The sequence below is a fragment of the Salvelinus sp. IW2-2015 genome, linkage group LG6.1 (assembly GCF_002910315.2).
Source record: "Salvelinus sp. IW2-2015 linkage group LG6.1, ASM291031v2, whole genome shotgun sequence".
Lineage (NCBI taxonomy): Eukaryota > Metazoa > Chordata > Actinopteri > Salmoniformes > Salmonidae > Salvelinus > Salvelinus sp. IW2-2015.
This window is the reverse complement of record NC_036845.1, coordinates 10,440,788-10,491,283: the sequence shown is the minus strand read 5'-3', so window position 1 is coordinate 10,491,283 and position 50,496 is coordinate 10,440,788. Positions and strand designations below refer to the sequence as shown.

General features: G+C 42.4%; 2 protein-coding genes across 7 annotated transcripts; both read right to left on the bottom strand.

Annotated features, from left to right (window-relative positions):
* Positions 1–6,353: 6,353 nt before the first annotated feature.
* Positions 6,354–10,856, bottom strand: LOC111964642 (serine/threonine-protein kinase pim-3-like). Its single transcript, XM_023988486.1, has 7 exons — positions 10,823–10,856; positions 10,214–10,597; positions 10,034–10,128; positions 7,506–7,556; positions 6,980–7,358; positions 6,599–6,775; positions 6,354–6,445 (listed from the first exon to the last, which is right to left on the bottom strand). The coding sequence occupies exons 1-7, from the start codon at positions 10,854–10,856 to the stop codon at positions 6,354–6,356; spliced, it is 1,212 nt and encodes a 403-aa protein (XP_023844254.1).
* An 8,044-nt stretch (positions 10,857–18,900) lies between these two features.
* LOC111965052 (pleckstrin homology domain-containing family F member 2) lies at positions 18,901–43,100 on the bottom strand. 6 transcript variants are annotated; one of them, XM_070443962.1, is made up of 3 exons: positions 42,952–43,100; positions 20,180–22,328; positions 18,901–19,355 (listed from the first exon to the last, which is right to left on the bottom strand). In XM_070443962.1, exon 2 carries the CDS (start codon positions 22,315–22,317, stop codon positions 21,571–21,573), a length of 747 nt encoding a protein of 248 aa, XP_070300063.1. In that variant the 5' UTR covers positions 22,318–22,328; positions 42,952–43,100; the 3' UTR covers positions 18,901–19,355; positions 20,180–21,570. The 6 variants fall into 6 exon arrangements, with proteins under 6 accessions (XP_070300063.1, XP_070300065.1, XP_070300064.1 ...); XM_070443964.1 differs by having other exon boundaries at positions 43,035–43,060; XM_070443963.1 differs by lacking the exon at positions 42,952–43,100 and adding an exon at positions 41,329–41,443.
* Between the last annotated feature and the right edge of the window lie 7,396 nt (positions 43,101–50,496).

The window sequence follows — 50,496 nt, the reverse complement described above, 5'->3', positions numbered from 1 at the left end:
ATGGTTTGTCTTATGACAAATCAGCTGTAAATTTCGGTGTTCCTCAAGGTTCCGTTTTAGGACCACTATTGTTTTCACTATATATTTTACCTCTTGGTGATGTCATTCGGAAACATAATGTTAACTTTCACTGCTATGCGGACGATACACAGCTGTACATTTCAATGAAACATGGTGAGGCGCCAAAATTGCACTCCCTGGAAGCCTGAGTTTCAGACATAAGGAAATGGATGGCGGCAAATATTTTACTTTTAAACTCGGACAAAACAGAGACGCTAGTTCTAGGTCCCAAGAAACAAAGAGATCTTCTGTTGGATCTGACAATTAATCTTGATGGTTGTACAGTCATCTCAAATAAAACTGTTAAGGACCTCGGCGTTACTCTGGACCCTGATCTCTCTTTTGACGAACATATCAAGAATATTTCAAGGACAGCTTTTTTCCATCTTCGTAACATTGCAAAAATCTGAAACTTTCTGTCCAAAAATGATGCAGAAAAATGTATCCATGCTTTTGTCACTTCTAGATTAGACTACTGCAATGCTCTACTTTCCGGCTACCCAGATAAAGCACTAAATAAACTATAGTTAGTCCTAAACACGGCTGCTAGAATCTTGACTAGAACCAAAACATTTGATCATAGTACTCCAGTGCTAGCCATTGGCTTCCCGTTAAGGCTAGGGCTGATTTCAAGGTTTTACTGCTAATCTACAAAGCATTACATGGACCTGCTCCTATCTATCTCTCTGATTTGGTTCTGCCATACATACCTACACGTACGCTACGGTCACAAGACGCAGGCCTCCTTATTGACCCTAGAATTTCTAAGCAAACAGCTGGAGGCAGGGCTTTCTCATATTGAGCTCCATTTTTATGGAATGGTCTGCCTATCCATGTGAGAGACGCAGATTTGGTCTCGACCTTTTAGTCTTTACTGAAGACTGCTCTCTTCAGTAGGTACTATGATTGAGTGTAGTCTGGCCCAGGGGTGTGAAGGTGAACGGAAAGGCACTGGAGCTACGAACCACCCTTGCTGTCTCTGCCTGGCCAGTTCCCCTCTCTCCACTGGGATTATCTGCCTCTAACGCTATTATGGGGGCTGAGTCACTGGCTTACTGGTGCTCTTCCATGCCGTCCCTAGGAGAGGTGCGTCACTTGAGTGGGTTGAGTCACTGACGTGATCTTCCTGTCCGGGTTGGCGCCCCCCTCGGGTTCGTGCCGTGGGGGTGGTCTTTGTGGGCTATACTCGGCATGTGGGCTATACTCAGTTCTGGCCTTTCTAGGGAGTTTTTCCTAGCCACCATGCTTTTAAATCTGCATTGCTTGCTGTTTGGGGTTTCAGGCTGGGTTTCTGTACAACACTTTGTGACATCGGCTGATGTAAAAAGGGCTATATAAATACATTTGATTGATTGACTTGAAAAGCTTTATATGCCAGAACATTTTTGAGAGAAGCTGTAGCCGCTGGCAATACTAAAACTGCATTATTACTGTCTAAATGAAACATTGATCGAAGCGAAGAGATTTTCATCAGTGTTTTACATGGGCTGGAGAAGAATTTAAACACTGTTTGTGTGATTGTGAACAAAGACGAACTCCAATACCATTCAGCTGGTAAATTATAGGCCCAGAGTAGGGGAAGGCATGGAAGGTCTGCCTAGCTGCCTCGACAGTCTGAGCAAATAAAGGAGTTGAGTAGAAGCTGTCCCCATACACAGTAATGGAATCTATTTAAGGCTATTTTATGATAGCACTTCACAAACATCCTGAACTTCAGTAAGCGAGGCCACCATTGTTACCAATAAAGACTACCTCAAACAAGTAAAAGTTTCCCTTTATGTGAGGCAACTGAACTTAACTTAAATGGAAAAGGCCTTGGCTGTACCATAACCTTGAATATAATTGAGTACCCATATACCAAAGGTCATCAAGGTCATTTCATTTGAAATGATTTCTCCAGTCCTTGAAGACACCTCACAAACCTGAGGGCCAGGCAGGAAGTTATTGTGGAACCTTCCTCATCCACACAGCCCAGGCCTATTCCAGTGAATCTAATTAACACTATTGAATCTGCCAGTGCAGGCCTGGCTCTATGGTTGCAGCCTGGAGGGAGGTTTAGGGACGTAAATACAAACTGCCTTTAGCCACCACAGCAGAGCTCCCAAGAGTCAGCCTAGTCAACCTCCCTATTCATTTAACTCTTTAGAGAAAGTGAATCATGCTTCACACACCTTGACCCYGTTTCACCCTGACACCCTTTAGAATTGTGTTTCTATTCAGTTGGCTTCTCATTTCATTTGATTCATCATATAGTGCCACAGAAGACTGTGGGCTTCTTAATGCTCTCCATTGAGTCTGAAAGTTTGTTGGAAAACGTACACTACTCAATGAGAGGTGACTTCRCTTTCCTTTCCTGGGGATTGACTTAATACAATAACTTCATACTATATCAACCATAACAAATACAGTAAACATACAGATGTAGCATCTTAATTTGATCACCCTGTTGCAGGAGAACCTTCCTGCATTGCAGGAATTGTAAAACGTGTAGTGTATTTGAGGTTTAAAAAGGCAGAAGTTTGTAATTTCCACTTTGAAATTTGAGACTTGATTTTCCCCTAGGAAAAATGTATCAACCCCTATACATTTTTTTATGAATTATAATCCACATAATAATTCTAATTTCCTGTTGCTGCAGGATTATTTTCAATGATGACCCTCACTTCTGTCATCTTCTTTCTTTCATCTCCTCTCTGACCCCCACATCTCGTTCCTTTGTATCTTTTGGGGCAGCTTTTATTTAGCTTAATACATGACTGACAACATCTAAACCGCCGATGGCAAAGTAAATAAAGGATTGTCAGGATGTGACAGATGGGTGACTTGCCCAGAGTTCTTCTGGGGGCGGAGTAGACTTTTTAAGTCATGTGTCAATCACGTCTCTCCTAAATGACAGCTCTGCAGACATGCCTGTGAAATGATGGGAACAAATATATAATCAACTGAGTATCCTAATGACTGATACAACAACCGTATAGCGTTGTTTTAGTTAGGTAAGCTGAGGACAATGAAAATCCTTAGTGTTTCATAGCATTAATTATTACTTGAGTTAAACTTATATCTTCAATTTGTATTACAGTACCTTTTATTGTTATCCCTGCAGAATATCTCCAAATGATGCCATGAAGGTCAGTTCCCATGACTAAATGTCTCTTCCTTTTTATATGATAATACAATTCCTACCTACCTTTCCAGTCTGGTGACTTGATCGCCTCCTAACGCCCTCAGGGCCTTGCATAAAGCAATGCCGACCCGTCATTAGCATAATGTGGTCACAATCAGACAATGGGCAATGGAGATTTACCTGTCACAGAGTTGGGCTTGAGCTGTTCTCATCTTATTAAAATGATCACTGTTCCTCCCAATGAAATTGGAACTATGGTCACTTTGTCTCTTTTATTACAATTATTATTACTGTTCCTGCCATTCCTATTGATTATTGAAAGAAACAGTGTTTCAGCTTCAGAGTGATCATTTAGACGAACTCATATTAATCAAAATTAACAAAACCCCAAACAGGTTGAATATTGCATTCTGCATTCAAAATAGTACAGCATTATGAAATCAAATGTTTTGACAAGTTAATTATTTATGTTCCAATTACAATTAGCCTCTTTCACCCCCCATTTAATCTGACTTTTGGTGTCCCTTTGTAAATTTAGGAACCCTATTCAATCACATCATTGTATTAATAAAAACAACTCTTGCAACTCTTGCACTTTGTTCCCAAAACTAAACAATGTTTTCAATAAACTCAAATGCATAAAGGTTAGAACTCTTTGGTTGTCTACTCTGTTGTGCTACAGGACAGCTATCTGCTAGGAAATCAATGACTCGTGTGTAGCTGTGATGTCTACCTTCTCCCGTTTTTGATGGGAAAACTATTTCTGAGTGAATATCTGGGAAATGTATGCTTCACAAAATGCCAGTAACCCAGCAGGCAGATACACGGAGATGCCATTAATATAAATCATCAACTCTTTCATCTGACAGAGGCACATCTCGATTGAAATTAAATTGATAATTTTGGACACAGACTGAATACCAAGCATGTTGGTTTGGTAGTGCAGCAAATATGTTGCCAAGTAATACGAGAATGTGAACAAAATAATTATCAACGAGATTCAGCAAAATTGAATACATTAAATAGAATCGAAAAAAGAAATGAAAGGAGTTGATTACACTCTCAGAGAAAAAGTCAGTAACTCTCTTCCATCCATTCATGTTTTGACTTGTTTTGTAAAGAATTAGTTTCACAGAGAACTTGTGATTTTTTGTAACTTGTCTTTTTGACTCAATCTTTATTTTTTGAAGTTTTACATAGATTATATGCTTTATTTAAGTAATGTCTTTCACAACTCAAACATTAATTTTACAGACATATCTCACTTTTTGAACTAGCCCCAGCATTTGCAGAGGGGTAGTACTTATCAGAAAACAGTAGAGATTGGAGCCAACGTCATGCTTGAATAACCAACAAAAGTTTTTGAGAAATGTCCAAGCTCTGTCTACACTCTGAATACGTCTAGATCATTTACCAGACTTTCAAACTGAGGTCAAAATGTATTTTCAGTTTTATCTTAATTCTTCCCTTTTTCGGACATATGCAGTCTGTTTTGTGAGGACTGTGTTTTGCAAACTAGAAATCTGGGTTAAAGGATAGGAAGAAAGAGAGCAAGGTAATAAGATGGTCAAGATACTCTGGTGATGGTGTACAGCACCCTAACCATCAACATGACAGTCTGATACAGCAACTTGAATGTGAGGAGTAAAAACAAGCTGGCCACAATTGTCAGCCAGCTAAATCATCGGTCAACCAAAAGGAAGGCACGGACTGTTAGTGACCCGTCCCACCCTCTATACACCCTCAGTTCAAGAGGCTTCCCTCTCACATTCTGATGTTATATTGTACTGCAGAGAGCAGATATGTCTGTCTTTCCCCTCAGCTTTGAGGAGCACCAGTCAAAACTCTGACATCTCCCCACATCCCGGCCCTGAAACTATTTCCCCCTGGCATCACTATGTGATGTTGCAGTACTACTTAAGTAGTTTTTTAGGATTTCTGTACTTTACCTTACTATTTATATATTTTTTTACTTCACTACATTCCTAAGGAAAATATGTACTTTTTACTACCATACATTTTCTCTGACACCCAAAAGTACTCGTTACATTTCGAATGCTCAGGCAAGACAGCAATATGGTGCACCTATCAATATAACGGGTTGTCATCCCTACTCTGATCTTTCGGGCTCACTAAACACAAATAATGCATTTGTAAATTATGTCTGAGTGTTCGCCTGGCTGTCCATAGAAAATAAATAAAATAAAAATCTTAATATAAGGAATTTGATGTATAGCATTTACTTTATACTTTTCTCAAGTATGAAAATATAGTACTTTTTCCACCACTGTACTTCAGTACATTTAAAACCAGATACTTTTAGACTTTTACTGAAGTAGTATTTTACTGGGTGACTTTCACTTTTAATTGAGTAATTTTCTATTAAGGTATTGTATCTTTACTCAAGTATGACAATTGAGTACTTTTCCCACCACAGTCTGTAAAGGCAGTTTATTGGATGTTGCTGTGAATTGATGGGGATGGTAATTGAGTGGCAGTTTGAATTGATGGTGGAGATGAATTGAAGACTTAACTGAAATGATAGTAATGGTGGGTGTATGGGAGAAGGTAAAGACAGATATAAGAGTGGTATTTATGTTGACACATCTTCTGTTCCCGTTCATCCCGTCATTTCTCAGTCTGTGTGTAACTATGTCCTAGGCCTGCCTGTTTCCTGTGTGTGGGTGGGTGGGTGGGTGTCTTGGAGAGTAAGTGCCCACAGTCATTAGGATTGAAGAGACAGTAGACATGTTTCCTTTTATTTAAAAAATTCAGTGAAAAAGCTACGCTTTCAGGATTTCATTCATAAAAAGATAAAATATTTGATATTTGTAAAAATTTTACTTCTAAAGAAAAGTAGAAGCACTAAGCCTATAAATATTGATATTTTCAGAATGGAAGACTCCAGGGGAAATAAATCAAAAGTATAGTATTTAACTGCAGCACCAGTTCCACCAAACCCATCTTCATTTGTGTAAGGTTTTGTTGAAAAACTTTGGATAGTGCTAAAACAATGCCATCTTTATGCACGTTCGCTATTAGTCTTTTGGGGTGGGGTTTTAAACCACGCTATAAAGTGCCCGGTTAAAGTGCTTAAAAGTGACTCAAATGACTAAGACAAGAATGAACTGAGATTATAATTGTATTTTTCATTGGCCTGGGCGGCCCCTCACAGGAGCCAGGGATGGAGCTGGATCTGCTCCATGGTTGGTCGGTCCGCTGCCTTAGTGCTCAGGCACCAGCGAATCAGCTGACGGCACTCTGGTGGAGAGGAAGTAACAACAGGTATATGATTAGACAGAGGATAACTCCATAATCATCTATTGTAGTATGAGGTTACATCATCTACCCCTTTATGGAAACCTCTTCCCCTACTTCATCCAACCCTCCTTCCCTCATCCCTCTATCTCTGACCGGGGGACAGTCCCTTGGTGAAGCGCACGCGGCCCTTGATGGTCTCTCGGATGGTGCTGAAGGGCAGGAAGCCACATATCAGGTTGTAGAGGGTGATGCCCACCGACCAGACAGTAGCTGGGCCTGCCAGGTACTGTCTATGTAGGAACCACTCTGGAGGGGTGTACTCCAGGGTGCCTGAGAGGGGGCGGACAGACACAGGAAATGTATTGTTCAGTAGCCTTTTTGAAAGCATACTGAGAGCGTAGGCTGCATGCTGAAATCAACAATAGGGCTAAGTGGAGTTTCCGTCATATTGCTTCCACTCTCACTGAGCAATTCTTAGTGATCTGCTCTCTCAACCACCACATTCCCTCCCTTACACTCTCTAAGGTCTCTAACCTGCAAAGTCCTTGTAGGCCGTATTCTTCAGCAGGTCTCCACAGCCAAAGTCGAACAGCTTGACGTGCTGCGAGTCAGTCTGGATCAGCAGGTTCTCTGGCTTGACGTCCCGGTGCAGGACCCCTCGCTCGCTGCAGTGGTTCAGCGCCCTCAACAGCTGCACCATCACCTGGCGCGCTAAGCCCTCGCTCATGGTGCCTCCCCGGTCCTGGCAGAAGGCGATAAGGTCCTGGCAGGGCTCGGGGCGCTCCAGCACCATGATGTAGCGCGATGGCTGGTCAAACCACTCCAGCAGCTGCATGATGTAGGGACACTGTGGCGCCACGTTCACCTGCTTCATCAACGCCACCTCCAGGGGCAGGGGCCCTTCTTGCCCAGGCTGTGTGTGCGTGTGTGTGTGCGTGTGCACGCGTGCAAAGGAGGAAGGGGAGAGTGAACTGCTGTTAGCAATTGCAGTTAGGCTAGCATTAGTAGAGATAACTGATATAACCCCTACAGTAAAATCAACCAGTAGGCTAACACTCACAATGTCCAGCTCCTCCTCAGCTTGGGCCTTGGACACATACTTGATGGCTACCTGTGGGACATGAATAGCAACAACAGTCTAAGTACAGCTGTTACATGTCAAAAATGTGTTGTTATAACATTCTCAGTGCTTTCATGAGAATAATACAAAATGAACTCCTACAGGAGACAGCTGAGGTTGGTCAGGTATGATGAAGGGCTTACAGAAGTAAATGACAAGGTGAAGATATATGAAAGTTATTAAAGGAAAAGCAGTTACACCATCATAAAAAGCCATTATGAAGGAATGTTGTCAGGCTGCTTAGCTGCACTGTGCAATTAAAGCAGACATGAGTTATTTTCCCTTATAAACTGGGTGGTTCCAGCCCTGAATGCTGATTGGTTGACAGCTGTGGTATATGAGACCGTATACCATGGCTATGACAAAAAAAGTATTTCTACTGCTCTAATTACTTTAGAAACAAATTTATAATAGCAATAAGGCACCTTGGGGGTTTGTGGTATATGACCAATATACCACGGCTAATGGCTGTATCCACGCACGACGCATCGCGGAGTGCCTAAGAACAACCCTTAGCTGTGGTATATTGGCCATGTACCACACCCCCTCGTGCCTTATTGCTTAATTTTTTGCTTAAATCCATCCACCTGACAGGTGTGACATATCAAGAAGCTGATTAAACAGCATGATCATTACACAGGTGGTTCTTGTACTGGGCACAATAAAACGGCACTCTTAAATGTGCAGTTTTGACACACAACACAACACAATGCCACAGATCTCAAAAGTTAGAGGGAGCGCTCAATTTGCAGGAATGTCCACCAGAGCTGTTTTCAGATAATTGAATCTTAATTTCTCTAACATACGCTGCCTCCAACGTCGTTTTAGAGAATTTGGCAGTATGTTCAACCGGCCTCACAACCGCAGACCACGTGTAACCACGCCAGCCCAGGACCTCCACATCTGGTTTCTTCACCTGCGGAATCATCTGAGATCAGCCACCTGGACAGCTGATGAGTATTTCTGTCTGTAATGAAGCCCTTATGTGGGGAAAACCTCATTCTGACTGGCTGGGCCTGGCACCCCAGTTGGTGGCCACCCACGGCTGCGCCCCTGCCCAGTTATGTGAAATACATAGATTAGAGCCTAATGAATGTACTTCAATTGACTGATTTCTTCATATGAACTGTAACTCATTGAGATACTTGCCTGTTGCATTTATATATTTGTTCAGTATAATTACAGGCTCGTTTAATGACTGGGTCATTCTTCCTGATTTGCAAGGGAGCAGCGCAAGATCTCACTAAATGAAAAGAAAGTTGAGATTTTCTATTGAAAAGGAAAGTTTAGTGAGGTTGGGTAACTCATTTCCTACACTGCCACTGTTAGGAAAGGAGAGAGGCTAAATCTGGAGGATAGATGGAGCGAAAGACAGAGAGGGGGGTGAGCAATTATATTGACTGACAGCCCACAGGGAAATAAAATGTACTGTAACAGGAGGACCTAGGTGAGAATAGGCCTGTCAATTCAATGGCCCAAGGCATGTATTACCGCAGAGCAGTCTCAAATGGTGAGTCACAGCTCAGTCCAATTTGGGTTATAGCTTAACACTGGGCCCTGGGTTTGTTCCTGTTTCAGGTCACATTGACTTTGGGTGGCCATGTCACAGTCCAGCAGAGAACCACTGCTCCAGAGGAATATTTAGTCTCCATTCTCTCACCAAGAAAATATCTCAGACTACCATTGCAACTGTATGAGAAGACCAGCCTCAGTTGTATCTTGCCCCCTGGTGGGCCAGGGAAGGTGAGTGTGTGCTTGATCCATGACACTGGACAAGAGTTATGGGAGTTTAGGTGTAAGATGGAATCGAGAGCAGCCTCTTTGTTTTAAATACCCTTGGCTGCTTAAATAAGCTACAGTAGCTTCATGCAAAAGCACTGCTTGATTTGGACTGAAATATGTGCCGGTACTCATTTTGGGTGCCGTTACTGTTTACATTTAGGTGCAGGAGCAACACAATACATTTGAGCTAATATTCTATAAAAGGAAAAGGAGTTTAAGCATGTGAGGAGCCGGTACTCAGCTCCAGTGAGCTCCTGCCCAAGTCAAGCACTGTGCAAAAGGAACACAAATCAGTCCACTGCCATAGAGAGCCGACAATCAAAAGCTATAGCATCGATGAGACAGAATGTCTCAAACGATAAGAATATAAGAATTTGCAAGGGAGTGAGGCTGTCTATGATGATTAGATCCCTTGAGTGCGTGAGTAGGAGGACTCTGCGAGTGTGTAAGATTGAGAATGTGAGAGTAGAAACATGTATAAGACTACCAGTCTGTTTCTGCTTTCAACAATTTATCAGTTCTTTGTTGCTTTGCCAAACAAGCAGGACAACAACAAGTTGGCTGAGGCAGAAACAGACTGGGTAAGCAGACTGGCTTAAGATTTTGTATGACACTAAAACAATATTAAGTGTCACACAGACAACATGTGTTTTCACAGGAAAGGGAAGAGTTGTGTGTTGTCTCACCGGCATGCCGTCTGATTTGCGGGTCCCTGCATAGACAGAGCCATAGCCCCCTTTCCCCAGCAACGGCCCCTTTACATACAGCTTTTCCAGCCGGGCTGAAACGAAACAAAGCTGTGAAAATGAATTCCCTCCTGATGGAACCGGAAATGATTTCTGAATCTGTTTGGTGGTCACTTTTACCTTTGCGGTGGCGTTTAGTGGCTTTAGGGCGGGAAGTGGAGGGGCAGTCATCCTTTGCCCCCACCAGGCACAGTGGCCAGGGGCCTTGAGTCTGGTTCAGGGCTGGACCATGGCCTACAGGCTCCATCCAACCCTCCCTGCCTGGGGCCCAGGCCCTGGAGGTCACAGCGTTGCATCTCTGGCTAACATTCCCTGTACGCCGGCACAGGACCTTGGGTGCATGGGGAGCCGGCACAGCAAATATCTCCTGGAAAGCCTTTGGCTCCTTGGACCCGCTACATTCTAAGTCGGGGGAAGCAGTTTTGGCGTTGTGGAACCCAGACCTTTTCCTCTTCCGCCTGCCGCCTCCATTCAGACCCCAACCCTGGTCAGAGCTTTTGGGGACTATAGGGCAAACAGTTAATGATAACATCCTTTAAAACAGATATTTAAATATTAGGTTAACTTTTTTGATAATAACAACAAGGTCAATGTAGTTTGATTAAAACATTTCTTCTGTCATTTCCATCCCTTCTCCTTCCATATACCCATTTACAATATAGCCTAAATGTATTTATCTAGCCTACTTTACAAGATTAGGCACCCAGGCTACTTTTTATTTTCGTTTACCTGGAGAGAGAACTTCCTGGGAGCTACGAGTCATCATGGTTGAATTCTATCCTCTTAAATCAGCCATGATTTTAGGTAGGCTGAAACGGATATCAAACCAGATATTTGCGTCTGACAGATTGTCACATGGCCTTAAAAAACACTATTGCTCTGACGTAATGTACAGAGACAATTATGACGTGCCATGATGTAAAACAAAGAGTCGTGCGCGCCAGGTGGCCCACACCTATTGCAAGCAATGACCGCCTGTTTTACGAGTTCAATTGTGCCTGTACATGAAAATCCAAAAGAGGGCGCTGTTAGATCTTTCAAAATCGCCTTAAATTGTTGCTTTTACCCAAGATTTCTGAGATGACCCATTCCTCCATTCCATGGGTTAGAAACGAAGAGAAAGGTTCAAAGCCAAGATAAAAGCAGCCCGACCTTGCATTTTGTGACGCCATATGCTAACAATATCACATATATTTTTTTATAAATGTCGAAATCTTCACACCCCTACAACTGTTTTTGAAATCTTGGTCCATGGAGAGAGACCCACATACTGTGCAGGCTTTTGTTTTAACCCATACCAACTGATGAAACTATAGCTGATCAACAACAAAACCTTGACAAATTTAATCAGCTACAAAAAGCCTAATATGACCTAACACTATACAGTCAAACTTTTCATCATCATTAGGCCTACTTGATCTCACATTTTGGTTAAAAAAAAAATATATTTGTAAATTCAGTGTTTTTGAGAAAAATGCCCCTAAGCTCTCTGAATCCACAACAAATAAGTTAGGTATGGATTTTGTTGTCAATATCCATACCTTTTAAGCTCTGCATAAACACCCAATGTGAAAACATTTTAGAAAATTGGCCAAATATCAATTTGCACTTTGTTGGCGATGACCCTCAGACAAGATTGAAAGAAAGCAGTGGAGAGAGATTAAAAACAGCTCTGTGTGTGTTTGTGTGTGTGTTTATGGATAAAGGCACCTGTGATTTGCTCTCTCTAAACACAGTTCAAACCGTTTCCACCCTCCAAGAATCTAAATATAAAGTGAGGAGGTAAAACTGCTATGTTGTTCTTAGTAATAAGTGGTTATCATACACTATATATACAAAAGTATGTGGAAACCCCTTCAAATTAGTGGATTTGGATATTTCAGCCACACCCGTTGCTGACAGGTGTATAAAATCGAGCACACAGCCATGCAATCACCATAGACAAACATTGGCAGTAGAATGGCCTTACTAAAGAGCTCAGTGATAATCAACGGATGCCACCTTTCCAACAAGTCAGTTCGTCAAATTTCTGCCCTGCTAGAGCTGCCCCGGTCAACTGTAAGTGCTGTTATTGTGAAGTGGGGACGACTAGGAGCAATAACGGCTCAGCCGCGAAGTGGTAGGCCACACAAGCTCACAGAACGGGACTGCCGAGTGCTGAAGTGGGTACAAATTGTCTGTCCTCGGTTGTAACACTCACTACCAACTTCCAAACTGCATCTGGAAGCAACGTCAGCACAATAACTGTTAGTTGGGAGCTTCATGAAATGGGTTTCCATGGCCGAGCAGCCGCACCCAATGCATAGTGCCAACTGTAAAGTTTGGTGGATGAGGAATAATGTCTGGGGCTGTGTTTCATGGTTTGGGCTAGGCCTTTTAGTTCCAGTAAAGGGAAATGTTAAAGCTACAGCATACAATAGCATTCTACACAATTCCCTGCTTCCAACTTTGTGGCAACAGTTTGGGGAAGGCCCTTTCCTGTTTCAGCATGACAATGCCCCCATGCCAAATGTCCAGTCTTTTCCAATGTGAAAGAGGTTGGTTAAGGCAATTAAGGCCAGATGGACAAGGCCACAGTTTTTGGAATGATACTCAGCCCTGGCTTGGATATCAGACTCAGGGTTTTCCCCTAACTAAATGTATTTTCTACCTCCACGGGGCTTCTGGTTTGAACAGGAAAGCCACTTGAACCACTCGAGGGCCGGGTGGATGTCAACAGACTGATTTGCATGAGACACAAGGTTGTAATTTGCTATAATTGGAGAAAGTTATAGAAGACGTGCCTATATAATCTAATGAGACATTTCATTAATGAGTCAATTATTGGTTTGAATAGTTTTGTAACACATTCATATACTACCTACTACATTGACAAGCAATTTACAAATGCACTTTTACCACAACAAACCATTATCATCTCCCTCTAAAACAGCTAGACTGCAGACAGGACTGCTAAGTCTGGCTGTTTACTTAGAAAAAATATTCTGTGACTCATTTCCCACCACAACCAAAACCACTTTGAGACCTCAGGTATACTGTTCAATATTGCCTCGGACCGAATGCCCAAGGAGGGAGTAGGTGTGTGATTTCGTAACCAAATATCCTATGAGTGTCATTGAATACACAACATGATTAAACCTCCTCCAGTACGCCCACAACCAGTACAGAATGAAACAGGGAGGGACCTACCTGAATTTGTCCAATAGAAACTGTTTGGACTAATGATTACACCCCTGATGTTCTCCTCCGTTGATCATGAATCCTTTGACAATGAGATTGACGTGGTCGCACCATACACAAACACAGACTCCTTCAGTCAGAAGGGCCTGTAGAAGGCCTGGGCCCAGAACTTGGCCCAAACTCATTTGACATGTTGTAGCAGATCCAGGAAGACAACAATGTATGTCCATTTCTCGTGCTTTTGTCAAAAATGTGTCCTTTATACACACTGTACAAGGCCAATATACTGTATAGCCATTATACATATGAGGCCAAAGCTTTGTTACGTTGGTGGCAGAAGTGGAATCGTGACCATGACAACCATCACTCCTGAAGTCCTATGAAGGACTAGTTAGTGAGTCAGTGTTGACATGCTTTTCAATAGGGGAGGGTTGTGTAACAACTCTGCAACCCACCACCCAATGGATCCTGCTCCAGACCAGGTTCACAACCCTTTTGAGTCCCTACAGTACTATACTGTAGGTCAGGTCTCCATGATGATACTGATTGGTGTATCACAAAGCACACACCCCTGCCTCACAACTCTCCATATACCGTTATCCCTGTACTACAGATCACATACCTCAGTAAGCACCCACAATGACTCACATGGGTTACATGGCAAGTTGGTGATTAACACCCAGATAGATGACGTAGGGTTTCTAGAGAACTACAGAAGAAGGGACTTTGGCGCAACAACAATTTCTCACTTACACCAACTGTTGCTGTGATGTTCTGTGTCGAGTGGTCAGAATAACAAGACCAGAGTAAACAATCACTTAGTCAAAAAATAACATTCCACTGTCTCTCTTCTTCGCAATAGCTAAGTCAAGACTCTCTCTCTCTTTAGTCGTCTTGTTACTGTTGCTCACTGGAGCTAATTGACAAGGACGGGCGAAGGGTGATTGTCGGTGGTGTGCTTCACACATCTTTGCACTCGTTAACAAGACATCCATTTAATCAAATTTGATCTGTTTGACGGAGACAAAATAACTATTTGAAAGTGGAAGTTTAACTTTGAATTACATTGATTTTTGATTTACTGTATTTCTATAGAAATTACAGTTCCCCAATTATCTGCAACAGCTTCACTCTTGCTGATCCTGGCTTTACAGTCATTTGCTTCATACTGAGGTGGACAGACATACATTATTTGCCAGTTACCTGTCAAGTCAGATCAGTGTGATGGACAGAAAACAGGGAATTAAATCTATGCAAGATGTTTGAAAACAGCAGAGGCATCATTTAAAATGTGTGGGGATGGTTGTACTGTTGTAGGTAAAGTACAACATTCTCTTGCCATTGTACCTCTTATTGTCAGTTAGCTATGATTCATCATTGTGAAGCACTGCTGATTACACAATCATAGTCACTATTACTATTATGTTTATTAATGGTCAAAACATTMTTTTACAAGTTCGTTCCATTGTATTTCTGTCAGTAAAGAACATCGTTAAGATCATAATTGCATAGCTGAAGCTTTTCTGACAGCTTTTTGTATTGTTTTCTAAGCCTCTGTCTTTTGAAATGTATCTGACATATTATTGAAGTGACTTTTGTGGGACCCCAACGGGTAACTTCCCCATGAATGTTCATGCATTTCCTATCACAAAAATAAATGAGGAAGTTGCCCGTTGGGGTCTCACAATAAAAGTCACTTCTAAAGTAAAGCATTTCCTATTACAGCCATCACTATTCAAACAATGCACCTCTGTTTCCGATGCAGGGTAGTTCATCACATACCCCACCATGGAGAGACGAGGCAGGCTAACTGAGCACAGGTGTTTAATTGTTATAACAGTAAGGCTATTAATACATGTGGAGTGAAACAATGTGGCTTTGTAGAATGAAACATGGAACACATACAGCTGCTTTTCCACCTCTATTCATTTGAATCAGTTTCTCATACAAAGCAGTACGAATAAGGTACTCTCAGATAGAAAATGAAAATGAGTTTTAAATATCGCATTTTGTTGCGCCCCTATGTCAAAAAGAAAGTAGAAAAGGAGAACGCCAGGAGAAGGCATTCCAACATCCCCCAGCTCAAAACCGCTGCAATAGAGGATGTATAGCATGTGTGGCATAAACTGTCTAACACACCAGCCTTCTGCGGTAATGTCAATTTCTATTCTCAGTGGGAACACTGTCCCTAGTAGAAGACTGCGACAGTAGGCTACATGCGTCCAGTTTAAGCGTCTGCCAGTAGAAAGTGCCCTGCAGCTTTCGAAGTTACAGCATCAGGACCAGCAATCACTCCCACCTGTAAGAGAGCAGTCACACACAAGCAGTTCTCACTTTTACACCGAACACCCCACTCAACAGTTGTCTGTGCATTTATTGCATGTTGTTCACAGACAAAGTGGTCTAGCTCCCCGCTGATCACACCACCCAACCGGACCTGAGCAAGTACATCTTGCTTTCTTAGTGGCGTGTTAAACTGTCACATCCCACTGGCAGCTAGCTTAATCGATACCTCTTTTCTCTTCCTCCACCCAGTCTTTGGTTGTCGACCTTCCAGTCTTTAGAGTCCGGATGGACATCAGTGCAGATGGCTCCCAGTCTGATTGTCTGTTGTTTCCTCAGCTTGATGTCGTAGGTTTTAAGCAATCAATACTGCTTTTCTGAAGATGTTGTACACAATTTTTTGTTGCCATGCTGGGGCTGAATCCCCCCCCAGCTTGGACTATTAGGTTTAGTTTGGTCCCAGTCAATATCCTTGACATCATTTGAGTAAGAAAAATCTTAAGATGTATAACTACCACAAGTTTATACTGGCCTGAAAAGGGGGCTATCTATAACACCATATGCAACATTATTACAAAAATCTAAAGTATCAACATACAAATACTAAACCTTCCTATTTTCTCAATGGGATTTCAAAAAAATTATTTGCTGTGAAGTCTCAGTAAAAACTCAATAGCACTTTGACTTCTGTCTGGATAAGTTTAAGTTGCAACAACGGGGTCATAATCCAGGCCAGGTTGCAGCCCTCTGCGGTTTCCATGGGAACTGTACGGTGGAGATTAGCCAGGGGCTGTAGTGAGCAGGACTTGGGCTGGATGGTGTATCAGAGGGACTTGGGCTGGATGGTGTATCAGAGGGATTTGGGCTGGATGGTGTATCAGAGGGACTTCGGCTGGATGGTGTATCAGAGGGACTTGGGCTGGATGGTGTATCAAGAGGGATTTGTAGGCATTTAACCAACTTCAACCTGAACGTTTTGATAGACCTGTACCTGCGGGGAGATGGACAGTAAAATATTCCTATTCCAGATCTTTTCAAACGTTTTTTGCACTTGTTGGACAAGTTAAGCTTCATACATCATTTATTGTTTCAGGGAATGGGATTGGTAAATGTGACAAACAACCATCCCTATAATCTTAACTTTATTTGACTTTATGTTAAGACACCACAGGCTCAGTTGAGGGCCTCTTGATAATTCATCAGAAACGGATGAATGTAAGATGTCGAACAGATAAATGAAAGGACAGCTACAGTGAGGGAAAAAAGTATTTGATCCCCTGCTGATTTTGTACGTTTGCCCACTGACAAAGAAATGATCAGTCTATAATTTTAATGGTAGGTTTATTTGAACAGTGAGAGACAGAATATCAACCAAAAAATCCAGAAAAACACATGTCAAAAATGTTATGAATTGATTTGCATTTTAATGAGGGAAATAAGTATTTGACCCCTTGTTGTGGCAATCAACCCTTGTTGGCAATCACAGAGGTCAGATGTTTCTTGTAGTTGGCCACCAGGTTTGCACATCTCAGGAGGGATTTTGTCCCACTCCTCTTTGCAGATCTTCTTCAAGTCATTAAGGTTTCGAGGCTGACGTTTGGCAACTCGAACCTTCAGCTCCCTCCACAGATTTTCTATGGGATTAAGGTCTGGAGACTGGCTAGGCCACTCCAGGACCTTAATGTGCTTCTTCTTGAGCCACTCCTTTGTTGCCTTGGCCGTGTGTTTTGGGTCATTGTCATGCTGGAATACCCATCCACGACCCATTTTCAATACCCTGGCTGAGGGAAGGAGGTTTTCACCCAAGATTTGACGGTACATGGCCCCGTCCATCGTCCCTTTGATGCTGTGAAGTTGTCCTGTCCCTTTAGCAGAAAAACACCCCCAAAGCATAATGTTTCCACCTCCATGTTTGACGGTGGGGATGGTTTCTTGGGGTCATAGGCAGCATTCCTCCTCCTCCAAACACGGCAAGTTGGGTTGATGCCAAAGAACTCMATTTTGGTCTCATCTGACCACAACACGTTCACCCAGTTGTCCTCTGAATCATTCAGATGTTCATTGGCAAACTTCAGACGGGCATGTATATGTGCTTTCTTGAGCAGGGGGACCTTGCGGGCGCTGCAGGATTTCAGTCCTTCACGGCATAGTGTGTTACCAATTGTTTTCTTGATGACTATGGTCCCAGCTGCCTTGAGATCATTGASAAGATCYTCCTGTGTAGTTCTGGGCTGATTCCTCACCGTTCTCATGATCATTGCAACTCCACGAGGTGAGATCTTGCATGGAGCCCCAGGCTGAGGGAGATTGACAGTTCTTTTGTGTTTCTTCCATTTGCGAATAATCACAGAAACTGTTGTCACCTTCTCACCAAGCTGCTTGGCGATGGTCTTGTAGCCCATTCCAGCCTTGTGTAGGTCTACAATCTTGTCCCTGACATCCTTGGAGAGCTCTTTGGTCTTGGCCATGGTGGAGAGTTTGGAATCTGATTGATTGATTGCTTCTGTGGACAGGTATCTTTTATACAGGTAAGAAACTGAGATTAGGAGCACTCCCTTTAAGAGTGTGCTCCTCATCTCCGTTCGTTACCTGTATGAAAGACACCTGGGAGCCAGAAATCTTTTTGATTGAGAAGGGGTCAAATACTTATTTCCCTCATTAAAATGCAAATCAATTTATAACATTTTTGACATGCATTTTTCTGGATATTTTTGTTGTTATTCTGTCTCTCACTGTTCAAATAAACCTACCATTAAAATTATAGACTGATAATTTCTTTGTCAGTGGGCAAACGTACAAAATCAGCAGGGGATCAAATACTTTTTCCCCTCACTGTATGAACATGGCATCTTCAGAATGAGTAAAATAGCATTCAGAAATGCTTGGTGCAGAGCCTGGCAGGATTCCTCAACATTGTGTAAGAACTGGTTGCAGTTGCACAATGCGGAGACACAAGGAATTCTGCGATGCTCGGAATAGAAAGCAGTGGCTAATTAAATTCTACTACATAACTAAAAGTGACTTGATCACAAATGTTAAGATATGCATAAGGAAAACAAAATAAGTCTGAGAATTTTCTGGGCTTCCCATTGAGTCACTGGACAAACAGAGCTTGAAAACTGCACTGACAGAGCAGTTTGGCTGCTGGATTATGGCATGATTGTTACGAGCACTACAGGCCATGTGACTATCAGGCAGCCTATGAGGTCATGGGGCAGTCAGTTCTCAGCTCCCCGAGAAGACTGTCGCCACCACCTAGCAAGCTCCCTCTAAACACCATGGTAAATAGTCATTCCCCTCTGAAGCCATGAGGACTTTTTCCAACAAGCCAAAGAAGAGACAGATTTTAGGCAATATGGTATTTATATATTTCAATTCAGAGAAAATTAGTATCCAATGATGATATGCTGTATTACATTCAGGTTTAAGCCCTTAAGACTTTTAAAACGAGAATTTAAATGGCAACAGAAAAAAAATATTCTTAAAGACAACAAAAAACACCACCCGAGAACAATGGAGAGAACTTAAATTCCATGAGACTTGAGGTTAACAAACCAAACCAGATAAGCAGGCAAAGAAAACAAACTCAAAAAAGTATGGTATGCGCCCTTTCAGAAATCTCACATTGTTCCCTCAGTTCTGTGTTCAGACATAATTTTTGCTTAACGGGTGTACAATGTTAATTCTCAGGTTGTGTAGGTACCCCTAGCTCACTCTCCTGAGGTGATGTCAGACAGGAAACCCAGTCCTGTCAGTCTATGGTCTCAGAGGCAATGTAGCTCTTGTTTACGACCTCTCTCTAGAGAAAGGGAGTAAAGTGCTGGTGTTTAATCCGGTCCATACATGAAGGTGAGACGAGCACAAGAGACCTGAAACAGCGGCATTTGTATAACTACATAGTATACTGTACAAAACAAACCCCAAACACTATACAAATATACAAAATCAACAGAAGTCATTTCAAAATATTCCTTAAGTGAGGTGAAAGATGAAAAAAAAGTGTTGATTAAGGAAACTACAGATTATGGTAGGATTTGCATTAATATAGATGTGCCCAATATCTGTTTGTTGTTTGAGTATGATGATAAACCTTCAATAGAGTGAGGGATGTAGTATTTTGAGCATCTGCTTCTGCAACAATACAACCTGATAATCAGAGACAATGGGGTAGGAGATCTGTCTCATGTCTTATTGCTTGCCAAAGCGATGGACTTTTATAGGGCTCTACAGTTACTTCTTAGAGAAGCTAAAAAAAGAAAGAAATTATTACTTTTGTCAGTTCTGTCACTCAAATACACACATCTCAGGATAAACGTTCCATATTACACTGAAAGACTGCAAATTAGTTCAAGTCTTTGCCACCTGTGAGCCTGACTGCTTAGGTGTAAAAACAAGTTGCTTTAAAAAAGGAGAGAAAGGATTCCCATGGAAACACAGGAAGATAAACTATGCCCAGACTGAAAGTGATTGAATTAGATCTGTCTGTCCCAGAGTGTAAAACCTGAAATGGTTAGTGCATTTCCCATTCGCTTCACAGCGTGAAAAAGTGATGGTGGTAGGTCATTATTAGTCCTCCAACAAGCCTTTCACATGTCAGTGTCAGCTGACACAGAATGGCCATACCTTATAGGGAAGCTCAGTTGGAAGAGGGACACGGGGGGGGGGGGGACAGTCTTGGTTCCTCAGAGAAGTTGATGGTAGACACTTCCTGTAGAGTTCCTGTACGTTATGCAATGATTTCCCGTTCTCTGTTCAGGCAAGTTCAGTTCAGCTTAATTTTCTGACAGGTCAGGATACCCTGGAACTTTGAGGGCAGGTTAGGAAGCAGTCACATACTGAGGAGACCACAGTAAGACAATGGGCTGATTTCCTGATCATCACAGGTCAAGTTTCTGCTCTCACAGCACTCTAGAGGCACTCAGTGGAGACTCCAGCCAGAAACTTGCCAAATACTCTAGACGAACCAAAACCTAACACATAACTATCTCCAACACGGGACAGTACTCTATAAAGCTTCTCCCTACAGCCATTCAGCTTAGGGTTATACCGACAGAACACAGCCTCAAAACAGAAGTTATAGTAGTAGGGTCTACTCTGATGCAATATCTCATTAAAACAGGCCTGCCCAGACAACTCACTTAATCAGAAGGCACTGTGTGAAAATTAAGGTCTGTGTGAGGTACATTTTTGGGATGATTGAATATTTGCATTTCAAATACATGCTATTACAAGCTAAGCTGTGTAGAAAAACTCTTCAACTTCAAAACTGAACGTTGGCCACCACTGTATGCTAAGACATATACACCTAGAGGAGCTTCACCATACAATCATAAAGCTTTAGCTGATTTGTCATAAGCAAATAACTACAAAAGACAGATCAACAGATCAGGCTGTTTATGTTTCTGGCTTTGATACTGTAATCCTTTGAGAGGTTAGTGAAGGAGGGGTTATTTAGGCTAGAAAATACTAAAGCAGCTACAAACCTAGAAAAAAAAGCACCTATAGGTATTTTACCTGAAATATTTAAATGGGTAGGTTGACCATGTGAAGTGTGACTGAATGCTAATCGCTTCTCCCTGCAGAAATATCCGCATTGAGGCATGTACCTCTTAAGGTTCATCTGTTAAAAAATAAAAAAGGGAAATGAAATCAAGAATATAATAGAAGAGGATGACATTAGCAGAGAGGACAATGAGAGGTGCTACATTACTCCTAGCATCATTCTCTCCTGTCGTGAGGTCCACTGTTTAATGGAGAACAAAGAGGATGACTGTGGAGCACGCCATACAGGAAGCAGCAATACTACAAATAGTGCGTGGGATATTTTTACCGAACTTACAATTCCCATCAGGCATTTCACTATATTATCGTTAAAAAGCATTTATTTCAGCTAGTAGAAAAAAATTACTTTTCTTCATAACACTGCTGTGCGAAGAAAAAATGATAATTATAAATGGAATATTGCTAATTGATTACTAAAAGGGGAAGATGGAAGGCTGTCAGGAGGGCCTTCCTCAGTCACTGCTGTCCTCCTCATCTTCGTCGTCCGACACGTTGTTGTACTTTGACCCTGACCGGCTGTAGGAGTCCGAGCGTGGGTCTAAGCCCGTCCCCCCTCCTGCGGAGGCCAGCTGCAGGTAACAGAACTCACACACACGCACCGGCTTGCACGACTGGCTGGGCAGCAGGAATTTCTTGTCAGAGCACGGGCCACAAACCACATAGCCGCACTTGCGGCAATGGTGGCGGCGGCTGAGGGGCGTGAACTTGATCTTCTGGCAGCGCATGCAGAGAGTGGCCTCTGAGTCAGGTATCCAGACGGCTGCGTGCTCGCCAGTCGGCGCTTTGCCGCTCTTCTCCAACAGGTCGCCCACGCACTTGCTGATGTGGCTCATCCACTCTGACTTCTCAGTAGCGGTGGCGGCGTAGACAGCGAAAGACTTGGTGGGTGTCTTGATGAGCCAGCCGTTCCGCAGGTCGCCCTCATCAGCCACCGTGTCGATGGTGACGCTCTCCAGCGGGATGATGTGCTGCTTGTTGTACTTCTTCTTCTGGATGACAATGTTGCCGTACACCAGGATGTCGTTGAACAGGAAGAACTGGCGCGCCTTGGGCTTCTTGCGACACAGCTTGGTGAGCACACCCTCACCGATGAGTACGCGGCCCGGTATGACCAGTGGCTGGCCCGCTGCGCCGAAGCAGCCCTCGACTACCTGGATCCGCTTGGAGTTGGCCTCGCTGTTCGCCAGCCGGTCCACCATCTTAGCTTCGCCTGGATCAAAAAGAGAGAGGAGGGAGAGAGAGAAAACTATTGTATTTTAATGTTTTGCAAATACCCCTTCAAAGCTGTGATACAAAGATTGAAAGTGGGAAAAAAAGTGTCATCCAACTAATTGTATTTTAAGAATATGAAAAGCGATATAGGAAATATGTCAGGCAATACAGACGAATTTCAATTGAGAACCTCTCAAAAATGTCCATGGACTAGGCCTGAAGTCTCATTCACTTAGCTGCTTTATTAACTTTAAAGATAAGCTCACTCAAAAAGGAGGATTTTTTATTGGACATCCTACTCCAAAATACATTAACATGTAATTATGTTATCTTCCTTTAAAACGCTTCTGAAAATCGAGGACAGTTTCATTTTCTCTCTTGATCTCAATGACACCACCAGACCATTCTATATTAACCCAAAAAGTAATCTTAGCTAACAATTATCACATACAGCTATTATTAAGGTTGGCTAAAAGATAGTTAGAGGACGCAACATTGTATTTGTCCCATTACGGCAACTGAGAGCATGGGTAGCGCCATTGATGCCATCTCCATTTTGAAGTAGTCAAATGTTCTTCCTATACTACTCCTATGAGTTGGTAAACAAAGTGAAAGGGTGCATACTGCCACCTGAAGTGTGCTGTTTAAACAGGTATACATTACTGCCACCTGCAGTAATGGAATGTTTTCACACAAGTATAATTCACTGACTGATCCCTCCTGATGACCTGGATGGAATTATGTGATCCTTCCTTTACTCATGAGAAGTCCTACCCTGCTAACTACTTCAAAATGGTGAAAGTCCTCAACAGCGCTGCCCATGCTAAAACGGGATCTTGGGCTCTCGAATCCTCTCTCTCTATGGGTTGGCTACACTTCCAGGATTTCAAGTTACCTTGGAGGTTCTCGGGCGAGCTGCTGAAAATCTGAGGAAGATATGCAACTTGTTGTAACTTGTCACTCTGATCTTAAAAGTGTGTCTCGGCAGAAATCTGTATTTTATTTGTATTTCTTTTTTCAGTGGCGGCACCGCTGCTAAATTAATATAGGGGAAACACTGCTTCAAGGAACACACACACAAACACACAGAGAAGCAAATGCTTAGTATTAATAACTCCCATCGTCCGCAAAAAAGAACCTGGACAACCATTTTAATGAAGGTTGATAGCTGCAGAATAATGGTGTCCACAGAAGATGGGTGTTAAAATCAGAAAGAGTTTAATATGGGTCTTTAAGGGATGGTTCCCTGAAATTACTTAATTATGCCCTGTAAGCAGTCGATGGAGAAGGTATGACAATCCATACTTTGGTTTAGTTTGTCTGGCACGGTTTCCAAATGCTAACGTTTTAGCATTTTTGGCACAAATCCCATTCAAGTCATGGGACCGATAGCTTTTTCCCCCCACGCATCATATCCAAATCATCTGAAAGTATCTTGATTGTAAAGCTCAATAAAGTAACTTATTGATGCTATGAACATGAAGCACAAAAAATGCTAATATCAGTCCCATGACTTGGAAAATGTTGAAACAGAAACTAAACCAAAGCATGGATTGCTGTCATACCTTGTCTATAGACCGCTTACAGAGTAAGGAAACCAATATGTCATTTGGGTGAACTATCCCTTTAATGTACCAGTAGAGAATTTCACTGTGACATTATATTCTAACAGGTTCTGATGTACCAGTAGAGAATTGCACTGTGACATTATATTCTAACAGGTTGTGATGTACCAGTAGAGAATTGCACTGTGACATTATATTCTAACAGGTTGTGATGTACCAATAGAGAATTGCACTGTGACATTATATAATAACAGGTTCTGACGTACCAGTAGAAAAACCAAGCTGCTCCTATCTAACTTTCCTAACGATGACAATCTCCGTTACTCGCTTGCCTCCTTAACCTCGCTCTCTGCCCAGAAGACACCATCTGTCTTTCCCAATCTAATTCCCTCACTCTCTCTATCCTTAGGGAAATCCATCTGCAGCTTCACAGAACCATGGCATGAAACCAGAAAGCCCCATTTGCCCAGGAACACTAAGGTAAACTGCCTAAATGACTACCGACCCATAGCATTCATGTCTGTAGCCATGAAGTGCTTTGAAAGGCTGGTCATGGCTCACATTAACACCATTATCCCAGAAACCATAGACCCACTCCAATTTGCATACCGCCTCAGATCCACAGATGATGCAATCTCTATTGCACTCCACAGTGCTCTTTCCCACCTGGACAAAAGGAACACCTACATGAGAATGCTATTCATTGTAGTGGAGCATGTTGAGAGCTTCAAGTTCCTTAATGTCCACATTACCAACAAACTTTCATGGTCCAAACACACCAAGACAGTCGTGAAGAGGGCACGACAAAGCCTATTCCCCCTCAGGAGACTGAAAAGATTTGGCATGAGTCCTCAGATCCTAAAAAAGTTATACAGCTGCACCATCGAGAGCATCCTGACGGGTTGCATCACTGCCTGGTATGTCAACTGCTCAGCCTCCGACCGCAAGGCACTACAGAGGGTAGTGCGTATGGCTCAGTACATCACCGAGGTCAAGCTTCCTGCAATCCAGGACCTCTATACCAGGCGGTGTCAGAGGAAGGCCCTAAAAATTGTCAAAGACTCCAGCTACCCTAGTCATAGATGTCCTCTCTGCTACCGCATGGCAAGCAGTACCAGAGCGCCAAGTCTAGGTCTAAAAGACTTCTTAACAGCTTCTACCCCCAAGCCATAAGACCCCTGAACAGCTAGTCAAAAGTCTACCCCCCGCTACTCTATGGTTATTATCTATGCATAGTCACTTTAACTCTACCTACATGTACATATTACCTCAATTAACCTGTGCCTCCGCACATTGACTCTGTACCGGTACCCCCTGTATGTAGCCTCGCTACTGTTATTTTATACCTCTCTTTTTTTGTTGGTTAAGGGCTTGTAAATAAGCATTTCACTGTAAGGTCTACACCTGTTGTATTCGGCGCAAGTTACAAATAAAATACTACCCTCATCTCTCCCACTCTTTGGAGTGAATCCAAAACTAGCAAAGCAAACACAGAAGTTTATCTGCTTTGACCCAACTTCCAGCAAAGGCACTGAGCGGGAGCTTGTAATTGTACATTCATATAGGTCAAAGGTAATTGATGAGAAAGACGATGGGCTGTGTTTGCCCTGTGGGCCTGGGGATGGTACCCTGCAAAAGGGACAGACTTCAGTTGTTTGAACTGGTGATGCACATGCGTCTGATGCATACGATACTATAGGCACATTGAGTGATCAAAAATAATCTCAAATAAAGCCTACAGATTACATACACAAAGTCTACTCAACTAGGCCATCTCTTGATGTTGATACCAAGACAAATTCAAACTTAGGTACACACCTCTGGCAGATCTCTAATATGGAGTGGATCATAGCAACGCAATGCCACTCCAGGCCTGGCCCCACTGTTGCTGCTCTGGGATTGTGCTAATTAGCAGCAGAAGCTAACACTAACATAAGCACTGGGACCAGGCTACAGGCAGGGAGGGCACACAGGCTCACAGTTATCTGTGCATTAGCCACCTAGCCCAGAGAGCTAACACTATTGACGACAGGTGATATGGAGCCATGGAGTATAGGGCCTTGTGTGCCCCTGCCTGGAGTGGATATTGTTTAGAGACATATTAACCCTGTTAGTGAGGCCTCTCTGCCTACTGCCATGACGACAGGCTTCAGCTGCAGTCAAGAGGAAGATGAGATCTAGAGCCGGGCCTGAGAAAGAAAGAAAAGAAAGAGAAAAAAAAGAGATGAAGGATTGTGTCAGGGAAATGAATCATAGGGAGTTAGGTTAAGAGAAAGATACAAGGTTAAGAGGAAGATACAAGGCTGCTTGGTCTCTTCATTGGTACTTAATGCCCAATAGAAAGAGAGAAGGCCTAAACCTTTCAACACGTCTGATTACAACAGATGATCTTGATCACGTTACACTGTCAAAAAATGTTTCAATACTTTGCGGTGGTAAGGCTGCATGGAGGCATCGATTCAAACACCTACATGTAAATGGCAAAGGCATACGAAGACACTGACATTCAGCATTTAGGCGTGACGTTCTGCGCCCACCAGGTTAGGCGTGGTCGTTTTCATCTGAAGGGCCCAACATGTTGGGACAATACCAACTGCCAATCCTGGTTGTGACCGTGTGAACTACTGTGACTCACCTCTGCTTTGCAAAGTTAAACACAGAGTAGAGGGAGGCCTATGCCATTTCAGAGAAAAGTGCTTCAGAGTGAGGCTAGATTTTGCATTAACTTTATACAGTAACAGGCCTAACGTGTCTTAGGCCTATAGTACATGTACTGCTTCAGTGGATTCAATAGATTTAGTTCCGAAGAAGCAGATTCCAGCTCTCACACAGCTCTCATCCAAAATAACAGCAGAATGACCTCAGTCTCACTTTCACACCGCCTCCTCTTCAGTGTGACACGCAGTAAACAGATGGGGAAGACAGAAAAACATCTTATGTCCTTTCAGCTTAGCTCAGGTCATACACCACCTTCAGCTCAACGGGTCAACCAGTGCACTGCCTGAAAGAGTAAGCACATGCTGACTGAATTAATTTAGACCTTTTAATACTATGCATGTGCTTGTGCGTGCATGTACTTCTGCTGTCAAATAGGTTAGGGTACACAGGGTCCACTACCTAGTATCGAGTAATCTCGGAAATTCATAACTAAAATCCCACGCAATTGCATCAGATGCTTGATTAAGTTCTGGGGGCAGACTTGCTAGAAAAGATACTAGAACGAGGAGGGGAAGCAGAGCTGTAGCTCCACCCCCTCTCCTTGCAGGTTACAGGCAAGTTTATGGGCCAAATGTCCCCTCGCCTCTCTGAAATGTTAAAGATGTGCACACCTGTGAAATCGTGATTTGTCCAAATGATACGTGACAAAAGAAAATATGCACTGGAACAGGGTAATTAGTCATCGAATCAAACACATGCGTATGTCCACGAAAGATTTAGTACTGTTATTAATAATGACAGATAAAAAAGACTTGATTTCAAGAGTAATATCAACAACAAAAAACAAAACATTTTGCAAAAGAACTACCAAGCCAAAACACATACAGGATAACGACCTCCTCACACAAATCTGGACTCCGGTCAGACACCACGCAACAGGTAGCAACAACAACACTTGGGAGTGTTTTAGTTGGTCATTTGCTGATTGGTCGCTCTTGTGCCTCTTGTCTCTGAGTGGACGTACAGGTTGCCAAGTTGACAGGTGGGAGAAGGTTGCCAGGTAGCAGAGGGTAGCAAGGTGGTGAATACACCTCTATCCCAGCACCAGGTTGACTATGGGCTTCCCCATCACCAGCTGGTCCTTTCAGAACCTCATAAGCTTTCCCTCCGCCATCAGTGACACCAGATCTCGGACAGGTTGGGAAAAAGGACAACCTTTTACAGCGCACTCCTCATAGTTTTGGATGCTGGAGTAACAGGACGAAAGACTTCATTTTGAATGACAGGGTTAGCTGACGCCGACACTTGTTGTTATAGCCTACCTCAGGTTACGGGAGAAGCAGGAGCTAAAGATAAACCCATGATTAATAGATTACGAGCTCTGTCCTCGCTCTTTCAGGTTTATTTTTCTAGCCATTTTGCCCAGAATCAGATTGAGATTGTGAAAATACACCCAACATTATGCAGACATGAAAATAGGACTACTTCAGAAAGTCAACACTCATGATGTTAGTTCTTCTTCTCCCCACAACATTTTCTATGTTAGGTTTATATGAGTTTGTGGGGAGGGCCCAATGAACACAGTTGCCACCCTACATCTTCCTGAGGCAACATGAAGGCCAATAATGCTAACATTTTCCATAGGCAGGAGGGCATCCAAGCTACACATGGTGTAATGGTCATTATAAACTAATGGTATAGGAGGAGACACTGCCAATAAACAGCAGCTTTAAAAAGGCCTGGCTCTCATAATGAATGGTTCTTTGCCCTTTCCTTCCTGTAACGTTGAACAGAAGAGGCACTGCATGCAAAACAGTCTTCTTTCAGTCTCAAATTGGGAGACAGTGCATCTAAAAATAATCCAAGGTTTCCCCAGATGGGTCGCCATTGCAAAACAATTGTCTTCATGAAGCAGATGGAGGGAGGCAGCAGGGGACATTGAACCTTTCTCCTCAGTGCTGGGCTCCAACATTACTTAGCCTAACTAACTAACTTTCAATACTCTTTGAGGACCACTGAGTCTGAAATATACCAGCCCACGTCTCATGAACTCTGGCAAGACAGAAGTGACTCAGATACCAAGAGAATGAAAGTGTCAAAATGAAGAAAAGGAGAAAGAGGACTTTGTATGCTCTAACCCAAACAGAAACCTCCAAAACAAGAAAATCGATTAAGATGGTTCGGTTGTTGACAAGGATGCTGCTGCTTTTGCATATGAGAGGTCAAAGACAGGCAGAAACTGCTTCGCCAATAGAAATCCCCGATCACACTAGTAGGCGACGTCATGGCAACGTTGGCTAGCTAAGCTCATGCGTAGAAACACGTCAGCGGGTCTAATGATCGTCTGGTGCACAACTGCACATGTGCAGGCCGTCAAAGCAAAGGCACTCCTTCGATATAAAGTTGTTTTTGACGAAAATGAAAACGTTCGTTTGTCACTTTAACGAGGTTGGCGTAATAACACGTTCAACTACTTATTAAGACTTCTCAAACCCCAAACCCCGGCCTGCTTAGTCTATTTCGCAAACGTTCCTGGAAGCCTCACAATGTTGCGCCTCTGGGTTTAGAAACTCTTGTGGCGTCTCCTCCTACAGAGGAAGTAATTACCTTGCACACATTCATCTAAAGAGATGAGCATCAAGTTATTTTTACACCTTTCACCAAAACACGAATTCATGACCTTAAAGCAGAAACCAGCAGTTAAAACAATAACAAAGCGACCTCCTCACCAGTTTGTGAAAAGTTAAGGGATGGGGCTTGAGAAATGTAACCACTCTCAAATTCATAGAGCTATGGATGCAAGGATTCACCGTCCATGATGTTAAAATTATAGTTTTAACCATGTTTTAAGGCTATATAGGGTTTGCATTTACTTTGTTGACAAAGATTGGGAGTAAAACATGTTTATATTTGGGGTTATGATGCAGCACGACAGTTGAACTTAGGTCATAAGGCAGTTATAAATTATATTCTTCAAGACTCAAATGGGTACATATAATTAATTTACACTGAGTGTACAAAACATTAAGAACACCTGCTTTTTCCATGACAGACTGACCAGGTGAATCCAGTTGAAATCTATGATCCCTGATTGATGTCACTTCAAAATCTGTGTAGATGAAGGGGATGAGATGGGTTAAAGGATTTTTATGCCTTCAGACAATTGAGACATGAATTGTGTATGTGCCATTCAGAGGGTGAATAGGCTAGACAAAAGTTTGAAGTGCCTTTGAACGGAGTATGGTAGTAGGTGTCAGGTGCACCGGTTTGTGTCACGAACTGCAACACAGCTGGGTTTTCCAATAGTTTCCTGTGTGTATCAAGAATGGTTCACCACCAAAAGGACATCTAGCCAACTTGACAACTGTGGAAAATATTGGTGTCAACACAGCATAGCATCCCTGCGGAACGCTTTCGACACCTTGTAGAATACATGCTCTGAGGGCAAAAAAAAAGTGGGGGGGTGCAACTCAATATTAGGAAGGTGTTCTTAATGTTTTGTACACTCAGTGTATAAGTCTCAAATGGATGTAGAAACTGCTGATTGCCCCTTTAATTGAAGGAAGCATTGCATTGGATGAAAGACGGAGGATAGCATAATTCAACCAGACAGGAAGAGAAGATCCCCCTCAAGCATTTCAGCTATTAAAGTGAAAGTATGACTGCCAAGCTCATGATTCACTACACCTTGGACCATGTAGCACAGGTTGTATGAGGATAAGCACACCCTCACTGTATATGTGACACATTTTACTTCACCACAACTAGCAGGTGTTTATGTAAGCTGACGTACAGTACAGCTATAGGCCTATGCCTCCTCACAGAATGAATGTCACCAGTGACCAGACACCTCCAAAAGAATTTGGGCTACTACTTCACTACACCCAACTCTCTGCTCTTCCTTCTCCTCCAATCCAAATCTCCTCTTATATCGTGCTGAGGTGATTCTACTCGCATCACTGCTTTTTGGTAACAGTAGTAGACTAAATTTCACAGAGTTGTTCCATTTGGTATCTAATTCTGCTCATTTTAAGGATGGCAGGAAGTCCAAGAACCACGAGCTGATGCCCACTCCACAGCCAGCCCCAATCACCAAGGGCAGAACTTACCAGACAGCCAGAAAAAATATGTTGAGTCCTTGGGACTGACAAGTACCATTGCACTGTAGTGTAGCACAGTACAACGAACTTTCAGTACTTTTTCAATAATAGAACATGAAAAACAGTTTGTTACTTTCGGTACTTCTGTCATTGTCAAATGTGCCTCACATCGTCTACTGATTGAGAGAGGATCAAGTATGTCTATCAGGGCAGCCGATGTCCCCTTATAACGGGAGAGCACCGTGCCTGCTCCACTTACTCTTTGCTAGCCTGGCCTGAGGAACCACTGCACTCATTAGCATTACAGGCTAGAACACTTGCAAGAAGATACCAGTAGCTTCTGAGTGGCACAGCGGTCTAAGGCACTGCATCTCAGTGCTAGAGGCATCACTACAGACCCTGGTTCAATTCCAGGCTGTATCACATCCAGCCGTGATTGGGAGTCCCATAGGGCGGCGCACAATTGGCCCAGCGTCGTCCGGGTTAGGGTTTGGCAGGTCATCATTGTAAATAAGAATTTGTTCTTAACTGACTTGCCTAGTTTAATAAATACAAATTATAGGCCAACTTTCCTTGCTAGCTGAAGCAAATATCAATTCACTTCCCTAGTAACATGCTTCTGATAATATGTAAACGTTAAGGCAAAATATTGCTGATTGACACCAAAAACTTTACATTTTCATCGTCTCCCCCGATTCACATATCATCTTTTCTCTAGCCTCGAACTGACTGTGTGTGAATGAAGTCAAGGGTCTTAAGAGACTGCGCACACTTTTATACAAATAAAAAGCAGCAAATGTTGATCAGTATAATAAAATAAGTAAAATGTTTTTAATCTGTAGCCGCATGGAAATCAGCCAAAACAAGCTCAATAACTCATTGCATTAAATATGAATATTGAATATGCATTAACCTGTACCGTGGATAGGCCTAGGTTACATCTTGATTTACCCAGTCTATCAATAGACTAAAGCCCTCAAATTCAACTCTGGACCTTGAAGCCAGTTCCACTGCTTTTTCCCCCTCTAACCAGGGACTGATTTAGACCTGGGACACCAGGTGTGTGCAATTAATGATCAAGTAGAACAGAAAGCCAGCAGGCTCTGGACCTCGTAGGGTAAGAGCTGAATACCCCTGGGAATAGAGATTTACTAGGGATCTAAACACGCATTGGTCCCCGGTTCAAATGTTTAAGATATGACTACATCGGTTGGAGGGACCCCAAACCGACCGGTCAGAAGATCCATTAAAACGTTGATCATATGCTGTTACTTTCTTCTTAACTTCCGAAAATACCTCATCTTGTGACAACTGATGTCTCCTCTCCTTCAGTGTCGAGCATGTAACTGTGTTGATAATCATTGATCAACAAGTAATTTTGCATGCCGAACAACCAGAGCTGGGACAGTAAACCGAAAATGATCGACGCCGACCATACCAATCACTTATCGCACGCATTTCGCTGATATCGTTCATTACGATAAGTAGCCTATTCTAGAGAAATGTGAGGTTTACCAATATAGGTGATCGCTAATGGAACAATTGATGGCTGCAACCATAAAACTAGTAGCTGTAGTTTAAAGTTAGAAAAATAACAACTTGTGCACATTCATGTTTGAACTGTATTGTTGTATTTATCACATCAATACAGGCAATTTATGTCATTATGGATTACCAACAACCCCAGGCAATATCAATAGATTAATCAAACTGTGTACACTGCGTCCCGCGAGGCCACACGTCACCTCCCGCATTCAAATGTTTGTAAAATGGCTTGTGCAATATTAGGCTTTATTAGTTGATTGTCAACCAATGTAATTTGCTAGGTTATTGTTATCAAATGCGCTGTTGAAAATTGTGTTTTACCGGAATAAAGTAGCCTAAGCTACCACCAGAGATAGTCAGCAGGTTGGCTATAGCCAGATGAGTTATAGCCAACCTGCTGCCTATAGCCAACCTGCTGCCTATAGCCAACCTGCTGCCTATAGCCAACCTGCTGCCTATAGCCAACCTGCTGCCTATAGCCAACCTGCTGATTGGGGCTTAGGGTACATTAGATTTGATTTTGATTGTTCAGGTTCACCATCAGCAACAGTTTTGATAGTTTTCTTTAAACAAAATCAGTGTATATGGTCATTTTTAGATATGATATTATAAACTTTATCCTGTATAAGCGATGTTTGCAATAGTTTTTGCTACCCGCACTGCATGGGCAAAGCCGGGGGAGATATATATAGATTTTAAGTTATCAAAAAAGGTCTAAATCATTCAATTGAGACAGGGCTGAAATCCAAAGTTGTGCTATATATTCATTGGCTATGTCATAGCTAATTTGTAACGATGAATATTGATACATTACTAGGTCAAACACTTTGAATTTGCAAAAATGCCAAATTAATTAGTGGGTGATGGGGATTTCAGATCTAAAGTTTAGGGACAAAAAGCAAACATTATCCCCATTTTTATCCCCATTGGGGTGGTAGATGCCGAGTCATCCTTATGGCTCAGCTCAGGTGCCGACATAAACCATAGACACAGTGAAAGGTCAGCTCAGACAGATTCAGCTTAAAGGCGCCCAGCTCAAACTCCATTAGCTGCAGATTAGAATGGAAAACAAATGTGCTTATATAACAAATGTTAGTGAATCGTATCGTTCCTCTAATCAAACCAAATCGCTCCGAATCATTTAAAACCCCAAAAGTTGCACATCCCTAAGATTTACCATTCAAATAAATGATTACCTTTAGGTAGTTAGTTATTTTTAACCAAAACTCAAATTGTAATGCAATGATATTGATCTCAAAAGATCTGTCTGGTTCAAGTGACATTATGTGACTTTGGCTGATACGCCTTCTTTATTTGTTGTGGTATCGAGTATCGAAGTCAAAAAATGCTGGTATCGTGACAACACTACCGCACTGTGTTATCATCAGCTTACAACAAACAACTTCAGCCTTGCAGAGGACACTCCTGGCTTACCATGAGCACAGCATGTCTACACAGAGGATTACATGATCTCAATATGAGATAAGGGGGTTGTAAATATGTTGTGTCAAGTGGCCGTTTATGTGCTTTCTAAACAGGTGTGCAGTGCAGCCACATTGACCTGTTGAATAGGACAGGGTTAAGTTAAAGTCAAACCCCTCACTGCAAATATAGGGAGGGTTGGTGACCTTTCAAAACAAGCCATTGGACCTAATAGCCTCTGATGATATAGTGGCATGATGGCATTCTCACTTCACATTTAGGGTACTACAGTCGATATGGTACCCTTTCCCAAATCTGTGCCTCGACTCAATCCTGTCTCGGAGCTCTACGGACAATTTCTTCGACCTTGGTTTTTGCTCTGACATGCACTGTCAACTGTGGGACCTTGTATAGACAGGTGTGTGCACGCCTTCCCAAATCATGTCCAATTAATTAAATTTACCACAGCTAGACTCCAATCATGTTGTATAAACATCTCAAGAATGATCAATGGAAACAGGATGCACCTGAGCTCAATTTTGAGTCTCATTGCAAAGGGTGTCAATACTTATGTAAATAAGATTTGTTTTCTATTTTTAAAACATTTCCAAAAATTACTTAAAACCTGTTTCGCTGTCATTAAGATTGCTGAGTAAAAATGTACATAATCCATTTTAGAATAAGGCTGTAACTTAACAAAATGTGGAGAAGGGGTCTGAATAGTTTCTGAATGCACTGTATTTGTGAAATCCCAATAGAGAATGCCAACTAAATGCTAAAAAGCGCATTGTAAACATTTTGTACAGTTTCTGACCTAAAAAAGTAACTCAAAAATACTACTCACTCATTTTTCTGCACGCACAAAACTAATATTTGCCAGCAAGGCTCTTGATCCAGGACGGGATTCTCTGCTGTTACCAAGCGAATGCTTGATTTAGGAATAAGCTAACCACTTAGCTAACTAGCTACTAAATTTGCACACCAAATGCACAACTGCAGACATTTAGCACATTTTAGATTTAACATACGTTATAAAATATATCTAGCTGGCAAACATTTAGTTGTGAATTCAATACTGTAATTAGATACCCTGGCGCATGCTGCACAACAGTGAGTGACTCACAAAGCTCCGGTCTCTCGTCGTTTTCTTGTAAACAAACACCATGTGACACGTGACTGGGGACTACCGTAAACTTCATAAGAATGTGACAGACGAACTGAAGAACGCAATGTTCTTTATCTCCTATAGTATTGCACAAGTTGACTGCAGGTATTTACTTAAAAAGTTTCTACAAATATTCAAATGTATGCCGTGGCTTTTCCAAATACGCCGGTATATACTGCCCAAGCCCAATTCATGACATGCACAATTGCTTGGGACTGTTGTGAATGTGCTCTCTAAACCAGAGCAAGAGGGCAGTCTAACCAAAGCATGTCCAATGCACTGTATTTACAGAATACCCTTATCAATCCAATAGCAACAAGGTTTAATTTGAATTTCAGCTAACCTTTGTTATGGGACCTCTACCTTCAGGTGAAGGTGTGGAGTGGGACATTCCACTGTGTAAATTATTACAGTGAAGCCACCTGTAGATAGGCTAGATTATAACCTTGCGCAGGTGAGAGCTAAAAAAAAAAAAAAAAAGGACAATAAGCATTGGTTCTCGAGGGACAAAAAAAATAATATATATATACTCTTAAAATGGCAAATAATTATTCAGCTACTACTCTCTACTGAGAACCTTGGAGGGAAAGCTTTAGTCATTGCCATAACTTGCTGACTCAGAAGCTAGTAAAAAAAAAAGCATTACGCAGAAAGGATGTTAACTTTGACTAGAGGAGGGGAAGCCATCCCCCAGTGTTGTGGGGCTAGGCTATATAAAACCTCTGAATCAATTTATGGAGCAGGCAATGGACCAAATCATTGAAAAATTGACTAAGTGACTGACTCAAATGAACTTGGCAAAAACCATTGAGGTCACCACCCATTGACTTCAGCTGCCGCTCAGGCCAAAAGTTGACACACTATATACAGTTGAAGTCGGAAGTTTACATACACCTTAGCCAAATACATTTAAACTCAGTTTCACAATTCCTGACATTTAATCCTAGTAAAAATGCCCTGTCTTAGGTCCGTTAGGATCACCACTTTATTTTAAGAATGTGAAATGTCAGAATAATAGTAGAGAAAATTATTTCAGCTTTTATTTATTTCATCACATCACATATACACTCAATTAGTATTTGGTAGCATTGCCTTTAAATTGTTTCACTTGGGTTAAACGTTTTGGTTAGCCTTCCACAAGCTTCACACAATAAGTTGGGTGAATTTTGGCCCATTCCTCCTGACAGAGCTGGTGTAACCGAGTCAGGTTTGTAGGCCTCCTTGCTCGCACACACTTTTTCAGTTCTGCCCACAAATTTTCTATGGGATTGAGGTCAGGGCTTTGTGATGGTCACTCCAATACCTTGACTTTGTTGTCCTTAAGCCATTTTGCCACAACTTTGGAAGTATGCTTGGGGTCATTGTCCATTTGGAAGACCCATTTGCAACCAAGCTTCAACTTCCTGACTGATGTCTTGAGATGTTGCTTCAATATATCTACATAAATGTTCCCTTCCTCATGATGCCTTCTATTTTGTGAAGTGCACCAGTCCCTCCTGCAGCAAAGCACCCCACAACATGATGCTGCCACCCCTGTGCTTCATGGTTGGGATGGTGTTCTTCGGCTTGCGAGCATCCCCCTTTTTCCTCCAAATATAACGATGGTCATTATGGCCAAACAGTTCTATTTTTGTTTCATCAGACCAGAGGACATTTCTCCAAAAAGTACGATCTTTGTCCCCATGTGCAGTTGCAAACCGTAGTCTGGCTTTTTAATGGCGGTTTTGGAGCAGTGGCTTCTTCCTTGCTGAGCGCCCATTCAGGTTATGTCGATATAGGACTGGTTTTACTGTGTATATAGATACTTTTGTACCCGTTTCCTCCAGCATCTTCACAAGGTCCTTTCTGTTGTTCTGGGATTAATTTGCACTTTTCGCACCAAAGTACATTCATCTCTAGGAGACAGAATGCGTCTCCTTCCTGAATGGTATGACGGCTGTGTGGTCCCATGGTGTTTATACTTGCGTACTATTGTTTGTACAGATGAACGTGGTACCTTCAGGTGTTTGGATATTGCTCAAAGGATGAACCAGACATGTGGAGGTCTACAATGTTTTTCTGAGGTCTTGGCTGATTTCTTTTGATTTTCCCATGATGTCAAGCAAAGAGGCACAGAGTTTGAAGGTAGGCCTTGAAATACATCCACAGGTACACCTCCAATTGACTCAAATGATGTCAATTAGCCCATCAGAAGCTTCTAAAGCCATGACATAATTCTGGAATTTTCCAAGCTGTTTAAAGGCACAGTCAACTTAGTGTATGTAAACTTCTGACCCACTAGAATTGTGATACAGTGAACTATAAGTGAAATAATCTGTCTGTAAACAATTGTTGGAAAAATTACTTGTGTCATGCACAAAGTAGATGTCCTAACCAACTTGCCAAAACTATAGTTTAACAAGAAATTTGTGGAATGGTTGAAAAGCGAGTTTTAATGACTCCAACCAAAGTGTATGTATACTTCCGACTTCAACTGTATGATCCAAGTACCTTTTTGTCTCACCATTATTTTTTAGGCTAGGCCTATAGGCTGGCAACAGAATTTCCACCACTACAATTTGTTGAGCGTGGGAGCTTTAGTAAGTCTAAATCACCATGGAGATCAAGAGTCCGACTGACACGCCTCTTTCCGACCGAGTTGTAGTAGAGGTCAAAAGGCACTGTGTCATGTGGTTGATCCTTAAGCTCTCTGCTTCTATGTGGAGAAGTTGTTGTTACTCATACCACTCACTCAGAAAGCTATGATCGCTCCCTCAGCAGCAGGCAACAGCATTCACTACAGATTGATGTTTAACGTGAAAAAAGGGTAGCTGAGCTCCATATGGGGTTTGAGTATTAACACATGCTATTTTCTGATGACATGTGAATTGGCTGCTCTTCCAAACTCTTTCCAGGTTTTTGGTAGCGCTCGTTAAGCTCAACCATAGGAACAGAACCAGCGAGAGTGAGGAGTTTGGCTACACAGGAATGCACCATAACAACATCTGTTACACTCGTTCAGATGTGCTCATTCGCTCATCATATTCACTTCTGGGACATTTTAATACAAAAGGTAGCAGAGAACGGTAAAAAAGTTGAGTGGTATGTCTTGGAGTTAGCCACTTTGAATAAAACTGTCTTCTAATAGTAATAAAAAAAACTAGGCTACTCATGGCCCATCTTGCTAACTGTTTGCTTACCTCCCATTTGGATGAAAGTGAAGTTCTAACAAGTGAAATCCTCTCACAGAAGTGAAGCTCTCAAGTGAAATCCTCTCACAGAGACATACAAAGACAATAAATCAGAAGTAAAAGGCATTGCAAAAGTGAGTCTGAATTGTGCCTTTTCAAAAACACCAGGTGGGAGGCAGGCACAACAAATGCAGAAGTGAAACGCTTACATAATGTGAAGAACCCTCCTGTTGGGACAGGAAACTATTTACCAATACATTATAGGCCTTTCTGTGACAGAACTACTTCCCGGTGAGAAAGATGAGCACAATTGACATACACTACACTGCACCAATCACTTTAGCAAGCTAAACAATATTTGTGAGCTGCTAAAGCGACTGCAACCTATTTGTTTCAGAGTGGGAAGTATTCTAGTGTATTTAATCTGCATCCATTTATAAACAGTGTCATATTGGATTAAATTGGATTACAGGAACCAGAGCAATATTCTGTACCGGTGTGGCAGAGCAGCTAGTTGCCTGAGGCTGGGAGGAGTCCTCCCGGGCAAGTCGATTGCATTTAGCCTCACCTAGGCCTAGCTCGTAGAAAACTTGTTTAACACTGTTAAGCAAAAAAAAACAAGGGACAAAACCGCTGTCAAAAGACTACTTGTAGGTGCTTCTTTGCAGATGCACATTTCATGCTTTGCCTCTGACCATGTGAAACTACGAGGGGAAAAATATGACAGCACCTGTATTCAATAGGCAATAGCCTATTGACACACTTGCACAACCTTGTCCTTTTGCTACTCTACAGTAAAGTGAGCAGTATCAGGCACTGGGTAGTCGTGTGTGTGTAAAAGCAACAGCTAGATTGCGCGATACCTCTAATTTGAACATAATTGTACAACGCTGATGCTCTGACCAGGTTATAAACTAGCTAGCTAATGTCGTAATCACAATTTCTTAATCGTGGTCGTAGTGACTGAAAGAGTTGCATATTTTAGCCTTAGCACTACACACCAGATTCAAATCCTCAAGGCTTGATGAGTTAATCATTTGATTCAGATGTGTAGTGCTAAAGCAAAAATATGCCATAAGCAGACGCATTTAGCCAAAGCGACTTGCAGTACGCATGCATACATTTACGTAAGGTTGGTCCCGGGAATCGAACCCGCTATTCTGCCGTTGGAGGTGCCATGCTCTAAAAACTGAGCAAGAAAAAAAACTAAAAAGGTGCATCCCTTTGGCTCCTCAGGACAAGGATAAAGTACATTTAATTATACCTGAGCCGTCATTGTGATGGTGTTCTGCATTCAAGTTTCTACAAGTTTAAAATGGTGATTGTTATTTGTCATGATAGCTAGTTGGGTAGCTAGCTAAGTGAGTTGAATCTATTTATGGCCATTGTAAGCTCTCTAGCTACTTAAGCACTGGATGTGGTGATAAACAACAAAACACCTAGCTATCTAAATTCAGTCTAATTCACTAGCCCAATAATGGACTAAAGGAGCCTAGCGTTAATCTCTATTGCATTCCACAGTGCCCTCTGCCACCTGGACAAGAGGAACACCTATGTGAGAACGCTGTTTATTGACTAAAGCTTAGCGTTCCAACACCATAGTGCCCTCCAAGCTCATCACTGAGCTCAGGACCCTGGGACCGAACACATCCCTCTGGATCCTGGACTTCCTGGCGGGCCGACCCCAGGTGGTGAGTATAGGCAATAACACATCCACCACGCTGGCCTTCAACACGGGGGCCCCTCGGGGGTGTGTGCTTAGTCCCCTCCTGTAGCCACACACAACACCATCATTAAGTTTACTGACGACAACGGTGGCAGGCCTGATCACAGACACCCCTTAGGCTCCTCAGGACACAGTGGTAGGCAGTGTGGTGCCAGGACAACAACCTCTCCCTAAAAGTCAGCAAGACAAAGTAGCTGATCGTGGACTACAGGAAATGGAGGGCCGACGGTGGAGCCGGTCGAGAGCTTCAAGTTCCTCTGTGTCCACATCACTAAGGAATTATCATGGTCCAAACAGTCGTGAAGAAGGCACGACCACGCCTCGTCCCCCTCAGGAGGCTGAAAAGATTTGGCATTAGGTCCATGATGATACCAGTACCGCAAAACTCGTTAGTGTTGTGGCAAGGAAACCAAACACAAAGCAGACTCAACTTCTTTAGGAAAACAGACCTAATGTTGGAAAAAAACAGTCATCCAGAGCCACATTTATTTATACTGAACCAAAATATAAACACAACATGTAAAGTGTTGTTCCCATGTTCCATGAGCTGAAATAAAAAGATCCCAGGACCTCCACGTCCGGCTTCTTCCACGACGAGATCGTCTGAGACCCGGACAGCTGATGAAACTGAGGAGTATTTCTGACTGTAATAAAGCCCTTTGAGGGAAAAACACATTCTGAATGGCTGCGCCCCTGCCCAGTCACATGAAATCCATAGATTAGGGCCTAATGATTTTATTTCAATTAACTGATTTCTTTATATCAACTGTAACTCAGTAAAATCATTGCATATTGCATTTATATTTTTGTTCAGTATATTTTCCAAGATATAGCACACAATATTTGATGTACAAATAGTTTGGTTTGCTTCGCGTTTTCATTTTTGACATTGAAAAAGTATTGTGGTACTGGTATCGCCACAGCCCTATTTGGCATGGGCCCTCAGAGTTCTACAGCTGCACCATTGAAAAGATCTTGAATGGTTGCACCACTTGGTATGGCACCTGGTTGGCATCCAAGTGCAAGGTGTTAATGGTAGTACGTACGGCCCAGTACATCACTGGGGACAAGCTCCCTGCCATCCAGGACCTCTGTACCAGGCAGTGTCAGCGGAAGTCCCTAAAACATTGTCAAAGACTCCAGCCACCCAGGTCATAGACTGTTCGCTCTGCTACTGCACAGCAAGCAGGACCGATGCACCAAGTCTGGAACCAAAAGGACCCTGAACTGCTTCTACCCCCAAGCCATTAGACTGCTAAATAGTTAACCAAATGGCTACCCGGACTATCTGCATTGGCCCTTTTTGCACCAACTCTTTTGACTCATATACGCTCCTGCTACTGTTAATTATCTATCCAGTTGTATAGTAAATTTACACATACCTATATGTACACATCTACCTCAATTACCTCGTACCCCTGCACATCGACTCGGTACCCCATGTATATAGCTTAGTTATCATTACTCATTATGTATTTATTCCTCGTGTTACAATTTTTCAATTATTTATCAATTTCTCTCTCTGCATTGTTGGGAAGGGCCCTTAAGAAAGCATTGATTCTATTGCAATACGGTTCTAGAAACAGAAATCCCTCTACTTACATCTCACAACAACAAAAAATTCACAAATTAAAAATACACACTTACTGTACAATGTTTTAACCGGTTAACACAGTTACACCCGACAGTATTTTTCAGTGACAAGATGTTTGTTACACACAGGTGTCAGTGATGCAGATAGCTAATTAGCACAGGTTGTTAGTCCACTCTGTCTTCCATAAACTAGTGATGTTACATTTAATACCGGTGCGCGGAGGCAATCGCTAAACAGTTTATTTTGAAGCAGTGTGCAGATGCTTTATCAAAGGCACGTGATCAATGACGTCCGAAGCTTCTTTTCATCTAACAAATTATTATTTGTATTTAACTAGGCAAGTCAGTTAAGAACAAATTCTTATTTACAATGACGGTCTACCGGGGAACAGTGGCTTAACTGCCTTGTTCAGGGGCAGAACGACAGATTTTTACCTTGTCAGCTCAGGGATTGACCAAGCAACCTTTTGGTTACTGGCCCAACGCTCTAACCATTAGGCTACCTGGCGCCAAACACCTGATTGTTTTGGGAGAAGACACAAAGGCTACACTGTGCACGTACTATAGTGTGTGGGATGTCATCTATAATAATTTGGCTGTGCTAAATTGTTTTGACTACCAGGTGCCACTAGTGTACACAGTGTCGATCAAAGCCTCGAGTATGGAACCTATTTGACACAATTGGCTGGAAATGTGCAACGCTTCTGGAAGCTTTGTTTCCCCATCACTACTGAAAACAAGCGGTGTAACATGGAAATATGTCTCTGTGGGAACCATAACCCTATAAAAGGTGTGTGTAATTTAACCTTTGTAGAAAATTATTTCTCTATGATATGCAGTGGTGTTCAGTATTGAAGTAAAAAATACTTTAAAGTACTACGTTAGTTTTTGGGGGTATCTGTACTTTACGGTTTATATTTTTGACAACTTTTACTAAACTACATTCCTGAATAACATGTACCTTTTACTCCATACATGTTCCCTGACAACCAAAAGTACTCGTTACACTGACAAGAAAATGGTCCAATTGACACATTTATCAAGAGAACATCCCTATTCATCCCTACTGTCTCTGAACTGATATTTTGGCAATTCCAATTACTTTTGATAGCTACTTAAGTATATTTAAAACCAAATACTTTGACTTTTACTCAAGTAGCATTTTACTGGGTGACTCATTTTAATTGACTCATTTTCTATTAAGGTATATTTACGTTTACTCAAGTATGACAATTGAGTACTTTTTCCCACCTGCTGATATGAAAGATACGTTCCTTATGTTTTCAAAACCCTACCGCAAACGATGCGTTAACGTTTTAGAACAAGGGTCGGGGCTCTTAAACAAAACACCCTCAGTCAGACGATACTATCGTCAATGGGCGCTAAAGAAGGTAGTTAGCTAACGACGTCTATGGTGTACTGGTTAACTAGCTAACATAGTATCGCTAGATCAACTTAGTTAGTTGCTAGCTACGCCCATTAGCCACAATGTTAATGCAAAGGCTAGCTAAATCCTCCATTCGGTCCCGTTTCCAACTTACTAGCTAACTTAGCTGCTGTGGTGTTAGCGCAGTGCAGTGGACAAGTGGTGAGTTAACGTTAGCTAGCTACAGTAGCTGTGACTATGGCTAAGAATATAACACAAATAGTGAGATATCATTCCAACAAAGCACATACCCGACTTTAACTTCGGCCAGCAATTTACAAGTAACTTGTAGCTTCGTTTTAATGAAATTCCACACTTGTCAGTCGCCCTCTACCTTGCTGTCCGCGGGTAGCGGCTCACTCGTTGCCTTGAAAGTAATACCAATATGGCTACAGGGAGTAGTGGCGTCACTTGACTTGTTCAAAAAATATGGGAGTGTGTGCTGGACTGGGACGTGCAGTCATAAACAGGACGGGTCGGGGATATTGTGGCTCACTGGTGTACAATGGTTTTTGGTCTTTATTTTTCTTATCCATCATTTGTTTCAGGATTGGTCAACAGGCCCTGTTGTGAAGTAGGCAGGGTACTCCACTAGTAAACTGGGATCCAACAATAGTAGAGAAGATAACTGCATGGACTCCCTACTGAGTAAATACTTATGTCATGTTCCACTGCTTAGATGTTTCTGACTCCTGACAGATCTTACAATGCATGATAGGTATTTATCAGCTAACCACATATAGGTTGTGTTCCCCTGCTCATATGTTGCACGCATCAACCAATAGTTGCGTGTCACTTCATTGACTGACAGATTGCTATAACATATAATGTGGTTGGCTAATACTTAAAATACACTATATATACATAAGTATGTGGACCCCCCTTCAAATTACTGGATTCGGCTATTTCAGCCACACCTGTTGCTGACAGGTGTATAACGTCGAGCATACAGCCATTCAATCTACATAGACAAACATTGGCAGTAGAATGGCCTTACTAAAGAGCTCAGTGACTTTAAACGTGGCACTGTCATAGAATGTCACCTTTCCAACAAGCCAGTTCGTCAAATTTCTGCCCTGCTAGAGCTGCCCCGGTCAACTGTAAGTGATGGTATTGCGAGATAGAAATGTCTAGGAGCAACATGGCTCAGTCGCGAAGTGGTAGACCACACAAGCTCACAGAACGGGACCGCCTCGTGCTGAAGTGCGTAGCACGCAAAAAATCTTCTGTCCTCTGTTGCAACACTCACTACCAAGTTCCAAACTGCCTCTGGAAGCAACGTCAGCACAAGAACTGTTCATCAGGAGCTTCATGAAATGGGTTTCCATGGACGAGCGGCCGCACACAAGCCTAAGATCACCATGCGCAATGCCAAGCGTCGACTGGAGTTGTGTAAAGCTCGCCGCCATTGGACTCTGGCGCAGTGGAAACTGAAGTGATATATCAAGCTTCACCATCTGGCAGTCCGAATCTGGGTTTGGCGGATTCGGAGAACGCTACCTCCCCAAATGCATAGTGCCAACTGTAAAGTTCGGTGGAGGAGGAATAATGGTCTGGGGCTGTTTTTCATGGTTTGGGCTAGGCCCCTTAGTTTCAGTGAAGGGAAATCTTTATTTTTTAAATCTTTTTTTATTTGAATTTTACCCCCTTTTCTCCCCAATTTTCGTGGTATCCAATCGCTAGTAATTACTATCTTGTCTCATCGCTACAACTCCCGTACGGGCTCGGGAGAGACGAAGGTCGAAAGTCATGCGTCCTCCGAAGCACAACCCAACCAAGCCGCACTGCTTCTTAACACAGCGCGCCTCCAACCCGGAAGCCAGCCGCACCAATGTGTCGGAGGAAACACCATGCACCCGCCCCCCTTGGTTAGCGCGCACTGCGCCCCGGCCCGCCACAGGAGTCGCTGGAGCGCGATGAGACAAGGATATCCCTACCGGCCAAACCCTCCCTAACCCGGACGACGCTAGGCCAATTGTGCGTCGCCCCACGGACCCCCCGGTCGCGGCCGGCTGCGACAGAGCCTGGGCGCGAACCCAGAGACTCTGGTGGCACAGCTAGCACTGCGATGCAGTGCCCTAGACCACTGCGCCACCCGGGAAGTGAAGGGAAATCTTAATGCTACAGCATACAATTACATTCTTGACGATTCTGTGCTTCCAACTTTGTGACAACAATTTGGGGAAGGCCCTTTACTTTTTCAGCATAACAATTACCCCGTGCACAAAGCGAGGTCCATACAGAAATGGTTTGCTGAGATCGATGTGGAAGAACTTGACTGGCCAGCACTTACTCTTGTGGCTGAATGGAAGCAAGTCCCTGCAGCAATGTTACAACATCTAGTGGAAAGCCTTCCCATAAGAGTGGACGCTGTTATAATTCCATATTAATGCCCATGATTTTGGAATGAGATGTTCAACGAGCAGGTGTCCACATACTTTTGATCATGTAGTGTACCTATCCAGGCATTGTAAGATTTGGCATGCATCACCAACACCTGGTCAGAGGAACGCGTCCCAGATATTATAGCAATGTTTCAGTCGATGGCACGCAACCGTTATTTTTTTGCTTTGGACGCATTGATGTCGGAAGTCTGAGATTTCCGAGTTCCCAGTTGTTTTTGAACGCAGCATTAAGTCAGGAACGGACTACCATACATCACTTTCCCATCAAGCCCATCTGCTTTCTCTTCTATACTGAACAGAAATATGCAAGAATTTCAAAGATTTTACTGAGTTACAGTTCATATAAGGAAATAAGTCAATTTAAATAAATTCATTAGGCTCTAATCTATGGAATTCACATTACTGGGCAGGGGTGCAACCATGGGTTGGCCTGGGAGGGCATCGGCCCACCCACTTGGCAGCCAGGCCCACACACTGGGGAGCCAGGCCCAGCCAATCAGAATGAGTTTTTCCCCACAAAAGGGCTTTATTACAGACAGAAATACTCCTCAGTGTACTGCGGTTGTGAGGCCGGTTTGACATACTGTTGAAAATCTCTAAAACGACATTGGAGGCGGCTTGTGGTAGAGAAATGAACATTCAATTATCCGGCAACAGCGCTGGTGGAGTCAGCATGCCAATTGAGCTCTCCCTCAAAACTTGAGACATCTGTGGCATTGTGTTGTGTGACAAAACTGCACATTTTAGAGTGTTATTTTATTGTCCCCAGCACAAGGTGCACCTGTATAATGATCATGCTTAATCATGTTTAATCAACTTCTTGATATGCCACACCTGTCAGGTGGATGGATTATCTTGGCAAAGGAGAAATTCTCACTAACGGATATAAACTAATTTGTGCACAAAATTTGAGAGAAATAAGGTTTTTGTGCATATGGACATTTCTGTGATTCTTCATTTCAGCTCATGAAACACGGGACCAATACTTTACATGTTGCATTTATATTTTTGTGTAGTTAAGAGGATCAGGAGAATGCCACATCCTTGCTCCTCTCTAAACTTTATCCTCCAATGCCTAGATCTTTAAATATGGAACACACTCTTAATAGAGGTGAATATAGCCTGGAGGATCATGTAAGCATGGACAACCATCTAGTACACACAGACATAGCACTAGTAGGTCAGGGATATCCAAGAACACTCAGAAAACATGTTCCAGTACATGTTCCTGTACAATTCATTGTACATCTAATTCAGTGCACCTGAATGTTTCACACTTTTATGAGGAGCATATTCCTTGGTCTCTAGCAGCTGATTCTGACCCAGGCTAGGAGTTAGAGCATAGAGCCAGGCTAGGAGTTAGAGCACAATGATAATGCACTGATTATTATCTGAACTACATTGACTGATCATGAACACACACAACAGGTTAAATTGTAGTCCAAAAACCTGGTGTGTAGAGATTAGTCTGTTCAATTGAAGTGTGTACTCTGGTGACTACAAGGAAAAGACTCCTCTGGGCAAGTTCCAAAAACCGAATTGAGAGCAAAGGGAGAAATAAACATTCGTATCAGCTCGAGTGGCCTCAAGGAGATTTAGTTAAATCCCAGCTTCATCCTCTAGACCCGTCAAACTTAACTCTGGACCTCGAAGCCAGTTATAATGCATTATTTCATTGTTCCCCTCTAATAAGGGACTGATTTAGACCTGGGACACCGGGTGTCTGCAATTAATTATCAGGTAGAACAGAAAACCAGAAGGAAGTGAATACCTTTTCTCTAGACTCTTTCTCTCCAGGTAGATACTAATGGACATTTAAGGAATTTACACAAAGTACCTTTTTTTTTACCAAAGCCATGTTTTTGTGTTTTCTAAATCCCTTGCATTTCTTTTTATCTCATCTCCGTGATAAGTGATAAGACTTCTCAAGTTTTCCCTTTTTGACGTTCCACATCTGTTTTGAGGCCCTGTTGTTGTTCAACAGTGGTAGGTTCTCTCCTATCACTGTTGAATTGCGATAAAGGCAATATTGACTGTTGCATCTGGTGAGATGGGCATGATGCCAACTGCATGTCTTCCTCTGTTTATGGAGCTTTGCAGAGCTGGGACCTGAGTCACACATGGTGACCCTGGATTAGGGAATATTACCACTACACTACACCCACTATGGCATGAGATTATTATTTTGTTTTTCTTTGTGTCTACTTCTGCCCGATCAAAGCTAAAGCCGAACAGAGCTAAAGCCCAAACAAAGAAAAAGCCGAAAATCCATGTTACAGAGTGCTTAGACAATCACGTTTAATCTGTGCAGTATTGTATGATTTTAGTCAACCAAACCACACCAACATCTGTCCTTCTACTGGATTTCATCTAGCAGGGTCAGACCTAGTAGGCTTTAGGGAGATGGATGGGTAGACAAAATCAGGTTGCCGCTGTTGGAGAACTAGGGCCATTAATCTGATGACCCCAACACCACAGGGCAGTGATAGTGGAGTTTTATGACAAATAGGGGTTTTAACAGTCCTGTATAAATTCCCAACCTGGTCACTCACACCATGACAACCAACTGATACTTTCCTCCTCATCTCTCCACTGGATACGATATACAGTTGAAGTCAGAAGTTTACATACACTTAGGTTGGAGTCATTAAAACTTGTTTTTCAACCACTCCACACATTTCAAACTCTAGTTTTGGCAAGTCGGTTAGGACATCTACTTTGTGCATGACACGAGTCATTTTCCCAACAATTGTTTACAAACAGATTATTTCACTTATAATTCACTGTATCACAATTCCAGTGGGTCAGAAGTTTACATACACTAAGTTGACTGTGCCTTTAAACAGCTTGGAAAATTCCAGAAAATGATGGCATGGCTTTAGAAGCTTCTGATAGGCTAATTGACATCATTTGAGTCAATTGGAGGTGTACCTGTGGATGAATTTCAAGGCCTACCTTCAAACTCAGTGCCTCTTTGCTTGACATCATGGGAAAATGAAAGGAAATCAGCCAAGACCTCAGAAAAAAATTGTAGACCTCCACAAGTCTGGTTCATCCTTGGGAGCAATTTCCAAAAGCCTGAAGGTACCACGTTCATCTGTACAAACAATAGTACACAAGTATAAGCACCATGGAACCACGCAGCCGTCATACCACTCAGGAAGAAGACGCGTTTTGTCTCCTAGAGATGAACGTACTTTGGTGCGAAAAGTGCAAATCAATCCCAGAACAACAGCAAAGGACCTTGTGAAGATGCTGGAGGAAACAGGTACAAAAGTATCTATATCCACAGTAAAACGAGTCCTATATCGACATAACCTGAAAGGGTGCTCAGCAAGGAAGAAGCCACTGCTCCACAACCGCCATAAAAAAGACAGACTACGGTTTGCAACTGCACATGGGGACAAAGATCGTACTTTTTGGAGAAATATCCTCTGGTCTGATGAAACAAAAATAGAACTGTTTGGCCATAATGACCATCGTTATGTTTGAAGGAAAAAGGGAGATGCTCGCAAGCCGAAGAACACCATCCCAACCATGAAGCATGGGGTGGCAGCATCATGTTGTGGGGTTGCATTGCTGCAGGAGGGACTGGTGCACTTCACAAAATAGATGGCATCATGAGGTAGGAAAATTATGTGGTTATATTGAAGCAACATCTCAAGACATCAGTCAGGACGTTTTTTTTTCTTCTTTTTTTGCTGTCTGGACAGTGAAACAGCACCTCTCTGTCTCAGTATGTGTAGACCATGTATCTGATGCTGTCTGGACAGTGAAACAGCACCTTCTGTCTCAGTATGTGTAGACCATGTATCTGATGCTGTCTGGACAGTGAAACAACACCTCTCTGTCTCAGTATGTGTAGCCCATGTATCTGATGCTGTCTGGACAGTGAAACAACACCTCTCTGTCTCAGTTTGTAGCACCATGTATCTGATGCTGTCTGGACAGTGAAACAACACCTCTCTGTCTCAGTATGTGTAGACCATGTATCTGATGCTGTCTGGACAGTGAAACAATGCCCGTCTGTCTCAGTATGTGTAGCCTATAGAATGTTATACAGTGCCTTCGGAAAGCATCCAGACCCCTTGACCTCCTCCACACCTTGCTACGCCACAGCCCCACTCCAAAATGGACCCCCCAAAAAATTCCCCCTCATCAATCTACACACAATACCTCACAATGACAAAGCAAAAAGAGTAAAAAAAAATTATAAAATGAAATATTACACTTACATAGGTATTCAGACCCTTTACTCAGTACTTTGTTGAAGCACCTTTGACAGTGATTACAGCCTCAATTCTGCTTGGGTCAGTCAGGAAGTTAAAGCTTGGTCGCAAATGGGTCTTCCAAATGGACAATGACCCCAAGCATACTTCCAAAGTTGTGGCAAAATGGCTTAAGGACAACAAAGTTAAGGTATTGGAGTGGCCATCACAAAGCCCTGACCTCACACTTATAGAAAATTTGTGGGCAGAACTGAAAAAGCGTGTGCGAGCAAGGAGGCCTACAAACCTGACTCGGTTACACCAGCTCTGTCAGAAGGAATGGGCCAAAATTCACCCAATTTATTGTGTGATGCTTGTGGAAGGCTACCCAAAACGTTTGATCCAAGTTAAACAATTTAAAGGCATTGCTACCAAATACTAATTTAGTGTATGTAAACTTCTGACCCACTAGGAATGTGATGAAAGAAATAAAAGCTGAAATAAATCATTCTCACTGCTATTATTCTGACATTTCACATTCTTAAAATAAAGTGGTGAACCAAACTGACCTAAAACAGGGAATTTTTACTAGGATTAAATGTCAGGTATTGTGAAAAACTGAGTTTAAATGTATTTGGCTAAGGTGTATGTAAACTTCTGACTTCAACTGTAAATTGGCAGGTTTGTCATCCCAAAAGTGTGCAAAGCAAACCTCATATGTCAAAAAAACTATTTAAACATAAATATTGTCATCAAGGACATCAGCCAATGGGGTTGAATCTGCCTGGGTAAAAATGTAATCTCTAGTTCTGCCTATAATATTCGACCATGCAGTGCACATACAGTCATACTGACGTCAAGCCCTGTCCAGTCATATCGTCCCGGACTGACTGGGTCTGGTCCTCGTCTCCAAGAGTCATCTGAAAAAGTGGGTTTGAGAATAGTAATCTGTCATATTTCATTATTTTATGAGAGGAATTATATATGGAATATTTCAATTGGAGCAAAAGATGCAGCCACTGTGTAGGCCTATGTGTGCCCAATAAAGCATATTGGTGAATTTTATATCTAATAATTTGAAAATCTATTTAAAGTAAGTGAGGTGTTTCTACCATCTGCAATAACGACTCTTATAATTGCGATTGGCCTACTGTATAACAATAGCCTAGAATATTATGTTTTT

Excerpts from the sequence above, each read along its gene's own strand:
- LOC111964642 (XM_023988486.1), bottom strand. The coding sequence starts at position 10,856 with ATGACTCGTAGCTCCCAGGAAGTTCTCTCTCCAG. Across the intron at positions 10,129-10,213 it reads CACTAAACGCCACCGCAAAG|CCCGGCTGGAAAAGCTGTAT; the intron begins GTAAAAGTGACC and ends GTTTCGTTTCAG. Across the intron at positions 7,359-7,505 it reads CTGAGGAGGAGCTGGACATT|CCTGGGCAAGAAGGGCCCCT; the intron begins GTGAGTGTTAGC and ends ACGCACACACAG.